Here is a 67,706-nt window from a genome sequence, read left to right as displayed (position 1 = left end):
ATGTGCCACATTGTGTTGGTCTATCACATAAAATCCCAATAAAATACGTTTACGTTTTTTGTTGTAACATGACAAAATGTGGAAAATTTTAAGGGGTATGAATACTTTTCCAAGGCAATGTACACATGCGAGGGCCAATGTAGGCAGAGCCAGGGAGGAGCCAATCCAACCAGGAGTGTGGGAGAAAACCTATGCAAATACAGGGAGAGCATGCAAAGTCCATGCAGATGGTGCCCTGGCTGGTGAATACAATTCCTTCTATAACCATTAGGGCCCATGTCAGAGGGCTTTGTTTTGTTTTGCATAAGACAGGTTTAGCACGTCCTTAAAAATATATGCAAATGCAAAATCTGCTGAAAACGTGTCAAAGCAAAGAAAAAAACCCTATGCAGTACATTTCTGCAATACATGCGCATTTCTCAAAGTTTAATCCCTGAATAGACCCTACATGTACAAAGGATTACCCTTTGATCTTCCAGAATTGCACTCAGCTAGGTTCACATCTGTGCGGCTGCAGTTGATGCGATTTTTCAGCGTGTTTTTCGGTGCCTTTTTTGTTTTTTAACCTGCGTTTTTGATGCGTTTTTATATGCAGTTTTCATGATTTTTTTTTTTTCTCTTTAACATACAGTGCATAGCTGGTTGTTAGGGAGCAGATCGGGAAGCCGGCCGCCGCGTCCTTAACAACCGATAAGTCATCAGCTGTCAGCGGGGTTCCCTGCTGACAGCTGAATGTAAAAAAAGAATTGCTGACAATAAAAAAAAAAATCAGGAAAAAGATGGCGTGTGCCCCCCCCCCCCCCCCCCCCAATCCATACGAGGCCCTTATGGTCTGGTATGGATTTTGAGGGGAGCCAAAATTTAAAAAAAAAAAAAAAACGGCGTGGGGTCCACCCAAAATCCATACCAGATCCTTATCCGAGCATGCAGCCTGGCAGATCAGGAAAGGGAGGGAAGGGGACGAGCGAGCGGCCAGAGTTGTGGGGAAGAGGATCTTGTCCCCCATCAACATGAGGGAGGGTGCTTTGGGGCTGGGGGGGTAGTCTCATGTTGATGGGGACAAGGGCCTCTTCCCCATAACCCTGGGCGGTAGTTGTGGGGGTCTGCATGCAGGGAGGGAGCTTATCGGAATCTGGAAGCTCCCTTTAACAAGGGGGCCCCTAGATTCCGCCCATCCCCCCCCCCCCCCCACGTCAATCAGTATAGGGTACATTGTGCCCCTACTCATTCACCAAAAAAAAAAAATGACAGTAGGCAGTTTTTGACAACTCCTTTATTTAAAAAAAAAACATAAAAAACAATGTCCCCCCGGTGTAGATCCATCATCAAACACGACGCCCGCCGCCAACTCGAAAAAAAAAAGAGGTCAATTAACAAAACTTTAACTGGACGAATGTCACATAGGTTCGTGTATGCTCAATGAATTTTGGCTGTAAGTTCTGTAATAGATTATTTCCTTTTTTTGGTCAGCTCCATCTAGTGGCAAGATGCAGTATCATTTTCTGAAATACCTCAATTAGAAAAATATACCACATTTTGTCCACTAGATGGAGCTGGTGCTCATAGGAATTAACCTCTTGCAGCTCATGTAATACATGTGCCCAGCGGCAAAGAAAGTGGGCTTTAGCGCCCCCGTGCTGCACATATGCATCCATGGGCTGGAGAACTTTCTGTGCTAAGACTGCGTGCTTCCAGCCCAATGACAGGGCTGTACTCAGTCTCTGCTAATGATCGGTAGCCAGTGGGACTCCCAATCATGTGACTACTGTGACAGCCAATCACAGTGGTTACCTGATCAGACGATTCTCCCTGCCCCCCCCCCCCGCCCTGACGTAAAGACTCTGTTAAAGGGACATCAGGGCTGGGCAGGAAGGAGTTAATCTATCGGAGAACCTACAGCCTAAATGTGTTAAAACATGCAGAAATGAGCGTGACATTTCTCCAACAAATGTTTTATGATTAGAGCCCATAGCGTTATTATGCACTGAGTGGTGTAAGCCCTGCCCGTTATCATTTGCTAAACTGCTCTCACTGTCTTCACTGCACAGGGACTCATTGACCCATAGTCCAAGCTACAACTAGGTGGGCTACTCGCTTTAACATAACACAGGCAGGGTGCACAGGACAGACTTGAATTGCTGGCAGGATCAACGGGTAGTTTTTGAACACCGCAAGTGAAGGAAAATTTCCCTGATGAAACAAACATAGCAAAAAAAAAAAGTTAAAGTGGAACTCCAGCCAAAAATAACATGATAAATCTGAAAAGCCCCTGCAGTACTAGTTGTCTGCCTCTAGAGGTCCTCAGTTTAATGGCTGACATCATTCATCCCTCTGCTCTGCTGTACTGGGACTGTAAGAGTCTGCAGTGGCGTAGCTATGGGGGTGCAGGGGGGTGCAGACTGCACCTGAGTGACACCCGCCAGAGGGGGTGACACCATCAAGTAGCATTGTGGCAGGCGAGGGGGGATGGGTCAGTGACACCCTGTTTTACCCCACCAGGTGACACCAACCCTAGTGACACCACTGATAGTCTATCTATACCAAGTCAATGTCTGCTGCATACACTGCTTGTAATAAAAAAAAATTAGAAAAAATAAAATTAGGTTGCATTTGTTTGCAAATTTTTTTGCGAGTTTTCCGCTCTACACACATTTATTTGAATGGTCTGCCCCATGTGCAACAAGCGTGCCAAGGAAGCTCCTGCACCGTTTTGGGCGTGAAACAAGTTTTTTTTTATTGCAACCGCGTTTCGTCATGCGCAAAAATGCACATTTGCAGGCAGAGTTTGGGGTGCTGTTAATAAATGGCGCTTCAAGTGTGACGCAATTTATATTTCACATGCATTGGCGTGTGTTCGTGGAATGTTTAGATATGAATGGAGCTTTAAGGATTACAGAGCTGCATTATTAGTGTCTTTTATATCTGCCACTCTATGTAAAAAAAAAAAATAATAAGTTTTTCTCTTACATACACTTTAAATGTAAGTGAAACATTGTAACGGTCAGAACAAGGTTTGCAATGCAAAGCTTCTCCTATGCTGACGCGGGACGAGATTTTGCACCCTAGTTGTTTGTTTCTCCTTTTCTCTCTTTTCTTCTCTTGATGTTTTCTTTCAAACTCTCCTCTGGTCACATGTCAGCACCCTCAGCGTCAGCAGCGGATCTTGTGGGTGGAGGAGGATTTCACTTCCTTTGTTTTGGGGAAAAGTAGAAAACAAGAAGAAAAGAATCTTTTTGAAAGTCTCTTCAGCCGGCAGGCCGGTGTAAAAGAAGGAGCCCGCCGTCCGCCCACATCAATACCTTGCAAATGAAGCAGAACCAGAAATACCTGAAAATAACAAGAGGATGGCATTCCAACAAATACCTCTTGTACTGGGGAGAAGGGTTGTTAAAGGGTCACTCCGACCTGGCCGGGTGGGTGTTGTTGGGTCCAGTCATGCGTTGGTGAGATTTCCCTTCAGCCTCTCCCACTATGAAGGTGACACTCGCTTATCATTATTGGTGGAGGGGAACATCACCATTTGAAAGGGTCACAGCAGATGTACAGAACTGAGAATTCTGGGTAATCTATTACCAGCTATTACCAGCTGAGCCTCCAGGCATTAGGGCCCCCAAATGCATTTTGCGTGGCTTGTTGGCTATGTTGGCCCCAAAACATAGACTATGGCTGGGGCGTAAATACAAGGGGGGGTTAAGAGGATCCAACCTCTGGGGGAGCACTAGAGCATTGCTGACCCAGGTAATGTTGCCGCTGCATGGAAATGGCCTATTCTTCTTCTTATTATTATTATTATACAGGATTTATATAGCGCCAACAGTTTGCGCAACACTTAAAAAAATAAAGGAAGACATTACAGTTACATTACAATTTGGTACAAGAGAATTTAGAGGGCCCTGCTCATTAGAGCTTACAATCTACAATAGAAGTAACTCTACTACAACGCCCCTTCAGTGAGTTGCATTCATTGTGCAGTCCCGATGCAAAGACTATGGCTGGGGCTTAGATACGAAGGGGTTAAGGGCATCAAACCCCCCCCCCAAAAAAAAAAGCATCTACTGTAATTACTAGAGTGAGTGTTGTTGACCCAAGTAATGTTAATATCTGCTGCTGCATGGAAATGGCCTGCACTAAAAGTAACTTGACTGCATCGCCTCCTTCAATGAGTTGCGTTCATAGTGCAGTCCCAATGCAAAGACTATGGCTAGGGCGTAGATACAGGGGGGGGGAGGGATAAGGAGGTCCAAACCCCCCCCTAAGGGATTCTAAGTACTAGAGCGTTGCTGACCCAGGTACTGTTACTAACTGCCGCTGCATGGAGATGGCCTACAGAAATAACTCAACTACATCGCCCCCTTCAGTGAGTTGTGTTCATAGTGCAGTCCCGATGCAAAGACTATGGCTGGGGTGTAAATACCAGGGGGTTAAGGACATCAAACCTCCCCCCCTCCCGAGGGCATCTAAGTACTAGAACATTGCTGATCCAAGTAATGTTACTATCTGCCGCTTCATGGAAATGGCCTACACTAGAAGTAACTCAACTAAATCACCCCCTTCAGTGAGTTGCGTTCGTAGTGCAGTTTCAATGCAAAGACTATGGCTGGGGTGTATATACAAGAGGGGTTAAGGGAGTCCAAACTCTCAGAGAGCATCTAAGTACTAGAGTGTTGCTGACCCTGGTAATGTTACTATCTGCCGTTGCATGGAAATGGCCTCCACTAGAAGTAACTTGACTACATCGCCTCCTTCAGTGACTTGCATTCATAGTGCAGTCCCAATGCAAAGACTATGGCTGGGGCGTATATACGGGGGGGGGGGGGATTAAAGGGGTCCAAACTCCCGGAGTGCATCTAAGTGCTAGAGCATTGCTGACCCAGGTAATGCTATTATCTGCCGCTGCATGGAAATGCCCTACACTAGAAGTAACTGGACTACATCGCCCTCTTCAGTGAGTGGCCTTCGTAGCCGTGGGCGTAGACCACCGCATGAATCCACCAATTAAAAACACAAGATTGGCTTGATTGGCAGCAATGTTTATTTAAACCTAAAAGGAAGTCATGTTGTTATTTGCCAAAGGAGAGAACAGCCTAGATAATCTAGAAGGGGTGCTCTAATAGAACAAAACGAAGAGGTAGAGAAGGGCAGAAGTGGGTTAGTGAGTTACGGGTGGAAGAATCTGAAGTTTGGTTGGGTTTAGCACGGTGTAAACATGGTGGGGTCATTCATCTCAGGCTAAGCACGCCTCGAAAGGGACTCAAGTGGTTAAATTGCAAGCATGTTTCGTATGTGTAACCCTTCCAGGTATTTGTTACCTCTCACAGAGATCACATGACCCCCTGACAATGCCTTTATCTGCTTTTCTCCTGCTAATTGTCAGATGAGCTTCCTGCGATTAAAGGCTGAACTCCGAGATAAGTAAATATTGTCTAAATGCAAGAGTCATGCACATTCTTCTTTATTCTTGGCCTTCTGCTTCCTCGTGTCCAGCCCATAACGTGTGCCCACTGTATTACTATCAAGGGTCTTCCTGCACTTGCAAGATCATACCCAGCCCATAATGTGCATGTGTGCCCACTGTAATGCCATTAGGTGGCCACCTGTGTGCTCTCACCAAGTCCATAATGTGCATGTGTGTCCATTGTAATACTATCAGGGGGTCTCGTGTGCCCACCTGCCCAACCCATAATGCACCCATTGTGCCCATTGTAATACTATCAAGGGGCCTCCTGTGTCCAATGCGCCCAGACCATAATGCACATGTGTGCCCATTGTAATACTATCAGATGGCCTCCGGTGTCCATGCGCCCAGCCCATATTGGGCATGTGTTCCCACTGAAATACTATTAGGTGGCCTCCTACGTGCTCATACCCAGCCCATAATGTGAACGAGTGCCCACTTTAATGCTATTCGGTAAGCCCATAATGCGCATGCAATACTATCAGATGGCCTCCTTTGTCCATGCACCCAGCCCATAATGTACATGTGTGCCTATTGTAATACTATCAGGGGGCCTCTTGCTTGGTCATACCCAGCCCATAATGTGCATGCATGCCCACTGTAATATTATTAAAGGGCTTCCTGCCTGGTCATACCCAGCCCATAATGCAAATGAATGCCCACATGAATGCTTTTAGGTGGCCTCACGCATGCTCTCACCAAGCCCATAATGCGCAGCATGTCCACTGTAATACTATCAGGGGGCCTCCTGTGTCCATGCGCCTAGACCAGTGGTCTCCAAACTGCGGCCCGAGGGCCAGATGCGGCCCTTTGCTTACCTTTATCTGGCCCTTGGGGCACTATCCCTTCCACTGATACGAGACACTATTCTGCCATCTGCCAATGAAGCACCATTTCTTCCACTGACACCACTAATGGGGCACTATTCCCCCCTATGATACCAACGATGGGGCAGTATTCCTTCCCTAATACCAGATGTTGACTCCCACTGATACCAGGACAATTTCCACTCCTGCTGGCCAAAGTCCGGCCCTCCTGGAGTCTGAAGGACAATAAACTAGCCCTTTGTTTAGAATGTTTGGAGACCCCTGGCCTAGACCATAATGCACATGTGTGCTCATTGAAATATGACCAGGTCTCCTCCTACGTGGTCATACCCAACCCATAATGCGAATGAATGCCCACTTTAATGCTACTAGGTGGCCTCCTGAATGCTCACACCAAGCCCATAACGCACATGTGTGCACCAGTGTAATACTATCAGGAGGCCTCGTGTGTCCACGTGCCTAGCCCATAATGCACATATGTGCCCATTGTAATACTCGATGTAATCAGGTGGTCACCTGCTTGCTCATACCCAGCCCCGTAATCTACATGCCTGCCAGATCTAATAGAGCTTCAGCTGGTCCCTTCTTCCATAGCTTAGTAGTCCCCAGGCAGGGAGCGCACACATCAACGCGCACATCTGGGTGGCTCCAGGCGTAGTTACCCTCCAGGCAGAGATAAAGGGGACGGCAGCAACAGAAGTCCATGAGGTCATGGTGCCTCAAGTACTTTTTTTTTTTATTGAAGGTGTAATAACCCTCTAAGCTTTAGGTCTGCAGACAACCTCTGTGATCTGTGAAGGGATGGAGTAAGCCAGATGAAGGTCTGCTCACCTGCATTGGTTTGCTCAGAGTCAGTTATGACCCCCCCAGCAGATTAGCAGCATCCCAGAACTTACAGCTAAAGGGCCCATCGCAGCATGGAATGTAAAGTATGTTTTCTACTAATTGTCACAGGTGAACCTTCCTGTCGTGGTGTAATGTAGAGAGTCAGGATCCGGAGTATAATTACAACTCCCCCCCCCGGGGAACATTCCTAGGTTATCATCTGATCATCACTGAAATTGTAGTAGGGAGAACCAGCAAGAGAGACCCGCGAGTCATGGCTATGATCCACCTGCTTATAAATAATAAGGAGCCCAGTGGCGCTAAGTAATAAGGAGCTAAGTGGTTGTAAACCTCAGACGTGAAATATGAACAAAACATATCTCCCTATAGTTTGTACTGAGTGTTACATTTCTGTCCATAGGCGTGCACAGGCGGTTGTGCTGGGTGTGGCTGGGCACAACCTAATCACTCTGTGGGGTGCAGATTCCCCCCTACTACCAAAACGAAGGAAACATCCACATAGTGTAATACCGTAAACACTCTTTTATTATGCAAAAACTTAAAAGTACTCACATCTCAGAAGATAAAAGCAAGCATGTAAAATGAATCCAAAGAGTATAGACCATGCAGGGAGATAGATATGTTGGTGTACACAGCAGGACAAGCGTGCCAACGGCACGTACATAAGCACCGCCCCACACGTTTCGTCAAAAACCTGACGTCATCGGAGGCATGTGTTACTATGTGTGTTGTGGATGAAAAGGAAGCCACTCAGCACGGAGCACTTCCCATTCATTCACTGCCCCATGCAGCTGAGGCTGCAGAGAAAGGCATGTGCGTTTGAGCTTTGGGGTGCACACCCTAATTCAGTGATGGCGAACCTTAACACCTCAGATGTTGTGGAACTACATTTCCCATGATGCTCAACTACCTTACAGTGTAGCTAAGCATCATGGGAAATGTAATTTCCGAAACATCTGGGGTGCCAAGGTTCGCCATCACTGCCCTAATGCAATTGGCTGTGCATACCTATGGGTAACTCGTTCCTCTGCTATCAGCATGAGTCACTTCTGATGAGTTTTCCTGACACCAAGAGAAAAATGGTGACAGGGGAGGTTGCTCCAACACGCAGCCTGTGATTGACAGCCTGAGCTCTGTTCCTGTGTGCTGTATGAAGGAGGTGGGGGTGTCCCATCCCTCCAATCAGCTCTCACTGAGCTATGCAGAGTTTAACTTCAGCTCCCTGCTTTCTGAAAGCATAGGCAAGCTGTATAAATTCTGCACTTTGAATGGCTGAAGAGAAAAGAAGACTGCAGATAAACAGGTATAAATTATGTAGGAGGATTTGTTTCATCTCTGTGTATTACCTGAGGCCAGTCACTTCACTGGGTATATGGAATGGTTTACAGCCACTTAAAAAAATAAAATAAAAAACAACAGAATAAGTTACATCTGGCCATGCCTTCCAGGTGCTTCTCTTAGGTGGTGGCGCCATCCTAAGAATTAAATTAAAAACCCATTTCATTTAGTTATGAATGTGTTTGTTAGGGTAATAATTTCATTTCGTAATAATAGTTATGTTACAATGATTCATTTTTGGAATTCGTTTTGTATATTCGTTATTTTCAAATCGATTTGAATTTTGGAAGATGGCTATATTTGTTCTGATTTATTCTATTTTTTTCTATTCTATTCTATTCTTTGCTATTCTATTCTACTCTATTCTATTATTCTCTATCTATTATAGCCTTGTATATTCTATTCTATTATTTTCTATTCTATTCTTTTCTTTTCTCTTCTATTCTGTTTTGTTCTATTCTTTTCTTTTATATATATATTTTAATTTTCTATTCTATTCGATTGTATTCTGTTTTATTCTATTCCTTTATTTTCTATTCAATTCTATTTTATTCTATTCTTTTATATTCTTATCTATTTGATTCTGTTCTGTTCTATTGTATTCCTTTATTTTCTATTCTATTCTATATTATTCTATTCTGTTTTATTCTATTCTATTTATTCTATTCTTTTATATTCTTATCTATTTGATTCTATTCTGTTCTATTCTATTTGATTCTTTTCTATTCTGTTCTATTATATTCTGTTTGAGCCTATTCTAGTCTATTCTTTTCTATTATATTCTTTTCTTTTTCTATTCTTTTCAGTTCTATTTTATTCTGTTGTATTTTATTCTTTTCCACTTTTTAATTTTCTATTCTATTTGATTGTATCCTGTTTTATTATATTTCTTTATTTTTTATTCTATTCTTTTATATTCTATTTTTTAATTGTCTATTCTATTCGATTGTATTCTGTTTTATTCTATTCCTTTATTTTCTATTCTATTCTATTTTATTTCTATTTTATTCTATTCTGTTTTATTCTATTCTATTTTATAGTCTTATCTATTTGATTATATCCTGTTCTATTCTATTCCTTTATATTCTATTTGATTCTTTTCTATTCTATTCTATTATATTCTGTTTGAGCCTATTCTAGTCTATTCTTTTCTATTATATTATTTTCTTTTTCCATACTTTTAATTTCTTTTCTATTCTATTCTGTTTTATTGTATTCTTTTCTACTTTTTAATTTTCTATTATATTTGATTGTATTCTGTTTTATTATATTTCTTTATTTTTTATTCTATTTTATTTTATTCTTTTATATTCTATTTTTGAATTTTCTATTCTATTCGATTGCTATCTGTTTTATTCTATTCCTTTATTTTCTATTCTATTCTGTTCTATTCCTTTATATTCTATTTGATTCTTTTCTATTCTGTTCTATTATATTCTTTTCTTTTTCTATTCTTTTAATTTCTATTCTATTCTATTTTGTTCTATTCTTTTCTACTTTTTAATTTTTCTATTCTGTTCGATTGTATTCTGTTTTATTCTATTCCTTTAGTTTTTATTCTACTTTATTCTATTCTTTTAGATTCTATTTTTTAATTTTCTATTCTATTCTATTTTATTCTATTCTGTTCTATTCTATCCCTTTATATTCTATTGGATTATTTTCTGTTCTATTATATTCTGTTTGAGCCTATTCTAATCTATTCTTTTCTATGATATTCTTTTCTTTTCTATTCTATTTGATTATTTTCTGTTCTATTATATTCTATTTGGGTCTATTCTAGTCTATTCTTTTCTAGTTTATTCTTTTATTTTCTATTCTATTCTATTCTGTTTTTGTCTATTCTGATTTTTTGTATTCTATTCTTCTGTTCTATTCTATTCTTCAGTCTATCATGAATGCTGCTGCCAGATTCATCCACCCTACCAACTGTTCAGTGTCCGCCACTCCTCTCTGCCAATCCCTCCACTGGCTTCCCCTCACCCAACGAATAAAAATCAAAACACTAACAATAAAACACAAAGCCATTTACAATTCTGTCCCGAGCTACAAATATCACCCAAACTGTCCTCTCTCCATCTCCTCCCAAGCAGTAGTTCTCTAGCTCCCTTGTCTTCTCCTCCCATGCTCGTCTCCAGGATTTCTCCAGAGCCTCTCCCATCCTCTGGAACTCCATACCCCAATCTGTCCGTTTATCCACTCTGTCCACTTTTAAGCGATCCCTGAAAACTCATCTCTTCATGGAGGCCTATCCCACCTCCCAGGAGCAGGGCCCTCCTAACCCTCTTGTATTGAGTTGTATCATTGCTGTATTGTCTCCCTTTATATTGTAAAGCAATGCGAAAACTGTTGGCGCTATATAAATCCTGTATAATAATAATAATAATAATAATAATAATAATAATATTCTCTTCTATAAAGCAGCCTAAGTAGGAATCATCATCTTATTTTAATTTTAGACCTTACTGTATTTATTGTAAAATGTTTCCATTTCAATTTCAAATTCAAATTAGTTTCGTCATTTATTTTGGATTTGTTGAAGTTCGGTAACGAAATTGTAACGTAATGAATTGCAAAAATTTCATAGACATGTGCACTGCCAAAAAATTTGATTGTTTTCGTTTCATTCCTTTTTGTTTTGTTTTTTCGTTTTTTGGGGCATTTGTTATGATCCCAATTCGAAAAATACGTAAACTCGAAAATTCGGAATTTCAAGAGTTCGAAAATCCGAAAATAAGAACGAAAATCCGAAAATTCTAAAGAATAACTAACTAACTAATAATAACTAACTATTAAATTATAGCTATTAGAATTTCCTCTCAAATTTGGCTGTTAGTGAATGTAAAAAAAGAGGCGCACTCACATAGCCACATCTGTGAATAGAGGGAGTAAATAAAAAAAAGGAGTACTATAACAGTAAACCTAAGTCGGACTTTGAAGGCATAGGAAACAACAAAGAGGTATGAAAAATAACAATATTTATTGAAAAGTACATAACAAAAATAGAACATTAGGGAAAGGTTAAAAATCATGTATACTAATACATAACGTGCAGTGAGCCCTTGTGTATCTACGCGTTTCGCTGTGAGGCTTCTTCAGGACACAAACAAGGTTCTACAGATAGAGCCAGACGGTTCCGAAAAACATTTTATGCATCATTTTGCCCCTGTTTTTCGGAACCATCTGGCTTTCCTGTCGCATCATGGCAGCATACACTTTGGGTTGTGACTCCGCCCCTCACAACCTGATAGGACCACATAGCTATAAGTTGTAAAGATGGCCCCCGCCCCAGTATTCTCTTATTTTTCCTCACCTGAAGGACTGAAGATGTCAGAAGCACCCCCTTACCGAATTCGCCCCAGCCAGGTTCTAGTCTCTCCTGGGTGGAAGTCCTTACCTGTACAGCCTCTAAATGAGCTAGATGGAAGGAACCCCACTCTGGTGATCTCAGGGGTATGTTGCGGCTCCAGTATAAGCCTTAAAAAGGCTTAGTTGTGTGCAGCGGTCTCCATTACACTTTTCATTCCTTCTGTGTGTGCGGTGCACACTCTCAGGGCCACCTGGTCGGTTCGCCAGGTTCCAAGATGGCGCCGAGCGGGGCGCGCCGCTACTGAGCATGTGCGGGCGGGTCGTGACCTCGGCGGCCATGGTGGTTCTTTTAAAAGCCTCAATCTGTCATTATATGATGCCTCTGGTTCCTGAAGACACCCTGACTGCTTTATCAGCTCTGTTTTTCCTTCTGGCGTTCCCCCTTGGGGTAAGTGGTTTCTCCTTTCTTCTGGTACCTGTGTTTGGCTGACTGCATGTTTATACCTGCCTATATCTCTGCCAGGTCTATCTGGTACCTGTGTTTGGCTGACTGCATGTTTATACCTGCCTATATCTCTGCCAGGTCTATCACAGTTTCCTTTCCATGGAGACCGCTGCCCCAGCAGATCACCATCAGCCCAATAGGTAAGGGGGGGGGGGGATTTCCATGGTAAGTAGTGAAGATTGAAAAAGAGAGCAGGATCGTACTAATGCTGCCTAATTGGTCAGCCCTACCAGGTCATCAAGGTCGTCAAAATCAAGACGAAGAGAGACCTCTCGCAGGAGAAGCCGCTCCAGCCATAGGCGAAGCCGCTCACGAGGCAGAAGTCGCTCAGCCCACAGAGGAAGCCGTAGGAGGAGTCATTCCTACTCCAGGCATAGGCGTTCCTATCACAGGAGATCCCCTGCACGTAGACGTCAGTCTCCTGCACATCCCTCCCGGCCGGCAGGGAATGCTTGCTGGGTATGCGGGGCCACAGCCCTACCAGACAGATTAGCCTGCCGCAAATGCATGGACGAAGCCACCAGAGAGAAAGAACTGGTCACTGTAGAGCCTACCGGAGTCCCTGCTACGCATATCTCAACTCCAGACGTGGAGGTTACAGCCCTAAGCACCTCCCCATCCCATCCCAGTACATCTAGGGAACAAGAATTCCCGTCAGATGAGGAAGAACTGGAGGCGGCAGCAGGCTTTGATTTTTCGCTCATAGGCCCCTTTGTGAAATCGGTCAAGGAAGCTATTAACTGGGAAGAACCTGAAGAGGTACAACAGAAACAAAGGAAGTATTTTCCAAATCTCAAGAAAGTACCTGAAGCCTTTCCATTCATAGAGGAACTGGATGAGCTTATTAAAGATGAATGGCAGAATCCAGAGAAGAAAGTTAGTCTCTCTAACAGGCTTACCAAGTTGTATCCTCTAAAAGAACCCAGGGTATCTCCCCTGGTTTCCCCTCCAGTGGTGGATGCCTCTTTGATGCGCCTAGCCAGGCATGTGACGCTTCCCATTGAGGACGCAGTGACGTTCAGGGATGTCCTGGACAGAAAGGTGGATACGGACCTTAAAAGGGCTTACGTTTTCGCAGGGGGTGCCTGCAGACCAGCAGTGGCACTGGCCGCCGTCGGGAAAGCTATTTCCGGGTGGTCTGCAAACACCGCGAAACTCGTGGCTGAAGGCGCAGATCAAGACCAGATCGTTAAAGCCCTACAGGAACTCAGTCTCGCAGGAGACTTTGTGGCGTAAGCCTCGGTGGATACCATTAGGTCCGCTTCGAGATCTATGTTAGCCACGGTAATGGCCAGGAGGACGTTGTGGCTTAAACCCTGGTCAGCCGACCCGGCCTCAAAGTCCAACTGGTGCAGGATTCCATATGATGGAATTAACCTCTTTGGCGCAAAGCTGGATACAGCAATATCCAAAGTGACAGGTGGGAAGTCTGGTCTTATCCCTTCAGACAGAAGACCAAAACAGCAAAGAGCGCCTCCCTTCAAGCGCAATCTCCCAGAAAGATACAGGGATGCAAAATCCTATAGACCTGGGAAGGAGTACAGGAGAACTTGGAAGAACCCTCAGACGTCCTTCCTCAAGTTCCAAAAAACCAAGACCCCGGCCTCCAATGAACAGAAACCGTTTTGAAGGTATGCCCGCCCAACCAGCGGTAGTGGGTGCCAGGCTCACAAGTTTCAAGTTGGTTTGGGCGGAATTGATAAAAGATCCATGGACAGTATCCACCATCCGGGTCGGGCACAGGTGGTCAATCAAGAACCGCCCTCCAAGGGGTCACTTCTGCGCAACCAAACTTCCTCCTTCCAGAGAGAAAAGGCTGTCCTCGGTCCAGTATATCCAGGACCTGTTAAGGAAACAAGCAATAGTGGAGGTCGCACCATCTCAAAGAGGTCAAGGTTTCTATTCCCCACTCTTCCTGGTAAGGAAAAAGTCAGGGGACTTTCGTCCCGTCCTGGACCTAAACAAACTCAACCGGTCAATTCGGGTAGAAACATTCAGGATGGAGAGCCTTCAATCAATTCTCCAGGCGATAAATCGGGGAGATTGGATGCTCTCAATCGATCTTCGAGACGCATACTTACATATCCCGATTCATGCAGAGTTCCAGAGATTCCTCCGATTTACGATAAACAGCTGGCACTTCCAATTCCGAAGTCTTCCGTTTGGAATTTCCACCGCACCCAGGACGTTCATGAAAGTCCTTTTGCCCGTGATAGCCCACTTGAGAGAGAGGGGATTAAGAGTCCACCATTACCTGGACGACATCCTGCTTCTCTCGGACAACAAGGAATCTCTCATCCAGCATCGGGGAATCCTGGTCTCCACCTTACAGTCTCTAGGGTGGCTGATAAACTGGGAGAAAAGCAGTATCCATCCCACTCAGAGAATGGTCTTTTTAGGGGCCGAGCTGGACACGAGAGAGAACACGGTGGAGCTTCCAGAGGAGAAGATTCCTCCCCTGATTCAGAAGGTGAAGAAGGCTATCTCGGCCAAGAGGCTACCAGCCAGAACATGCCTCAGTATCCTGGGCTCTTTGGCATCCACCATTCCGATGGTTCAGTGGGCGCAGTGGAACTCGAGGCCTTTCCAGATTGCCTTCCTGCGCCAGTGGAACGGGATTTCAATGTCCCAGTCGATTCACATCCCTCAGGAGGTGAAGCAATCATTGCTGTGGTGGACTCGGCCTCGCAACTTAAGAAGGTGCAAGAACATTATCACCCCTCACCAGGAGACGGTGACCTCAGATACCAGTCTGCAGGGGTGGGGAGCTCACCATCAGCACTTTGCGGCTCAAGGCCGCTTGCCATTCAGAGCACAGGACACAGTGTCAAATGTGTTAGAAATGAGAGCAGCACTCCAGGTGCTCCTGTCCTTCAGCTCCCTCTTGAGAGGAAGACATGTTCTTCTGAGAATGGACAACAAGGTTGCGGTTGCTTATGTCAACAGGCAGGGGGGCACCAGAAGCAGGTCCATGATGCAGGATGTCCGTCCTGTCTTAGAGTGGGCACAAGTGAACCTGTTAAGCCTAAGGGCAATCTATGTTCCGGGAGTCCAGAATGTGCTGGCCGACTCGCTGAGCAGGAATTTCACCTCCAACCACGAGTGGTCTCTGAACCCACAGGCCTACGCCCTCATATCCCGGACTTGGGGTTTACCAGAGATAGACCTGGCGGCAACCCCAGAGAATGCGAAATGCCGGAGATTCCTATCAAGAATACCATTCCCTTCGGCGGAGGGGACGGATTGTCTCCTGCACCCCTGGAACTTCCAGCTGGGATACATCTTCCCTCCAACTCCTCTCATAGCGAGGTTTCTCCTGAGACTCAAGGAGTCATCGGCACTGGTGGTGGCAGTGATTCCCTTCTGGCCGAGGAGGCCATGGTTTACCACTCTGATGCAGCTGAATACGGCAGATCCCCTGCCCCTTCCGTTGTCGTCAGACCTACTCTCCCAAGGTCATCTTCTTCACCCGAACCCGGAGAAGCTACATTTGATGGCTTGGAGACTGAAAGGGCTAGGTACCTAGAGCAAGGCTGTTCCCAGAGGGTAGCGGATACCCTTCTCCAGGCCAGGAGGCCTACCACAAATAATACTTACAGGCGAGTCTGGGAGAAGTTTACCGCCTTCGCTCAACAGCAAGGTTGGAACCCATCCTCACCATCGGTGTCACAGGTCCTGGAGTTTCTTTAGTTAGGCCTAGAGAAGGGCCTTAGGTCAAGTACCGTAAAGGTCCAAGTCTCGGCCCTGTCCGCCTTGACAGGAGTCAGATGGCCGCAAGATCCCCTTGTGGTTCAGTTCCAAAGGGCCTGTCTAAAGCTGAGGCCGCCTAGGAAACCTTCCTTCCCAGTCTGGGACCTCTCAGTCGTACTGGAAGCTTTATCTAAGGAGCCGTTTTTTCCTAATGAGAACATATCCTTATGGGATCTGACGCTGAAAGTCTCATTCCTGATAGCCATAACATCGGCTAAGAGGGTGTCAGAGATGCGAGCCTTAATGGCCAGTGATCCATATCTGATTGTATTGCCAGACAGGTTAATCTTGAAACCTTCGGACCGGTTCATCCCCAAGGTATCCTCGTCCTTTCACTTCAACCAGGAGATTAACCTTCCGGCCCTCAGTACGGAACAAGGCGACCCTCACCCTCTGGACGTCAAGGGTAATGTCCTGCAGTATCTTTCAGCTACCAGATCCATCAGGAAGACCAAAAGTCTCCTAATCATTCCACATGGATTCAAGAGAGGTCAAGCGGCATCCTCACGCACAATTGCGTCATGGCTGGTGAAGACCATCAAAAAGGCCTACTCACTAAGCAATCATCAAGTACCTGAGGGCTTAAGGGCACACTCCACTAGGGCAGTGGCAACCTCCTGGGCAGCATATTGTCGAGTCTCGGCGGAGACAATTTGCAGAGCGGCCACCTGGTCTTCCAGGAGCACCTTTATGTCCCATTACAAGGTGGATTCCGCCTGCTTATCCACGGTGGATTTCGGAAGATCCGTTATCCAGGCCAATTCTTCTGTTCTTTGTTAATAAACTTAGTTTGAATTCCCACCCAGTCTTTGCGAGTTACTCCCCAAAGTGTATGCTGCCATGATGCGACAGGAAAACGGAAAATTGTATACTCACCTTTCTGTAATTTTCCTTTCCTGTCGTATCTTCATGGCAGCATACAATCTCCCACCCGTCTGAGGTGATATATACAGAGAATACTGGGGCGGGGGCCATCTTTATAACTTATAGCTATGTGGTCCTATCAGGTTGTGAGGGGCGGAGTCACAACCCAAAGTGTATGCTGCCATGAAGATACGACAGGAAAGGAAAATTACGGAAAGGTGAGTATACAATTTTCCGTTATTTTTGCCTCTCTGTTAGCAGATTCTGATGAATCAGTTTCTATTGGGACGGTACTCTTTGAGCTATTCTCTGGATACATATACTTGAGACGAATCTCCCTGCAAGACAGTGAGATTCGCTCTCTTTATTTGCTATCTGTAGAACCTTGTTTGTGTCCTGAAGAAGCCTCACGGCGAAACGCATAGATACACAAGGGCTCACTGCACATTATGTATTAGTATACATGATTTTTAACCTTTCCCTAATGTTCTATTTGTTTTCAATAAATATTGTTATTTTTCATACCTCTTTGTTGTTTCCTATGCCTTCAAAGTCCGACTTACAGTAGGTTTACTGTAATAGTACTCCTTTTTTTTGTAAGGAATATGAATTTATCCGAAGTTACAAATTATCCGAAATAACGAACGTCGCATCTAAACAAATGGAACGGAACAAATTAATAATAAATAATAGTAATATAAAGTTTTTATTATTGTTGTTATTTATTATTATTAATTCATTTCATTCCATTCGTTTTAGATACGGCATTCGTTAATTTGTAACTTCGGATACATTCGTATTCCTTACGTTTACTAACAGCCAAATTTGGAAGGAAATTCCAATACCTATAATTTGATAGTTAGTTATTATTTCAGGTTTTCAGATTTTCGAATTTCGCATTTATGAATTTTCAAATTTTCGAATTTTCGAATATTTCGAATTTAGGAATATTCGGAAAAATTTGTTAAAAGGGTTTTCGTTAATTTGGATGTTTCCGAATGAACAAATTTGTCGAAATTCGTTAAAAAAACAATTTGAAACAAAATGCACATGTCTACAATTTCATGAAAAATAGATTACAGGGCCAATAAGTAACGGATGTGTATGGATTATTTTTGAAGAATACGGATATCACTGAGTGTCGCTGGAATGTCTGTACAGCGTAGAGCAGGTTGGTCCTCTTAAGACATAACATTTGTAGGTAATAATAATAATTATAACCATCAATCATAGCTGTTTACTAAACACACGTATATCACAGGAATGGGTCAAAATGTCAGCCGGTCAACGGAGATTTTCAGGTTTCTCAACATATATGAGAAATAATTAGAAACACTCAATGGCTTATGTGATGATAATGACCGATATCTGCCCCCATCCGACTAAGAAGGGAAAAAACCGGCACAACATGCCTAGCAGTACCCCTGCCACACATTCTGTCTGGTGGTTGTAACATAGGGGCAAAGATAAAGCCACATCCACCATTGAGATGTGGACCACCTCAGGGACCTGCATGTCATGAGAGTTGGAAGATAAGGCTGTAAGCCTCTTGGGGCAAAAAAAGGTTGGGCGATTTCTATTCTGGCACCCCAAAATAGTTACACATTGCGCCCCCCCCCCCCATTCTAACACTGAACTTAGTTACATCACAACCATCTTTCATTTCCATTAATGTCCATCCAAACCCATTGCCTACATTGGCCATCCACCTCAACACTCCTTCCATATGCCCATATCACGTCCCAAACCTCACCTCTTGCATCCGGCCATTTATTTTCAAAAGGGATTACCTGGAAAGTTTAAGAGATTTTAATTTGAAAGAAACTCAGTCCTAAGTAAAAGAGACAAACGAAGGCAGGTGCTTCCATGTAGACACCATAAGATGTCTGCATTAGCTTCACCCATGCTCTTTACGGCCCAGATCCACTGAGGATGTCTCCAAAAGTCCTGGTTATTGGTTGCTCGGGACAGGGGTCGGAATTTTTGGCGGGGGGAGGGGATTATGTCCCTGTGTGGGTATTTCTTGAAGCTCCATCGGTGTGTGTGTGTGGGGGGGGGTGAAGGAAACTGAGGACACTAATGTGAAAAGGGGGGAGGGGCTGAAGACTCTGATGTGAAAGGGTGGTTCTTGAGGATGTTGTTGCAGAAGGGGGAGGACTCTGATGTAGAAGGGGGGAACTAAGGACTCCAATGTTAAAAGGCCGTGATGGGAAAGTGGGGGGTGGGGAGGTGGTTGAGCTCTGATGTAAGAGGGGGACTGAGGACTCTGATGGGGAAACATGGAATGGGAGGAACTGAGGACTCTGATGTGAAAGGGTAGTTCTTGAGGATGCTGTTGCAGAAGGGGGAGGATTGAGGACTCTGATGCAGAATGGGGGAACTAGGATGTTAAAAGGCCGTGATGGGAAAGTGTGGGGGTGGGGAGGTGGTTGAGCTCTGATGTGAAAGGGGGAACTGAGGACTCTGATGGGGAAACATGGAATTGGGGGAACTGAGGGCTCTGATGTGAAAGGGTGGTTACCAAGGATGCTAATGTGGAAGGAGAAGGACTGTGGACTTTGATGTGAAAGGGTTTGATGGGAAAGTGTGTGGGGGGGGGGAACTGAGATCTTTGATGTCAGAGGGGGGGAATGAGGACTCTGATGGGGAAATGTGGAATGGGGGGGACTGAAGACTCCGATGTGAAAGAGGGGGGAATGAAGACTCTGATTTAAAAGGAGGAGGCTGAGGACTCTGATGTGCAAATGTGGAATGAGGGGGACTGAGGACTCTAATGTGAAAGTGGCGGGGGTAACTGAGGATGCTGAAGTGGAAGGGGGGGTGACTGACTGAGGACCCTAATGTGGATGGCGGGGGACTTTGATAAGGTGGGTGACCCCATTTTAGATTGGGGCTGCTTTGAGGTTTTGCACGCTGTTCTTCATAAAATCAAATGAGAACTGTCTACAAAGCCAACGCGTTTCAGGGTGTAAGCCCTGCCACCTTCATCTGGGTTTGACTTGCACTATGAAATGGACAAACGCTTGTTAGCAGTTGGTTGTTGCAGCCGCAGTAGCACAAAGTCACCAAGATGACATTGAGATGACTGTTACACTAATAAATTACACTGTGACAATAAACAGGCAGCACAATCAGTCAGATTAATAAATCTTCTCTGCCATTTCTTCTTTTTTTTTTTTGGTGTTCCTCTTTTTCAGTCAATAACTGGGTTGTGAAATCATCATCAGGACATCCCGGAAAACACTTCTTAGTTGTGCAACATGTTTGCTCGGAAAGGGGGAAGTGATTTCTGAGGCTGAGATTCTTTTCAGAAATACTGAGATACGAGGCTTGCCATTTTCTATGATTGACTGCCACTCCAAGGCGTGCGTTTACAAAAGAAACGTCCAGGTTTTTCATCCTGTGAAACTGCATGTACATTCGTTCTGTGCCATCGGGGACAGAAACTGAATGTTAATAGGCTATTTTCTCTCCAGGAAAATGTTACGCATTCATAAACAGAGTGGTTCAGGAAAATACAGCATTATGGCCACTAGATGGCGTCGGCGATCATAGCAAAAAAATAATTTATTTCCTTTGATGATCATCTCCATCTAGTGGCCATAATGCAGTATTTTCCTGTTTCACACCACATGAAGAATAACATTCAACCTGGAGAGAGAATAGCCTGACATTTAATTTTGGCAAATAGCTCTATGCATTTTTCTTTTATAGAAATACACCCCCACCCCCAAGTGTCTGGCAGCACAAGGTCATATGGTGTTCAATGTTAAAGCAGAATTTTGGTAGGCAGGAATTAGATAATTTCTCTGATCCCTCTGGGTGATTGTGAGGGCCACTTTCAGTCAGCTCCAGCTATTGCTTATATCTTCTCATGTCATCCATAAAATATCAGGAAATTTGCAAAAACTCCAGCCAAAGGGTTTTTTTTTTTTTTGGGGGGGGGGGGGGGGGGGGGGATGGAGCAAAGAAGAATTAGAACAGTTCTTTTCAACCAACAAGGCAAAGGGGGCCTCAACTGTGTTCCATGATGGCCATAAGGGGCTGCACATTATATTCAGTATACAAACTGCTCCATTTATTCAAAGTCCCACCTAGGGTTTCCACCTTTTCTTCAAGCCAAACCCAAACACTTTAGCAGTGCACGCCTATTTATTTTATGGGGAAACTCTGATGTAAGGGGCTTTCTGCTCACCAAAGCTCCCAGCATTTCCCCTTAAATCAGGGTTCCCAAAGGCCCCCCCCCCCCCGTACATCAGAGTCCACAGGGCACCCCTTATATCTGAGTCCCCCTTATCTTAGTGTACACAGTCTCTCAGAGGCAGGAGAGAGAAGGGAGGAAAGGGGGAGACTCCAGACATTGGATGGTCAGCTCACTCACCCGAGAATGGAGGCTCAAGCACTGATACCTTTCATCCACAATATATCTGGCAGCTGCTTAACTTCAATTTTCCAGCCCACGCATTCCCTTTCCCGAGCACAGAATACCGGGGATTGGAGTGTGGATGGGCAGACAGAGGGGTAAGGGCAGGAGGGAGCAGGAGGAGATCAAGCCCTCTCTCTTCTCCTGTCCATGCTTAGGGGTGGTTGTGGTATTTAGGTATTTGGAGAATCACAGTCCATTCTCAATAATGTGTCGGGGTTTCAGGAGGTCTGAAACTCGGACACACGATTCCAAACCCAGACTCTCTGGGGGAATCCTGGACGGGTGGCAACTCTAGTCCCACATCCTTCTAAAATGTAAGATAAAATTGCGGGTGGGTATAAAGTTAAATATAGAAAATGTGCCTTTGTCTCATTCCTGGATTTCAGCTTTAAGGAAGAGGGCCACAATGAATAAGCAAACCTTGCCTAAGGTGCAAGGTCCACTTTAAGTCAACCGCTCGATCAAAAACAAAGAAATAATATTTTATTTCTGCCTGATTTCCCATGGAGAAACTTTTTTTTACTTACTGTCCTAATGCAGGGAAACATGCCCAAGAAAAACAAGATATTGGGTGGTAAGGAAGGTTTAGAACCTCCATGAGTATTGTATTACTTTTTTTAGGGAGACTGGTGAAGGGTTAGAACCTTTGGCCCATGGAAGATTTTTCTTCACGTCTTGTCTTAGCGACAGGAAATCTCTCAAAAACAGGCCCATGAAAAAAAAAAAAAAAAAAGGGGGTCATCAGGAAGGTTTAGAACCTCCATGAGTATTGTATTACTGTTTTTTTAGGAGAGACTGGCGAAGAGTTGGAACCTTTGACCCATGTATGAACTTTTTTCACTTCCTGTCTTAGTGAAGGGAAATCTCTCAAAAGCAGGCCCAAGAAAAAACATATTGGGTGCTAAGGAAATTTTAGAACCTCCACAAGTATTGCATTCATGTTTTTGAGGGAGAATAGCGAAGGGTTGGAACATTTCGTCCATGGAGGAATTTTTTCACTTCCTTTGTCCCATGGAGGACTTTCCTTCACTACCTGTCTTAAAGGGGTTGTAAACCCTAGTTTTTTTTTTTTAAATAACAAACATGTCATACCTCCACTGTGCAGTTCGTTTTGCACAGAGTGGCCCTGATCCTCTTCTTCTGGGGTCCCTCAGCGGTGCTGGTGACTCCTCCCTGAACCTCCACAAGAATTGCATTAATGTTTGAGGGACACAGGCGAAGGGTTGGAACCTTTCATACATGGAGGAACTTTTTTCACTTCCTGTCTTAGTAAAGGAAAATCTATCAAAAACAAGCCCAAGAAAAAAAAAATCTTGGGTTGTAAGGAAGGTTTAGAACCTCTGTGAATATTCCATTAATGTTTTTTAGGGGGACTGGCCAAGGGTTGGAACCTTTGGCCCAAGAAGGAACTTTTTTTACTTTCTGTCTTAGTGAAAGAAAATGTCTCAAAAGCAGGCCGAAGAAAAAATATATCTTGGGTCATACGGAGGGTTTTGAACTTCCATGAGTATTGTGTTACTGTTTTTGAGGGAGACTGGCGAAGGGTTGGAACCTTTCATCCATTGAGGAACTTTTTTTTACTTCCTGTCTTAGTGAAGGTAAATTTCTTAAAAACAGGCCCAAGAAAAAACATTTGGTTGTAAGGAATGTTTAGAACCTCCACAAGTATTGTATTACTGTTTTTGATGAAGATTGGTGATGGGTTGCAACCTTTGGCCCAAGGATGAACTTTTTTCACTTCCTGTCTTAGTGAGAAGAAATGTCTCAAAAGCAGGCCCAAAAAAAAAAAAAATCTTGGGTTGCAAGGAAGGTTTAGAACCTCTGAATATTCAATTAATGTTTTTGAGGGGGACTGACCAAGGGTTGGAACCTTTGGCCCAAGGAGGAACTTTTTTTACTTCCTTAGTGAGAGAAAATGTCTCAAAAGCAGGCCGAAGAAAGAAAATATCTTGGGTCATACGGAGGGTTTTGAACTTCCATGAGTATTGCGTTACTGTTTTTGAGGGAGACTGGCGAAGGGTTGGAACCTTTCATCCATTGAGGAACTTTTTTTCCTTCCTGTCTTAGTGAAGGTAAATCTCATAAAAACAGGCCCAATAAAAATGATATTTGGTTGTAAGGAATGTTTAGTACCTCCACAAGTATTGTATTACTGTTTTTGATGAAGACCGTGATGGGTTGCAACCAAGGATGAACTTTTTTCACATCCTGTCTTAGTGAGCAGGCCCAATAACAAAAATATCTTGGGTCATGCGGAAGCTTTAGCACCGTATTGTGCTACTGTTTTTGAGGGGGGCTGGTGAAGGGTTGGAACCTTCGGCCCTTGGAGCACTTTTCTTCCCTTCCTTTGTTAGGGAAATTTCTCAAAAACAGGCCCAAGGGGAAAAAAAATCTTGGGTAGTAAGGAAGGTTTAGAACCTCTGTGGGTATTGTATTACTGGTTTTGACAAAGAATGGTGAAGAGTTGGAACATGTGGCCCATGAAGGATTTTTTTCACTTTCTTTCTTAGGAAAGTCTGCCAAAAAACTATCCAAGAAAAACAAAACAAAAAAACAAACAAACAAAAAAAAAACACCCTCCATCCCTTCTCCACACTATCCAAAGCTCAAAAAGTTTTTGGCTGGCATTTCATTGTAGCCATGTATGTTCCTCCCATCTAGTTCATATACATTATCTCTGTGCATGGCTATCTCTCGGGCCTTCAAAAAATATTGACTTTGTAAACTGAAAGGAACAGCAGAGCTGCGTACATAACAATTAGCAATTAGACCTCTGATAATCAGCACTTAAATATCAGTGGAGCCTAATCAGCATATCAGCCCATTTCCATTCATATGGATGGCGTAGATTCCTTCTCGCGTGACGTCCAAATGAATAAATGAAGGCCAAAACGAGAGGTCGCAGTTCATGGCATAACAAAGGAGGAGCGCATTCTCTCCCATTCAATGAAAAGATCACACTTTGCATATAGAACAAACAGATTTTATTATCCCTGAATGTCAGACATGGAAATGTGCACAAAGCGGAGGAGGAAGCAATGAATTAATACATAAAATTTCCAGCCCAAGGTCCCAAGGCTCTAAGGCTCTTATCCCCCCCCGCAATTATAGGAACTGCAACTTTCTTAGGTGCAAAAAAAAAAAATATGTGCAAACAAATATAAATAAGATTAGGATAAATTATGGAGTATTTAAAGATCACTGCGTATCACAAATGTGATTGATAAAATATGTTGTGTCCGGAGCGATCGTCTAAACATCTCCCTTATTAGAAATAAAATAGCGAAAGCAAAAAAGCTGCCTCTTTTAAAAAGATAAAAATAATAATAAACAAATATAGCCACGCATCATATAAAATAGAAAAGCAAGCACGCAGACAATGAATATTACTAGATAATAATTAGTTCATAGCAAAGGATGTGGATAAGCTTTTATAGAAATTGGCAAAAAAAATTGGGGAAAGTGCTTCTTTGCCATTTTTTGATGGTTGGAAATCCAAAACATAAATTTTGTTTATTTATTTATTTATTTATTTTACAATCCTTTTTTATTTAAAGGAATAATAAATTAATGCAGTGGCCAACGTTCTTTTAATAATTCATTCAAGTTTTGATAAGCTGTATATCACAGGTCTGGAAATGTTGTAGCCGTCTACTACTGGAAGCCACTTTTGAATTCTGAAATTTATTGAATTTAGTTTTTAATGCAAAGACAGAATTCCTCCCTTTCATGACAAGAGCCCCCCCCCCCCTTTTTGGAGCATTCCAAACAGAAGTGAGATTTAATGGCTCTACTGTTCAATTTGTTAAGCTGATATTACGGGAAGGGGGGGAACCAATTAAAAACATTTACATAGACTTGCAAACATTTTTATGTTAAATTTTCAGTTTATTAGCAGCGCTAAACTATGACCGTGTTTCCTGCAGTTCTTAAAAATGGTAAGCTTTGATGATAATTATTTGTGAAAAAGAAAAAAAAAGCTTTGATGATGATACTGCACAAATTATTGAGTACTAACAGAAAAGGAAAAAGCAAGAAGCAGATACTTCAAAGAAAAAAAAAAAAAAATCCAGATTAACAAAAAAAAAAGGGAGTATGCAGGAAATCCAAGAAGCAGATACTTCAAATAAAAAAAAACACGAGAGAAAAAAAAAATCCTGATTAACTAAAAAATAAAAAAATTGGGAGTATGCAGGAAATCCAGTGCGCTCCAAACTTCCTTTGTTGCACTGAAAGTCCAACCAGCATAGTCAGCGTTGCCTGCTGGACTACAGAACTCAACCCCTGTTGGGTGTTTTCCCCACACACTGTCGGGGGGGGGGCACAGTTCCTATTGATGCAGGCTTTCCCCCCAAGAACTACATATCCCAGGAGCCTTTTCCTTGTACATAGAAAATTTTACAAGCCCGGTGGTGTCACAGGGAGTAAAAAAAAATCTGGATAAAAAAAAAAAAAGGATTAAAAGCCATTTCTCACTACAGGAGGCCAAGGGAGAAGAAAAAAAATAATAATGCTGGGACATGATCTAGCAGGGGGGGAGAAAGAGGTTTTGGGGGTAAATTTGGGGATTATCTGGACATACTCTTTAAAGGAGAAGTCCTAATATACTGTAAATATATCCGATTACATGCCTCTATATTTGTTTTAACCATGACCATTGGGGTTTTAGGCTTTCTGGTAGTTGTTAATAACCAGCATTAAGTACATAGCTGGACAGCCCAGTTAGTGTTGAGAACATTAACTACTGATGTTTATCCATGGCCAGGGACACGACGGTGTCTTGCGCACACACATTTGCGTTTTCGGAGAAATAGAAATAAAACACTCGCGTTATACATAAAACACTCGTGTTACAAAACCTAGAACTTCAACACTTCCGGATCCCATGAGCTTTACCACCACTGATGTATGGTCTTCTCCAGAGTACAGACCATCGTGTACATTGAGGCCCTCACTACTGGCCGACCAGCCTGATCTCCAACGTGATCAGAAGACATCGGTGTTGATGGCAGCTTTTAAGATGACAGGTGGCCGATAATCTATTGGATCACCAAACAGCGCATCCAAAAACACAATGCAACCGTAAAAACAAAAAAAAAGTGTCGAGGCCTATCATTTTATGTTTTTTTTTGTTTTTTTTGTTTTTTTTATTAATATTGCGCAATTCTGTCCCTTTTGCTTATGTTGGCCAAAGACCAGCTGTCCAGTCCAGCCTGACCATTTGGCAGCAGTAACAGAATTATATATTATTTTTTTTAGTATCAATTATTTAAATAAAATTCAGGATTTTTTACCCACCATCTATACAGCACTTTAACACAAATAAGAAGAACTTAAAAACGTATAGACATTACCGTAGAGCTGGCAAGCCAGTCCATCCAGTTAAAAAGTCTACATTAACCTTACACTTGAACCTAAAACTTAAACATGAGCGTCTTCCTTTATTAATCAATTGTTGCCTCCTTTGTCACTGCAGTCCCATTTACTATTACTATTAGATACCTGTCGATCCTGCTAGTTTTCCCGCCCTTTAATAAAATTCTGACCATGCCAACCACGAAAGCAGATCTGGTCAGCATGGTCAGTTCGTGTGCTTGGTCTTCTTCACTGGAGTTACAGGATGGTGTGCAGATGCACAACGTGCCTGTATTATAATAGTTAAGCTTTGCCGCCATATCCCAATCCCCCCCCCGTCATTTACCCTCGCCCTGCTCTCTTTGATTGACTGTAGCCCTTAGCATGGACCCTGGCTGTCAAAACTACAGCAGGGCATGGCCCAGAGTGAGCAAAAGCAAGCAGATGGTCCAGAATGGGCTCTCTTACTGATAGTTGCCATTTTAGAAACTTATGCCTACTGTTGTGTAAGTCTTAATTCGGGTGTCTGCCCATTTAAATTGTTGGTGCACCCCCACTCAGGGGGCAGGGGGGGGGATGAAAAATAAAGAGACTGTCTGACCATGCAATAACAAACAGTATGCTATTGCAAAAAAATTTCTAAATTCAAATTCAAATTCTATCTAGATATATATATATATATATATATATATATATATTTTTTTTTTTTTTATTCTTTAGAACATTTTTATTGAATTTTTAATTCTATCTATCTATCTATCTATCTATCTATCTATCTATCTGTCTATCTGTCTATCTGTCTATCTGTCTATCTATCTATCTGTGTATTTTATATATATATATATATATATATAAATATAAATATATATATGTGTGTGTGTGTGTATAGATAGATAGATAGATAGATAGATAGATAGATAATTTTTATTTATTTTTTTGCTATTTGAATTTAGAAAGTTTTTAGCAATAGCATACCGTTTTAATCGTCAATAACATAAAAAAGGAATGAATATAAAAAATTTAAAGAAATAAATATATATATATTCCAAAAGAGAGAACGGCACTCACGGGTCTTGATTGGTGAACGCACAACGCATAATGAAGGTTTTATTTAGACGTTTGGAAGCATCGAACTCAAATCTTCATTATGCGTTCACCTTTCAAGACCCGCGAGTGCCTTTTGGATTATATGCAATACAGTTTTTGCTGTGCTCCCGGGCCCATTTTTTTATCTCCGATACGTGTGCAGTGGCAACCATTGGATAATATTTTATTTTTATTTTGTAAAAAAAATGTATAATTTTTTTATTTATTTTTTTTAAACGTTACTGGTACTGGCATTTTTGAATATTTATTCCAACAGTATACTGTGATTTTATTGGCGTCACAAATATATTTTTTTAGGCTTTTAGGCTCTACAGCAGGCTCGTGACATTTGTCCAGCCCTGTGGAATTACAGCTTTGATTGGAAAGACGGCTAATTAAGGATGCAAAGAAATGTTGTCTTTGTTAATTTATGCACCAGGTGATTCAGCATACAGCGGCTCTAGGCTGGGAAAAATACACAGATCAATCCCAGCAGTTCCTGATCTGGAATCACCTTCAGCAAACATGGCAGTGACCCGTCTGGGTGACGTATAATCGTTTAATGGTAAACTGGACAGTCCTGTCCATATATTATATTTTATATATATATAGATATATATATATATATATATATCTATCTATATATATATATATATATATATATATATATCTATCTATGACATACATACACCTATAGGACAAACAGAGATTTGTCACCTGATTTTGCCAGGATCTATAAAAAGCAAAGAGTATAAAAAAGTGAACAAAGCAAAAAAAGCTCTAGCAAAAGGTAAGCATTTAATAATCTTCAATCTATATGAAAATTTAAACCGCCGTTTGGGCCGAAATAAAAACCATTTTGTGTGGAGAGGGGGGGGGGGGAGGGCAAATCTGTAGCGCTTACGCACTGGGGAAGGGGCGGGTCCTAGCGGCGGATGGCAGGTATCTGATTGGCCTCTGAGGACAGAGGGATCGTGCAAGGCTCGAGAGGCCACCGACAGCCTGAAAAAGTGCAAGTGCAACAGTACACTCATGCATACACACACACACACAACACAACACATAATGCTTTACTCTAATGCACAACTGCATCTTAAAGGGTCAGTCCACTCAAAGCTGACAGTTCAGTTTTCAATGGAGAGGAAGATATTCCTGTCAGAGTTGACATCTCAGTTCCCATGCAAGGAAGTCTCACTTATGCTGTGGCATTTAAAAAAGAATAAATGCAGACTCTTGGCAGTAAGAGTGAGACACCTTTCTAATAGCCATGACAAGTGGACTAACCCTTTAAGTTTTTTTTTTTTGTTTTTTTTTTTTTGGGGTTTAGCCTCCAGGGTAAAGTATGAGGCTAGTGGGTTTTCAAGTACGGAATCAGTAAAATGCAGATTTGTATTCCCGTTGATAAAGTGTTCCATTGAAGGGCCAGGTCTGATTATCTGTGCTGGTTGTCCAGGGTCTCCCCTTCAGTGAAGAGGATAAGAAAAAGACCCTCACAAAATTCCTGGAAAAGTTTTTGAAAAATCTGCATCCCTCGGTAAACTCCACGGCCGATGGCCAAAAATCCATTGAAGACCATCTTCCAAATCCCGGCCATCCCTGGCAATCGCTCCATTTGTGGAGACATCTGTGTGTTGTGCTGGGTGAAGACATGTGGGCCTCCTCTGTCTGAAGTCCAAGACCTTGGTTCACTAGAGCTTCTTAAGGCGGTTGTACATTTCACGCTTGCTCTTGTCACCGGCCCAGGTCCTGCTCTTGCTGCGGAAGAGCTTCAGGTGTTCTCTAAAGTCCTTGTGGTCCATGGGGCGGTAAGCCTGGGGCTCACATTGTGTCTGCAGGCAAGATGGAGGACAGACGTTAGACATAATGACATTCAGCAGAGGACATCATACATGGGCAAATCTGTACACAATTCTACCTATGCCATAACTGGACCAGTAAGAAGTCATAAAACAAAAATAAACACCTGACAGGGGTTCTAACCCTGGCTCACTCTATTAGAAAGAATTTCCACTGCAGTCTACGGAAGGGAGAGAAAGTCATGGACCAGAATAAAAGATTCCTCAAGGACAATGTGGTTTGAAGGTCCTGAAGAAGTCCCCCTTCTTCGGGCTGAAGAGGTTCAAAAGTATGAAATCTGGACCAGACAAGCTAAAGCAATACACAGGGCTCCCAACAGAACCATCAACATTAGCCTTGTTGTTGATACCATTTTGGTCCAGATTTTGGACTTTTGATCTTTTTCAGCCCTGCAAAAGGAGAACTTAACCCCAAATGTGTTGGCTTTTCTATTTTATTTTAGATCCCCCAAAGAAAAGCCAACATGTTTTGTGGTTAAGTCTTCTTTCAGGGCTGAAGTCTGAAATCTGGACCAGACAAGCTTGAGCGAGTCAAAGGGCCCCCAACAGAACCATCAGCATTAGATTACCTGTTCTGTTGATACCATTGTCTGGTCCAGATTTCACAATGTTGATCCTTTTCAGCCCTGAAGGAGGACTTAACCCCAAAATGTGTTGGCTTGTCTTAGGTATTTTATTTAAGATCCCTCAAAGAAAAGCCATCACGTTTTGGGCTTAAGTCCTCCTTCTTCAGGGCTGAAGAGGTTCTGAAATCTGGACCAGACAAGCTAGAGTGAGGTACAGGGCCCCAACAGAGCCATCAGCATTTGATTATTCATGCTGTTGATACCATTGTCTGGTTCGGATTTCATACTTTTGATCCTTTTCAGCCCTGAAAAAGGAGGACTTAACCCCAAACGCATTGTCTTTTCTAAGACCTCCTTCTTCAGGGCTGAAGATCAAAAGTCTGAAATCTGGACCAGACAAGCTTGAGCGAGCCACAGGGCCCCCACTAGAACCATCAGCATTAGATTACCTGTTCTGTTGATACCATTGTCTGGTCCAGATTTTACAATGTTGATCCTTTTCAGCCCTGAAAGGGGACTTAACACCAAAGCTTAACACCAAATGTGTTGGCTTTTCTTTATTTTATTTAAGATCCCCCCAAAGAAAAGCCAAAGCTTTCTGGGGTTAAGTCTTCCTTCAGGGCTGAAGTCTGAAATCTGGACCAGACAAGCTTGAGCAAGCCGCAGTGGCCCCAACAGAACCATGAGCATTAGAAAATCCATTCTGCTGATACCATTGTCTGGTCCAGATTTCAGACTTTTGATCCTTTTCAGCCCCGAAGAGGGACTTAACACCAAAACATGTTGGCTTTTCTTAGGGAGCTCTTAAATAAAATACCATTCTGGGCTTTTATATGCGGAGTGGCATTTTTATCCTATCTGCAAATTTGAGTTGGGTGGTACTCCTGTCCTTCCGGTCTATACACTGACCTGATAGCTGGGGAAGAAGTCCTTGTAGCCTCCCTTCAGTATGTACAATTCTGGGTAATGGAGTTTTGGGTACTCATTGCCGTTCCTGTCCTGTTTTCTAACATAACGGCACCTGTGAATGACACCAGGAAAAGGTTAAGGATCAGATCTTGATTATATCAGAAGTCTTAAAAGAATCTTTTTACAGCTGCAACAAGAACTTACATGCGAGGCCCACGCTCGGAGGAGAATTCACAGTGGAAGATGATGATGACCCTTTTGTTTTCACTGGTTGGGATAATTGGATTTTTCATGAGAAATTCCTCTATGTCTTGCTCCAGTGGGAGATTTACTGCGCTCTAAAACAGAAACATTTCATGAGAAACCTGCCACTACCAAACATATTGATACAGAACTACATCCAGAGCCCACCAATATATTACTACAGAGCTACTTCCAGAGCCCACCAACATTTTACTACAGAGCTACCTCCAAAGCCCACCAACATTTTACTACAGAACTCCATCCAGAGCCCGCCAACATATTACTACAGAACTCCATCCAGAGCCCACCAACATTTTACTAGAGAACCCCATCCAGAGCCCACCAACTTATTACTACAGAACCCCACCCAGAGCCCACCAACATTTTACTACAGAACCCCATCCAGTGCCCACCAACAAATTACTACAGAACCCCAATCCAGAGCCCACCAACACATTACTACAAAACTCCATTCAGAGCCCACCAACATTTTACTACAGAGCTACCTCCAGAGCCCACCAACATATTACTACAGAACCCCATCCAGAGCCCACCAACACATTACATTACTACAAAACTCCATTCAGAGCCCACCAACATTTTACTACAGAGCTACCTCCAGAGCCCACCAACATATTACTACAGAACTCCATCCAGAGCCCACCAACACATTACTACAGAACCCTCCTAAGAGCCCAACATATTACTACAGAACAACATCCAGAGCCCACCACTACTAACACTTTATTACCATCGAACCCCATCCAGGATCCAGCACTACCAACACATTATTATGGAACCCCATCCAGAGCATGTCATTACCAACACATAGTTACCATGGAACCCCATCCAGGGCCTGCCACTACCAACACATTATCATCATGGAACCCCATCTAAGACCTTACACTACCAACACATTATCATCATGGAACCCCATCCAGAGCCTACTGTCACTCACCTTGATGTGTCCTCCCTCATACTCGTATGGGTATCGGCAATCTACAATGACGCAACGCTCAATGCGATCCCTGTACTTCCCGTTCAGCACGTCATTCATCTGATCAGAGCAAAAAAGAAAAAAAAAATTGAAGAGCAGTTCATAGTGAAACTTGGGAGCATTTAGTAAACTACTATTACTATGTGGAAAGCAATTCAACTAGAGGCACTGATAGGGGGCACAGGCAGTACTGGTGGACTGGGCTCCGTTAGGTCTGCAGTGGGGGGGCCCGGGGCCAGCAAGGGCTGAAAATGGGTGGCAACAAAGGGCCAGTGCACAGAGAACAGTGCAGCATCAGTTTTAATCTCTCCTCTGCTCTCCCCCCCCCCACAATTAATTGACAGTGGGGGAGAGGAAGCTACATGCTGTGACACAATCACTTTCAAACTACATAGGCAAGAAAAAAAGTTTTAGTGCTGGCAATTTTTTTTACACCGAGTTTTTTTGTATGTGCGAGGCTACATGAAAGGTATTCCGGCAACACCAGCAGATGTGTTCCAGGATCGCCAGCGGATGTGTTCCAGGATCGCCAGCGGATGTGTTCCAGGATCCTTGATAAAAACCTGTAACTACTGAGCAGGAAGGCTGTGCTTCCTATATGCATCTTAATGCTTCTTTTCCAAGTTTAACTGACCATCTCCCTGTGGTTAAATGACAAATGTAGGATGATGCGGCAGCAAGATAACTCACCATTTCTGGAGTGATATACTTCAAATCCTGGTGTTTGCCTTCTACTGTCTTCAACAGGTATGTCTGTTCAATAAAAAAAAAAAAAAAAAAGAGTCTATCATCAATACATGCACAAGAGTAGCTTTGGACCTCTACAGTCTGTAAGAATTAATCAGTCGTAGATTTACGTGGTGGAAAGGTCGGCCTACAGGGTTTCAAAGCATGCTGCCTCTTATTAATTGCATCTAGTCCAACTGGTTTGTTTGTCTAAAACCTCCACCGTGCACACGAAAAGGTGCTATTCATACCCAATTCAACACAGCCCTTCAATTATATATATATATATATATATATATATATATATATATATATTTTTTTTTTTTTATTTATTTATTTATTTTTTTTAATCCAAGGTACTCTACTTATCATAGAACTTACAAGGCAAGGAAATTCTAGGACCCTATAGACCACAAACCATGCCCACTATACTTCTGATTTCATGTTCCCGTCTCCTCACCTTAGAAGAATCGCCAATCAAGTCCATCTGGTCACTGTCCAGGACATCTTCAACCGTCGTGAGACACAGAGACTTGGACCGGCCCAGTTTCATTTTCTAGAATAAAACAAAATAAGAAGTCAACGCAATGCCGATAAGGTTCTTGATCACGAAAACAGCTATAAAAATGAAACTTCAGTAGAAAAGAACCAAAAAGGTGATCTGCATTTAAGGGGTTTTTCATTCTGTCCAACCGGTTTTGTGTTTCACAAAGCCCCGCCCTGACATGCCTATTACCTGTGAAGCTTCCTCTGTCACCTCTCTGCTTGTAGTTATTGGACAATGAAGCAGCAGCATCTGTCCTTTTCAATAAGGAAGGGAGGTGACAGCACTGACGCGTTTTACCCACTAGGCTTACACATAGGAGGTGCACTTATTGGGTGAAATGTGTCAGTCAGCAGAGTTGTGTCTGATAAGAGAGATATTGCCTGCCATATCTGATACCAGTTCAGAATTTTTTTTTTAACTTTGGTGCATCCAATTAAGGAGGAACTGCAAATCCAAGTACACCAGCAAGCTAGTCATACAGAATATCCACAATAATTCCAGAGACACACACGTACCGGTTCCTCTATAACAAGCATCTCATCATCAGCTAAATTCTGGTTCTTGTGCCGCTTGGATTTCACCGGCGTATCCTCGTCAACTGGGCGCACCACGCGCTTCAGGATGGGTCGGATCACAGAGATGGGCATAGAGGGCGAGCGGAAGAGGCGGCGACATTTGCTTCTGATCACCAATTCCTGACACGGGCAAGAAAAAAAAAAAAAAGAAGAAGATGAAGGTTACAACAGCCTGATAACACCACCCTCTGGGATTCATCTACCACAATTCAATTAATTGGCTTCCATAAGAAAGCCCATGTCTCAGCTCAGCAGGCTCCAACTATTATGGAAACACCCGCTTTAGGTAGTCATAGTCCAACATATGCATATAATCACACACATAGGTTGGACTTGGACTTGTGTCTTTTTTCAACCTCACCTACTATGTAACTATGTAATGATGTCATTTTTTTTAAAAATTATTGCGATGCACATGCAAGATTTAAAGCAATTAACTGTAGCAGGAACTTACCGAGTCATCTTTCTTCAGTGGACCAGTCAGCAGGTTCTCCATGCCCGACGGCAGGTTTGGCTCCGTCTTAATAAAAAAAGGCAAAACAACAACATAAGTGGCCAGAAGACAAAATTCTATTATAAAACATTGTAATATATAATATTATTATTATATTACAATGTTTTATATTAAAATAATTTTTTTTTTAATTATATTTTATAAATCTATCTATCTATCTATCTATCTATCTATCTATCTATCTATCTATCTATCTATCTCAATGATTTCAATTAGAATTTATTATTATATAATATAGAATAATAAAATCGAATATAAACATTGCAATATATTATTATTATTATTATATTACAATATTTAATATTAAAATGTATTATTAATTATTATTATTATTATATTTCATTATTATTTTATAATATAATATATTTTATATTATATTATATATTACAATGTTTTATATTAGAATGTATTATTATACTTATTATAATAATAATAAGGTAAAATAATACATTCTAATATAAAACATTGTAATATATAATACAATAATATTAAAATTAATAAATAAATAATAATAAATTAATAAATAAATAATAAAATATAAAACATTGGCAATAGCATTTTGGGGGCATTACGAAGAATACAAAAGTATTTGGGGGCATTAGGCAGAATAGAGCGAGCACGTTTTGCTTTGATCAAATGACAATGTTTCATATTTCATTATTATTATTATAAATTGTAATCTAAAACATTGTAATATATAAAATATATTATCTTAGAAAATAATAATAAAATATAAAAACAACAATAATAATAATAATAATAATAATAAATTGTAATATAAAACATTGTAATATATAATAATAAAATATATTATATTATAAAATAATAATAATAATAAGTAATAATACATTTTAATACAAAGCATTATAATATATAATATAATAATAAATAAATAACAAAATATAAAACATTGGCAATAGAATTTGGGGGCATTAGGCTGAATGCACTTTTTGCTTTGATCAAATGACATTCCCTGAAATCTGTGCTTGCCACCACTGTTACCCACCAGTTTTCTAGGTATTGCCACTTCTATCAAGTACCGATGTGAAGCAGTGGGCAAATGTATGTTGGAGTGTGACCACTCCCATCAGCTGGCACAAAAAATAAATAAATAATGTTTAATACCATCACATCATCATCATCGATAATGTCCATGAACCCATCATCATCATCTTCATCCTCATGCACAGAGAAGGTCAGGGAGGATTTGCGTAAGCGGATGGGGCTCTCATCGTCTACCTGAAACTCATTCCTTTCTGGTGAAAACTAAAGAAGGGGAGAATAAAAACACAATGTAAATCATCTCAACATTAAGAGGTCCATCTATAAAGCAGTGAGTTTGACTTTCACCAAATATCCTCGGGTGGTGGAGCCGTGGCTGCCACTTAAAAACAAATGGATCAGGATGGATTCCCCTGCAGTGAACATTTGGAGAATGCCAGATTCTCTGCTTTTTAAATAAGACATCACCAGCACTGCTAGACTCTACAGCCTGCAAACACAGGAAAGGGACACAAAGACCACTTACCATGAGGGTTGGAGCAGAACATGGGCGGGGCTTGAGGGCGTCATCGCTGCGATGTGGGAAGCGAGAAACTGGGCATACAAATGGCCTTTTGAAGAGGAAAACTTCCTGTAAAAGTCAAAAAAAAAAAAAAAAGAATTTAAAAAGTGATCATTGATTGGCCATACCTGCTTTTTTTAATAGACATTTCTTGTTCTCAAGTGCAGTAACCCACAGCAAACAATAGGTGGAGTCAGACCAGTACAAGATGGATTCTTATTGGTTGGTATGAGTTGGGGCACTTAAAGTGAAAGCTTTAATAAATATATAAATAAAACATCTCTGCAAATACATTTCCCCATGTTTTATCCATTACTCTGCCAGAAATCTAATGCACTCCAAACTTGGGCTGGCAACATGGTGCGTGTTCTGCATGGCAACCCCAACCAGCATGGTCAGCCCTGGCTGCCGGACTCCAGAACTCCACCTATCCCTGTCCATACATTCATTTCTTTTCCAGCCTCATCTCCCAAGAGCCAGATTTCACACTGCGCAAGGAAAGGGCTCATGGGATATGTAGTTCTGGGGGTGACTACCACAATATGAACTGACCTCTCAGCAGCTGCCCCTGCAAAAAATGTTACAAGCTTGGTGATGTCACAGAGGCTGCAGTAGGCCCATCCGAGGTCAACGTTAAGTCTCAGAACTAAACCTATTGGCCCCTGAGCCAAAAGAAAAACCCAAATAATTTTTGTTGTTTGTGCCCTGCACTTGTCCTCCTGCTGCTGAAGAAGGCCCGGTGGAGGACATGACTGTGCCCCAGAAATGAACCCACTGGCTCCTGGGCTTGTCCTCCTGCTGCTGAAGAAGGCCGTGGAGGGCATCAATGGGATAGCATTGTGCCCCAGAAATGAACCCATTGGCTCCTGGGCTTGTCCTCCTGCTGCTGAAGATGTCCCGGTGGAGGACATGACAGGGACAGCGTTGTGCCCCAGAAAGGAAACCATTGGCTCCTGGGCTTGTCCTCCTGCTGCTGAAGAAGGCCCGGTGGAGGACATGACTGGGACAGCGTTGTGCCCCAGAAATTAGTCCATTGGCTCCAGGGCTTGTCCTCCTGCTTGCTAGAGAGGGCCCGGTGGAGGGCATCAATGGGACAGAGTTGTGCCCCAGAAATGAACCCATTGGCTGCTGGGCTTGTCATTCTGCTGCTGCAGAGGACCCGGTGGAGGACATCACTGAGGCAGAGTTGAGTCTCAGAACTGAATATATTGCTCTTGGGCTTGACCTCCTGCTGCAGTGAGCTCAGTAAGAGTTCTCTATATTAGAGCATGTTGGATCATTACTGTATCTGCAGATCCTGTCAGTATAACTTACATTCTCCTTGTTGTCTGTTTTGGAGGGGCTGCTTTCCAGGGGGCTGGTGACATCCAAGTCTGAGGTGCTGGAAAGTTTTCTCAGGGCTGGGCTGCCCCCAAGAAGTGTTACCTATAATAAACACAAGAACAAGCAGAGCCGTCAGGACTGAGATCAGAGAGGACAGGAAGGGAGCAATCAACAAAATTATCTCTGACCCCGCCAGGCCCAAATGGTGTCTCTTTTATGGTGGGCTCTGCTGGCAGAGGTTTCCAGATTAAGGCCATATCTGGGAAGGGATCTGATAGGAGAGGACCAGCATATGGCTTCACATTAACCCATCCTCCACAGGGTAACATGATAAGTAATCAATATACTCACCGGCAGTGACTGTCTTCTTCTCAGAGGCAGTTTGAAGCTGCAAAAGGAATGAGAAAAAAAAAGATAAATACAATGTATCATTTTGTGAACAGTTATCAATTACTATTTGTGCAATCATAAAAAAGGTTGCCATTGTTTAAGTATCAAGTCAAACTGGTGTTTTATGAAGATGACCCGCTCAATACTCTCTAGATCAGCCTTTATCAACCTTTTCAACACAGAGGAACCCTTGAAATAACTTTCTGGGCTTGGTAAAGCCCCTACTAAAAATTACTATAGCTACAAAAACCCTTACAGATACCAAAAAAAAAATTAAGATATAATAAGAAATCAATGGTGTCAGTGGGAACTCATCTGAGAGGCAGAAATTGCTCCTTGTTCAATGAACCCCCACAGTAGCAACCTCTGGAGGAACCCTGGTTGAGAAACCCTGCTCTAGGGCTTCAGCTGGGTAAAATTTTAAGTTATTGTAATTTTGTTTGCTGTTATATCCCTATTGAGGAGATTTCTCATCTCACTTTCTGCTCTGGAGATACAGTTGTCAGACAATCTCTCCGAAATGAGTGTAAATCCCTCCTTTGGTAGTGGTTCCCATTGATAGATATCCCCTACACACATATTCTGGGCTCAGCTTTCACAGTTTGGATATCCCCTCACATTTAATCCTGGTGATAATGGTAACTGATAAGGAAAATCAATCGCCCCAATGGGACCAAAGGAATCAAAAAGCCCTCCAACTGAATCAGTGTTATGGTTGGAGGGCTTTTTGATTCATTTGGTCTTTCTCCCCATAACCTGTTTAGTTCTTCTGTCTCGTTGGGTTCCATGCCCTACTGAGTAGAAGCCATGGATTCCATACAAGGCACTGATGATGGTAACTGACTATGCTGTATGCAGACTGGAATAAATATTAGGTTATATTTGCATTATACACCAGCGGTTCTGGATGTGTTGGGGCATAAAGGAATAATTTGCATGGCTCTGCCCAAGAGGAATAATCCTCCTTATTTTTCAGTTATGTGATAGAAAGACACCTGAAGACTTTCTAAGAAGGCTTTATTGCATTACACAATATCAAGGACATCACTTGGGGGTTGAATCTGACTACCCTTCCTTCTCAGGGCTTCCTCATGTGGATCGAAACATTGATCCTACACCATTAGCTTGATTGAGAACTGAAAGTTTTCTACAAGTCTCTCAACACCCCTTTCAGTCCCAAAATAAACTCTTCCTCGAGGCCTAAATGAAGTGTGTCGGTTGGTGTGCCATACTTACTCATTGTTTTGGATCCTGCGTTCAAAAATAGTCTTCTCAAAGCTGCAAGGAAGGAACAAGAAAGCATTAGAAACTGCAGCTGGAACAATAACACTTCCTCTATGTGTTTTTATACTCAGTAAATAGGAAAGAAAGGACAATCTGGCCGCACACATGAAAGAGGAACACGAGAGAAAAGCAACAATGTGCAACAATGTGTAAACACTTAGTAACCCATCTTAAGAGTCTGATCAGCAACAATCCAACTGGCTGTGGTTGGTTATCTATTCACCATACTAAACATCAAAACAAGAAAAATTCTCTCTGTTAGAAGGAATGTTGAAGGAGAAAATGTCAATGTTATTGACCATATCACAAGAAACTCAGCATGGGAGAAGAAGAACATGGTGGATGGACATTGAACCAACTGGTTGTGGAGGGTTATCAGACTCTGCTATTCACCATACTAAACTTCTTAAAATACCAATGTATTTGACACAGATCACAAGAAACTCAGCTGAAATTAACTTTGCAAGCTTGAGGAAAAGAACAAGGTAAAGGAACGGGAGAGGAAGAACAAGGTAGATGGACATTGACCCAACTGGTTGTGGTGGATTATCCAACTCTGCTATTCACTATACTAAATGTCATTCATGCAAAACCACATCTGTTGAAAGGAATATTGAAGAGTAAAACTCAGATGAAGAGGAGCTATGCAAGAATGTGCAAAATAAGGTAGTAAAGGATGGGAGAAGAGGAACATGGTGGATGGACCATGCACAATGACCCAACTGCTGTGGTGGATTATCTGACTCTGCTATTCACCATACTAAACGTTAAATATGCAAACCACATCTGTTGGAGGGAATATTGAAGAAAAAGGCAATTTTTTAGTCATAATGTAAGAAACTCAACTGGAGGGGAACTATGCAAGATTGTGGAAGAGAGCAGGGTAAATAATGGGAAAAGACGAACATGTTTGATGGACAATGACCCACTTGGCTGTGGTGGGTTATCTGACTCTGCTATTTACCAGACTACACGTCAGACATGCAAACATCTGTTGGAAGGGAAACTGGAGAAAATGCTATTTTATGGCCAGAAAATTAGCTGGAGGGGAACTATGCAAAATTGTGGAAGAGAGCAAGATAAAGAACGAGAGGAGAAGAATATGGTGGAGGGAGGACATTCGATAAATGAAATGCAGCCATGATGCAAAGCAGAACATTAATATGCCAAAGGCAATGCCAAATGAAAAGCTATGGCAAAAGCCTGCTAGTGGGCATGGTAAACTGGTATGGGCTATGGTAAACTAAAGGGAAAAGGAGAACATGGTAGACATCCTGGAACTGAAAGAGGCCGTTATATGAAGAAGAACATTAACTCTGCAAAGGACAAGGTCAAATGGAAAGTGATAATGGAAGCAAGGTTCCAAGTTTGAAGTTCACCAATGACTGCAAGTGGTCTTTGGTCAACGTGAGACTCAAGATAGGTCGAGAAACACAATCCCATCCATTCGTAGTGTAAGATTTGTAAGATCACCTTCATGAAACTACCAGTGCAGCACAATGCTGAGAATGCCATATGCTATATAACAGGCCTTTACTAGATAATCCTCTGTGCAAACCTCAGAGAAAGGCAGTAAGCCCATCACTGAAGCCAGTCTTGGAAAGTTTGGCTACTATGGTTGCATACAACATGGCACACCAAAAGATATACCAAATGCTTTTTAAAAAAGGATCACAATGGCTTAGTGGTTAGCACTTCTGCTTTGCAGCACTGGGGTCCTGTGCTTGCATTCTGGCCAGGACACTTATCTACATGGGGTTTGCATGTCCAGGATATAGAAAGAGATCCAAGGCCAATATCCAATATTATAAGTTTCAAGTAAATAAGTAAAGTCAATTATCTAAACATTAAAATTATGGGGGGACATCAGACACAAAGGCGAATTCTGAGTTGGGAGAGGGGCTGAGGTATCTTGGAATGTTACAGGTGATAACATTTTGGTCCACCTTTCCAGCAGGTGACATACAAGGGATACCCGAGAGGGATTTAATCTTTAATGTCACATGACAGCTAGATAAGGAGAAGAAAAAAAAAGATTAAACATTAGAGAAAATCCCGGAACAAAGACTCTTTGTCCCGCCTCAGAGTCCGAACACAACCAGCAGCTCCATTCACTCCACCTGTATGCAAATGGAGCCTTTTGTTAGCCGAGGGCCCCAGCCATATGCCTGATGCAGGGCCCCCAACAGCTGTCAGCCTGAATCAGCCGAGACAAGTGTGGCAGCACGCATAAAGGGCCTATTCAGGCCATTCATAGAAGCACGTGCACTCAGGACCCTGGCCCTCCTAGACAGCAGAGAGCCGGCAGATGGGAGGCATGCACAGCCCCCAATTAACTCCAGCATTTCACCAGGAGATTACGGCCTTTGTGTCCCGGGGTATTCAAACACACCTCCTCCCCCCTCATCTATTCAGGCATACAGCCTCTCTGCTGGGGTGTCCTGATGTGCACTGCTTTTATTGGGATAATAATAATTCTGTCTTTAGGAAACCCCTCCACCCCAACCCCCACAACGCAAGCTCTTGAAGTGTCTCGCACTCTGGGGGTCCAAACTGAACGCAATTTATTTCCATCTTTTTTGTGCGTGCCGTGTAACCATTAACTGCCCCATGTTTGTCCTTCCCCCATTGTCCCCTTACAGTCCATAGAGGGTCCCTGTGCCCAATAATGGACACTTTGACCTGCGGCGGTTAACCAATTACATATCACTTCTAAATCCTTCAGGGTTATATTTTTTTTTTTACAGCTTCAGTTTAAAAACATAGCTGTGTCCCCTCCTAAACTAACATATTTGTACTTGTAGCCCTCCTCGAAAAGGACTTAATCATGGGTGCTCGACCTAGGGCCCTCCAGCTGTTGCGGGTCCACAAGTCCCATTGGCCTTTGGGAGTCATGCTTGGAAACTTTCAGCCTTGCAATGCCTCATGGGACTTGTAGTTCTGCAACAGCTGGAGGGGCCACAGGTTGAGCACCCATATGTTGTAAGCCCGCCAAGGTCTAATCGCACCGATAGCGGTCACAATGCTCTGCAGGCTTCATTGCAAATTTGAGATAAATTAAATTTTAAAAAATGAAATGCACTTTTTTTTATTAATGTGGGGGCATTTTTAAAGAAGACTTCCCCCCATTAAAAAAAAATATTTAATTAATGCAAACTATTTACCAAAACGTATAAAGTTGTTGGTCTCTTCCTCCTCCTCCTCCTGCAGTCATAAATCTGCAGCACCATTGTTAACCCACCTTTACAACAGCATTAGGAATATATACAGCAGCAGGATAGATGGGTCCAGCCACTGCATGAATTTTTCAGCTGTCGTGTTTTGCAAGGTGAAGTCTATGTGCATCCCCAGGATGGTGACCAGGCTGGCACCAACAGCTCACGGTCAGCTACTAATGATCAGGAGATGGTGGGATGGGCCTCCTACCGGCCTCGGGAATTGCAGCCTACTTAAAAACTACAAGTCCCATCATGTCTCTGCCTTTGGGAGTCATGATTGGAACTTTCAGAATTGCCATGCCTCATGGGACTTGTAGTTCCGCGACAGCTGGAGGGCCACAGGTCGAGCACCCATGAGTTGTAAGCCCCGAAAAAGTCTTACAACGCAGGCTGGCACCAACAACTCATGGTCAGCTACTAATGATTGGGAGATGGTGGGATGGGCCTCCTATCGGCCTCGGGAATTGCAGCCTAGTTAAAAACTACAAGTCCCATCATCCCTCTGCCGTTGGGAGTCATGCTTGGAACTTTCAGCCTTGCAATGCCTCATGGGACTTGTAGTTCCGCAACAGCTGGAGGGCCACAGGTTGAGCACCCATGCGTTGGCTGGCACCAACAACTCATGGTCAGCTACCAATGATTGGGAGATGGTGGGATGGGCCTCCTATCTGCCTCGGGAATTGCAGCCTACCTAAAAACTTTAAAAAATTGAGGAACCCCCCCCCCCAGCAAGAACTCAACACGAATTGAGATCTTCCTGGAAGGAACTGGTGATGTAGCCTTCTTATAGTGCACCTGTGAGGCCATGGCTACATTGAAGCGGGGGGAGTGCAAACTTACAACCAAAGCTTTCTAGGGATTTTTTTATATTTGTAGGTGGGCTTGGGGTCTGCTTTAAATTTTTATAAAAGGTGAACTATTTCTTTAGGTACTAAACATGTGATGTCTATATAACTGGTGAACTGCTGCAGGTCCCGACACTCTTGTTAGAGACAGACCGCTGATGTCACATGTGAATTTCACGCTTGTATAAACATTTCCAGCATGTAATGACAAAGTCTGAGGCTTATGTGGATCTCGGTTTCGGTCTGAGGCGCTTAAGGTGGGCTTAACCGCAAACAAGTCTCCTGCAGAGATGAAAGGCAGGACGTGCAATACCATATATACAGGGTTTTTTTTTTACAAGAGTTTTAAAGTGTGTGCGAGGAAATGAGCCTGGCTTTTTCCCCTGTGATGCTAAAACACATGCAAAAATAGGAAATATAAATAAATAAACAAAATAATAAATACGAAAAGAAAGGTTAAAAATAACAAAAAAAAAAAAAAAAATAGGAATATAAAAATAATTAAAAATTTTTGCAAAAAATGTTTAAAAAAATTATAATATATATATAAATAGTTTTTAACATTCATTTTTTTTGTACAATTTTCTTTTTATATAGGAATAAATAAAAAAGTAAAAAAAAAATGTGCAAAAAAAAAAAAAGGTTGGTTAAAAACTATATATATAAAAAAAAGACAAAACTATGAATATATATAAATAAAAAAGAAAATTAAGGGAAGACAGAAAAGGTTAAAAACTGTACATAAAAAAAAAGAATATATGTATAAAAAAAAGAAAAGTTGTGAATCTGCGAACAGGGGCGAAGAGGCTTTTTCCTAAATTCTAGGAGACTCCTCTACAGGTAATAAGCCGGGTTGGTGGTTGCCGCCCAGCCGCGCACACGCCGGAGGTGAAAGGTGAAGGAATCCGAACAGCTGCCCATTGTTTTGTCAGCAGGGGGCAAGCATGACACCCCCTGACCCCCCCCCCCCCCACCTGTCCCTACCCCGTCCTTTGTGCCAAGTCTGTACGAGGCAGTTCATGAAAAGTGCTGACAGGTGCCAGCAGTGCTGGGGGCCCTGGGCTGGATTGGCCCTAATTAGAGGGGATAAAGTGGAAGTGGGCGAAGGAGGGGGTGGGGGGAGGGGGGCGGTGGCATTTGCAGCTCAGGATCTCTGCGGTTTTGTCTCTCAGTTGTTAGAAGAAAGGAAAACGACAAACACAGATTGTCATCTGCCATATCTGCTTCCTCTGCAAACATCGCGCACCTGTCACCACCGCCCTGCAAGAGGCAGGAATGACTGTAATCCATCTCTGCTATTACAATAAGGTTAAGCGGGGTGATGTTTTTGGTGCAAGTTCTTAGTGTTTTTTTTTTTCCCCAATTTTTTTTTTTTTAACTAAAAAAATATAAATATATTTTTTATTATATTATTTAAAAAAAATATAAAAATTTTATTATTGCAAAAATAATAATAATAAAAACAATTATCATTAATGTTAATAACATTTTTTTTATTATAATACTATTATTTTTAAAAAATAATTAAAATTTTTATTAGGATATTATTTATACAGTTAGCCAACCAACTTAAAAATATAGATCTTTGAAGTTTAACCTGCTTATATTTTGCCTTCCCTGGAGGTCAGATTTAAAGGTGGGTGAGATGTCAAGACGACGGATTTAGAAGCTTTGCTCGTACAGGAGCCCCCCCAACACATGTCTTATCCCAACTCTACTCCAGATCTCACTGTAAAGAGGACATGTCATGCCCTATTCCTTTTGCAAGGGATGTTTACATTCCTTGTAATAGGAATAAAAGTGAAAAAAAAAATGTAAAAGAGAGCATCAAATAGAAAAATAAAATTTACAATTAAAAAAAAGAATACAAATTTTAAAGCGCCCCCATCCCCGTGTGCTCACTCGCAGAAGCAAACGCATACGTAGGTCGCGCCCCGCATACGTAAACGGCGTTCAAACCACATTGTGCGGTATCGCTGCAAACGTTAGAGCGAGAGCAATAATTCTAGCACAAGACCCGCTCTGTAACTCTAAACAGGTAACCTGTATAAAAAAATTTTAAAGCGTCGCCTATGGGGATTTTGAATACCGAAGTTTGGCGCCATAACACAAGTGCGCGCAATTTTTTTTTTTAAGCGTGACATGTTAGGTATCGATTTACTCGGCGTAACATCATCTTTCACATTATGTAAAAAAATTGGGCTAACTTGACTGTTTTTTTTTTTTTAATGCACGAAACTCTTTTTTTCCCAAATTTGAAAAATTGCTGTGCAAATGCAGCGTGAGAGATAAAAAGTTCAACGACCACCATTTTATTCCCTATTGTCGCTGCTAAAAAAAAAAAAAAAAAAAATAAAAAAAGTATAATGTTTGGGGGAGTTCTGAGTAATTTTCTAGTAAAAAAAATATGATTTTTTGTTTTTACATGTAGGAGAGAATTGGCCCAGTAGGCAAGTATCTTTATAGTATCTATAATATCTTATATCTTTATAATATCTTTATATCTTTAATATCTTTATAATATCTTTATATCTTTATAATATCTATAATAGTTATATCTTTATAATATCTTTATATCTTTATAATATCTATAATATCTTTATATCTTTAATATCTTTAATATCTTTATATCTTTATAATATCTTTATATCTTTGTAATATCTTTGATGCCTTAGATGTGTATATTGCTTATCTACTTGTGTTTTATCTTTTTACACCGTATATATATATATATTCACTATTCTCTCTAACTTTACTGGTCAGTGAACTTCTCGATTTGTATTCCTGTAACTTTGCTAATTCCTCAATAGACTCAGCTTGAACTAAAAGGTGGGTGAGAATAGAGCCAGTCACAGATCCAGACTCCGCCTACAAGTGAAAAACCGCTTCCGGCGGACTGACGCTTTATCTCTCACACCAAGAAGAAGAACCTGAATCTGCTGCCTCACTTTTGGGGAAATTGCACGTGAGACTGTTAACCAACTCCTCAGCTGTTTCCATCTCAGAGGGTTTCCTGCCGATGACGCACCGCGCCCCAGCTGGCAACAGCACCGTGCGCTCTCCTGGACCGCCCCCTTCACCACTTCCTCGGCTGCATGGAGGACTACAAATCCCAGCGAAGCCTCTCCCACGCAACAGCTGCCTGGCGTCACTCCATGTTATAGGTAACCTATTACTGGAGCGTAGCCGGGCAGCTGAGTGTCGGCCCTTCCCACCAGCTGAGGAATTTACAATGGCATTCTGAAGGCCTCCCCGGGGAATGAGGAAAAGTGAAACTGGAAGAGCCTCAACGCCTGCGAATCAGGTTACCTCCTCCCCTCCCCATTGAGGCTATGAGGCTCATAGGAGGAAAGGTGAGCTTAGCAGAGACATAAGACATCCATCCACCTAGGACCCCAATGGGAGTGCTCCTCAGGGGATCTCCAGATGTTCTGCATCCATGGAAGGTGCAGAGTCCTCCACAGCAGATGTCCTCCTTCACATTCCTGCAGGGACATCGATTATCCCCGACATGTGACTCTTATCATTATCCCGACATGTGACTCTATCGACCTTATCCTGGTCAGATAAGAAATTCCAACCAACCGATAAGAAAAGAAAGTGAAACCCAACATGAACGGTGGATGCAAAGGGCAACCATATATGAATGCTTCCAACCGTGTCCGAAGGTTTGGAAGAGGTTGCCACATCCCTGAGTATATGAAGAAAAAAGGAGATGCCGCCTACAATGTATCTTCCCCAGACAGGAAGAGTTTGGGGACCTGACTTGGTTGAACACCCCCCCCCCCCTTTCAGTCGGCTTGCGAGAGACGCCATAGAAACCAGAAGGGTTGCCGGGCGACCAGCCAGGAGATGCTCAGACGGGGGGGGGGGGGGGGGGTCCAAAAATGCGGCCAAGTCCCGTCCCTTTTTTTTTTTTTTTTGGAACCTTTCCAGAGTGCACAGAAGATACATTGTATCGCTAGAACAAATTGTAACCTTTTCCAGCTTATTGGAATCGCTATTGTCTGTGGGTGGATGGGGTCACATTGACCTCTGGTTACATTGCGGTTCTTAGGGGTCATGGAGAATGCTGAGTCCATCAATAAAGCGATATCTGAGGAGGGTCAGGGATGATCATGTGACCACAGAACACTGGGGTGGCTCATTACTAAATACCTACAGAACAGAAGCAGGTGAGGATCTGCTACAATCCTTGACAGGTACAGAATTGGAGGAAAGGGGGGGGGGGGAGGGGGGCGTTTTAAATTTTAACTTTTCAGCTATTTATTTCCACTAATAGGAAAGCCAACACGACAGCTTGCACAACCTCCTGCCACACACACACAATTATCCACACAGCCAGCGCATGCAGAGACAAGTCATAGTGAAGGTAACTTACATTTCGGCAGTGACGGGGCTGACATCCTCCAAACACAAACCTGATAGAGAGACAGACAGAGAGGTTAGAGGATGCCGAATAAAAAAAGTGCGATATCACTTTAAATGAAGCAACTAATCACTGTATGCGATTATTTCCCGCGCGCTCTGCTGTCCCCGACACCCTCCGAGATCTTGTGTCTGCACCCACCCACCATCAGGACCCCCTGCTTCCCCCCCAAAAAAACGTACACATTTCCCCCCTACTACGTCCAATATTCAAAATTAAAAAAAAACCAACCATGTCAGCAAAATAAATATTCAAATAAATAAATTAACCGAAAAAATAAAGACAACAGTTCCTCTATAAAGATACAGCTGCTGCTGCTATAGGGTGGTTCTCTTTACGGGTGAACTCTGGGTACATCCAGGAGGAGAGGCACAGGGCACCCTAATTAATGTTTGTAACCCTAATTGATGTGGGCAATTGCCCGGGGCGCACTCACCGGAGTCGGACGAGTCGGAGGAAGAGGTGCGGATCAAGCTGGAGGTCAGGACGGGATAGGTGATGCTTCTTCGCTTTGGCGTGTCGCCGAGGCTGCAAAGATAAAAAATAAAATTAAATAAAGTCTACTTTGAAAATTGGTGGTAAAAAAAAAAATGTAAAAAAAATAAATAAATAAATAAAAAAAAAATTAAAACCACAATATACGTGCAAAAACCAATGTTGTCATTTATTTTCTGGAAAGTCTCATTGAAATTGTACGCCTTCGACTTTGTATCCCTTTGTACTTCATATTAAAGTATACAATAAAAACGTATTGCAAAAAACAAAACAAAAAAAAAAAACACAAACACACAAAAAGCCTCTAAAAATAAATGAACCCCCCCCCCTCCCCCAAAATAAAAAAATAAAAAACAAAAATAAAAGTAAAAAGCAATAAGAAGAAAAAACAAACAAGACAAAGAACACCCCCACCCCCCCCAAAAAAAATAAAGAAAAAAGACAACAAAACAAAAAGAAAAACCTTTGTAGATTGGCAGTAAAAAAAAAAAATTAAAAAAATACACCACCAACCCCCCCCCCCCCCCCCAAAAAAAAAAAATGAAAAGACAAAACAAAAAAAAAAACTGAATTAAAAAAATATACATAAATATATTATATATATTATTTATAAATTACAAAAAAAAGACACAAAACAAGACCCCCCCCCCCCCCCAATCAAAAACAAACATATTACCAGAGACAGCATTAACAACCAATAAGACACAATTGCACATCAACAACAAAACTTTTTAGATTTGGATAGAGTGGTAAAGGGGGGGGGTGGGGGGGGGGGGGGGGGGGGGTTGGAACCCCTGTCAGGTTTTTATTGTGGTCTGTGTTGGGAGAATGAAAGTGCGGAGAACCTAAAAAAAAAAAGAAGGGCTGCCAGCGGGAAAGAAGATCTTCCTGCCAGGAAGGAATAGAGGGAAGTTTTTCCAACACATTGGAAGCTATCCTCTCATTTCCGGATGAGTCTACAGGAAGTGAAGGGAAAAAGACAGAGATGGCAGGAGAAAAAAAAGAAGAAGAGAAAAGTTGACACCTGTTTTTATATATATATATAAAAATAACACATTGGTAAATGGATGTAATGATTGTAAATGGAATCTTCAGGAAATCTGCATTCAGAGGTCAGAGATTGAAATCAGCGGGGGAGGGGGGGGGGGCGGATTGGACACTCTTGGACGCTCTGAATGCGTCTATACTCGTGTAGAACACACGGACATTTAAAACACGGGAGAAAACGATCGCAGGGAAATATAAACAAACTCTAAATTTCACAGATCGGTTTCTCCTGTTTAAATCAAACAAACACAGGAGGCGGCTGGGAATGTGGGGGGCAGGGGGGCGTCTAATTGGTGCAATCAGCCAGGAGAAGACGGAATTCATTCTTTTCTGCAATTATATAGAGCATGAATAGGGGGGTTGTACCCCTGTCAGGTTTTTTTTTTTTTTTGCCATCTGTGTCCCCATTGGGGAGATTTCCCTCCACTTCCTGTCCCACTGCCACAACAGGAAGTGAGAAGAAATCCGTGCAAAGTGAGGGGAATCCCTGGTTGTCACCAGAACTGGAAACTCCCCTCCATTCCTTTTCTGGTGACAAAAAAAAAAATTTAGATTTTTTTTTTTTTTTTTTGCACTCTGTGAAAAAAGTGTGGGGGGGGGGGATCTCCCTAATGGGGACACATACAGCAAATAAAAAACTGACAGGTGTTGTAATCCCTCTCCACTCCATCCAAATCTGGAAAAAAAAAATGCCTTTAGTTATACTTTAGAGTTTACCAGTGAAGGGAATGCGCAAATTTTGGGTTGTCACTAGAACAGGCATAGAGGGAAAATCTTCTACTGGGGACACTATTTCTGATGATGACAACCAGGGATCCCCTGGTTATTAGTCATATACACCAATAATAAAACAAAACAATCAATAAATTCCAAATCTAACCAGGGATTTCCCTCACTTTGTAGGGATTTTCTCTCACTTCCTGTTTGGCTACGGGACAGGAAGTGAAGGGAAATCTCCCCAGTGGGGAGACAGATGGCAAAAAAAGAAAAAAAAAAAAACCTTGACAGGGGGCACCCGAGGAGGAGAAAAGACAAACGTTTGGAGGTGTTTAATGAGCAATTCCTCACCTCAGCTCCATCCAGGTACAATAAAAAAGGTGTTTGTTGGTGGATTAGATGACGAGGTGTGATCATTCACTTCCTTTGTCATCACCTGGACAAATGTCCCCTGCGGGGGGGGGGGGGGCAAATCCCTTCCCAAAATATCAACAATTCCAAAACATGACACAGAGCTGCAACGGAATCCCTTATTTTAGCTATGGAAGCAGGTTTTTGGAGTTGGTGTCCCCTTTAGGGAGATTTCCCCCCTCACTTCCTGTTGTGTCACCAGAGCAGGAAGTAAGAAAATCTCAGCAAAAGGGACACATGCACCAACAGACACCCAGCACAGGTTATCCCTATTCTAGTAGTAAAAATGCTTTTATTCTAGTGTCCAATTTCCCTCACTTCCTGTTGTGTCACTAGCACAGTAGGTAAGAAAAATCTCACTAAAGGGGACAGGCACCTGTCACAGGTTCTCAGCAGTGGTTTTTTTTTTATTGTTGTGTTCGGTTGGTGAGATTTTTCCTCACTTCCTGTTATGTTGTCACCAGCACAGGGAGTAAGGAAATCTCACTAAAGGGGACACAGACAGTAACAGGCACGGGTTATTGGCCTTTCCCATTCTATTAACAACCCTTTATTAATAGAATAATCTTCATTCTATCAATAAAGTTTTTTTTTTGTATTGTTGTGTCTAATTGATGTGATTTTTCTCACTTCCTGTTGTGTTGTCACCAGGTCAGGAAGGGATGAAGAATCTCTCTGGGGGACACACGCTGTGATCAAAACCTGACAGATGCTATTCCTTCCGCAGCTTTATCCAAAAGTAAAATTCTAGCAGGACGTGGGGCCTGTCAGTTCCCTATGACAATGTTTTTGTTATAGGTGGACCACACTGGGCCAAGGCAGAACAATGGGGGAGGGGCAACTTAAACCCAACAAGCCATAAAAGAACAATGCAGACCAGTGTATGGTAATGAAATGCATGGAGTACTGCACAATAGGCCTCCATCACATGGGCAGTCTACATATGAATACAGACCAGACACCAACAACACACCACAAAAACATAAAAACAAAACACAAACATAAACCTTCACTGATCATCATAGAAATGTAAATACCGGAGCCAAAAGTCATCAGAATCCAAAAAAAAACACAAGAAATAGTAAATGTATAGAAAGATCGATACAGGAGGTCATCTCCACCAATATAAACAGATCAGACCATCAATAAAACGGCAAAATCCAAAGTGCTCAGAAAAACTCCAAAACATCATCAATATATCCAATACAGGAGAAAATAAATACACCGGAGACTGGATGAGAATACAGAACAGCATCAACAACACACACCACACAACACAACATACACAAAACACAACATAAAACACAACATACACAACATAAAACACAACACCTACACATCTAAACACTGTACTGATCACCCAACACAACCCACACAATGTCATTATAATATCAGAACAGGATTGGATACAATGTATCAGTCTGTATGTGATCACATATACAATGTATCAGTCTGTATGTGATCACATATACAATGTATCAGTCTGTATGTGATCACATATACAATGTATCAGTCTGTATGTGATCACATATACAATGTATCAGTCTGTATGGGATCACATATAATCACACAACATCCACACTGATTATTGACTGATAACTGTAAGAGATGGAGATACAAAATAAAACAATGGAGCTAAAAATAGAAATGTGGAATATAAACATGTTCCAGAAATAGAATAGAATGTATGGAGGAAATATACAATACAGATGGGAGAGGGGATACATGCAGTGCCAGGACTGGGAGGTATATACAATATGAGGGGGGGGGTATGGAAATTATACATACAGTGCCAGGACTGGGAGGTATATACCCTTTGGGGAGGGGGGGGTAAGGAAAGTATACATACAGTGCCAGGACTGGGAGGTATATACACAATATGAGGGGGGGGGGTATGGAAAGTATACATACAGTGCCAGGACTGGGAGGTATATACACTATGGGGAGGGGATATGGAAAGTATACATATAGTGCTAGGACTGGGAGGTATATACACTATGGGGAGGGGGGGGGGTATATGGGATATGGAAAGTATACATGCAGTGCCAGGACTGGGGCCCATAAATCAATGCAAACCCCACAATGCAAATGTAGAAACCATGAAGAGCCAAGATAAGTGGGGGTAGAATGCCAGGAGAGGGGGACAGGGTGTCAGGAGGGGGGGGGGGGGGTGTCTGGCCCACATGCATATAGTAATGCAATACAGCAAATTAGACCTCCTGAATGCATACAGGGGTGCCAAGAAGGGGGAAGGGGTGCACATTAATTTAATACCCCAAATTAGAAATAGTGAATTTAATGCATCAGTGGGATGGGGGGGGGGGGGGGTTGCCAAGATAAGGGGGGAGGACTAAAGAAGAATGCCATCAGATTGGGGGGGGGGTGGGTAGCGTCCACACAAATCCAATACTGCATGCATGCACCAGTGCAAGACAGGGGGTGCAGGCTGCAAAAGAAGGGGTACAGGAGAAGGGATGCATTCTGTAGGAGAAGGGGTGCGGGGTACAAAAGAAGGGGCACAGGAGAAGGGGAGAGGAATAAAGGGGCAGGGACCCTTGTTTGAACTTTTCAGGCAATGGACAAAAGAAGCAGAAGAAGGGTGCAAGACAGGGGGTGAAGGAGAAGGGGTGCATTGTGTAGAAGGGGTGTAGAAGGGGTGTAGAAGGGGTGCAGGGTAGAAAAGAAGGGGTGCTGGAGAACATGTAGGGAAAGGGGTGCAGAGAGAAGGGTAGAAATCCAATCCGCCCCCCAGTAATCTCCCGGTAAATATATAATGTGTAGTAATCCCCGGTATATACAGATATATATATTGTCGGTGTGTTTCTCACCTCCCGAGGCCTCCGAGTTGGTTCATGGTGAAGGTGAGGCTGGTGACCGGGGACAGGACTCCGGGTTCGGGGCTCAGCAGGCTCAGTCCGCAGGGTAGGAGGGAGGACGGACGGCGGCGGGGTCCCTGGAGGGGACTGAAGTCGCTCAGCATCTTCTCCATCTCCATGGTGCGGAGCGGTGCGGGGGGGATGCGGAGCGGGGTGAAGCGGGGTGCGGAGCGGGGTGATGATGGAAGGTGGTGGGGAGAAGAAGAAGTTCTCTATAATCCGGTGATAATCCTCCGGCGGGTGGGGAAGTAGTAGTAGCCGGCCGGGCACACACAGACCCTCCGATCCCTCGGCTCTCCGCCCGGCCTGGCCTTTTCTATTCTCTCCCCGACCCTCCGCACCATTTATATTCGAAAAATAACACAACCAGGCGGAGGGGAGGGGCAGCCAATGGGAGCGTGCGGGGGGGCGGGGATAGCGACTGTCACTCACCCTGTGCGGGGATAGGGCGGGGCGGGGCCAGCCACTGTCACTGTGGCTGTAAGGAGAGAGGAGGGGCGGGGCCAGGAGCTGTCACTCTGCTTGTATGGAGAGGAGTGGGCGGGGTGTCCCTGCACAGGGATGTCACTGAGCTGGAGAGCGCTGCAGGGGGTCCATCCATATACATCATTATACATCCCTATACAGGGGCCACCTACACCCCTATACAGGGGCCACCTACACCCCTATACAGGGGCCACATACATCCCTATACAGGGGCCACATACATCCCTATACAGGGGCCACCTACACCCCTATACAGGGGCCACCTACATCCCTATACAGGGGCCACCTACATCCCTATACAGGGGCCACCTACACCCCTATACAGGGGCCACATACATCCCTATACAGGGGCCACCTACACCCCTATACAGGGGCCACCTACACCCCTATACAGGGGCCACATACATCCCTATACAGGGGCCACCTACACCCCTATACAGGGGCCACCTACATCCCTATACAGGGGCCACCTACATCCCTATACAGGGGCCACCTACACCCCTATACAGGGGCCACATACATCCCTATACAGGGGCCACCTACACCCCTATACAGGGGCCACCTACACCCCTATACAGGGGCCACCTACACCCCTATACAGGGGCCACCTACATCCCTATACAGGGGCCACCTACACCCCTATACAGGGGCCACATACATCCCTATACAGGGGCCACCTACACCCCTATACAGGGGCCACATACATCCCTATACAGGGGCCACCTACATCCCTATACAGGGGCCACCTACATCCCTATACAGGGGCCACCTACATCCCTATACAGGGGCCACCTACACCCCTATACAGGGGCCACATACATCCCTATACAGGGGCCACCTACACCCCTATACAGGGGCCACATACATCCCTATACAGGGGCCACCTACATCCCTATACAGGGGCCACCTACATCCCTATACAGGGGCCACCTACACCCCTATACAGGGGCCACATACATCCCTATACAGGGGCCACCTACACCCCTATACAGGGGCCACCTACACCCCTATACAGGGGCCACCTACACCCCTATACAGGGGCCACCTACATCCCTATACAGGGGCCACCTACACCCCTATACAGGGGCCACATACATCCCTATACAGGGGCCACCTACACCCCTATACAGGGGCCACATACATCCCTATACAGGGGCCACCTACATCCCTATACAGGGGCCACCTACATCCCTATACAGGGGCCACATACATCCCTATACAGGGGCCACATACATCCCTATACAGGGGCCACCTACACCCCTATACAGGGGCCACCTACATCCCTATACAGGGGCCACCTACACCCCTATACAGGGGCCACCTACATCCCTATACAGGGGCCACATACATCCCTATACAGGGGCCACATACATCCCTATACAGGGGCCACCTACATCCCTATACAGGGGCCACCTACACCCCTATACAGGGGCCACCTACATCCCTATACAGGGGCCACCTACACCCCTATACAGGGGCCACCTACATCCCTATACAGGGGCCACCTACACCCCTATACAGGGGCCACCTACATCCCTATACAGGGGCCACCTACATCCCTATACAGGGGCCACATACATCCCTATACAGGGGCCACATACATCCCTATACAGGGGCCACCTACATCCCTATACAGGGGCCACATACATCCCTATACAGGGGCCACATACATCCCTATACAGGGGCCACATACATCCCTATACAGGGGCCACCTACACCCCTATACAGGGGCCACCTACATCCCTATACAGGGGCCACCTACATCCCTATACAGGGGCCACCTACATCCCTATACAGGGGCCACATACATCCCTATACAGGGGCCACATACATCCCTATACAGGGGGCACATACATCCCTATACAGGGGCCACCTACACCCCTATACATCTACATCACAATCATAGGAGTATAGGGAGGGTTGCAGAGATTATTATGGGGGTTCTTCATATATTACATTAGAGGAGACATATATACTGATATAAGGGTGTAGGAGGATGCATACTTTAAAATTGGGGTGCTGCTTGCAATACTGTTGGGGATGCAACATTTGCTGCTGTTCCCCTTCCTATAAGAGTGTGGGGGATTATTATTATTATTATTATTATTATTATTATTATTATACATGATTTATATAGCTGGAATGCGTATAATATTATGGGGTGCTGCATGCATTTATGTTGCCAGTTTATATATATATATATATATATATATATATATATATTACTGTTGGGGTGCAGATCTCCTTAGTGCAGAGGTCATGCATACATTATTTTAGGGGTGCCATATACATTACTATTAGGGCACTGCAAATAATACTGTAGAAGTGCAGATCTTTATAGTATAAGTGTGTAGAGGGCTGCATAGATTATTTTGGGTGTGCCTTGCACTTTACTATAGGGGTGCAGATCTCTATCAGTATGCAGGGTGCTCCATACATCACTATAGGGGTGCAGATCTCTATTAGTATGCAGGAGGCTCCATACATCACTACAGGGGTGCAGATCTCTATAAGTATGCAGGGTTCTCCATACATCACTATAGGGGTGCAGATCTCTATTAGTATGCAGGGTGCTCCATACATCACTATAGGGGTGCAGATTTCTATTAGTATGCAGGAGGCTCCATACACCACTATTGGGGTTCAGATCTATATTAGTATGCAGGGTGCTCCCTACATCACTATAGGGGTGCAGATCATTATTAGTATGCAGGGTGCTCCATACATCACTATAGGGGGATAGATCTCTAGTAGTATGGAGGGTGCTCCATACATCACTATAGGGGTGCAGATCCCTATTAGTATGCAGGAGGCTCCATACATCACTATAGGGGTGCAGATCTCTATTAGTATGCAGGAGGCTCCATACATCACTATAGGGGTGCAGATCATATTATAATTGTGCAGGAGGCTCCATACACCACTATTGAGGTGCAGATCTATATTAGTATACAGGGTGCTCCCTACATCACTATAGGGGTGCAGATCATTATTAGTATGCAGGGTGCTCCATACATCACTATAGGGGGATAGATCTCTAGTAGTATGGAGGGTGCTCCATACATCACTATAGGGGTGCAGATCCCTATTAGTATGCAGGAGGCTCCATACATCACTATAGGGGTGCAGATCACTATTAGTATGCAGGAGGCTCCATACATCACTATAGGGGTGCAGATCACTATTAGTATGCAGGAGGCTCCATACATCACTATAGGGGTGCAGATCTTATTATAATTGTGCAGGGGGCTAAATGTATTTTATAGGGGTGCCCTCTATCTTACTGTAGGGGTGTAGACCTTCCTATTGTTAGGGGTGCTCCATACATTATTGTAGGGTTCCTTGGAAGGTGAATCGTGTACTGGCTTCATATGTCTCAGTTACTGTGGGGGGAGGGGACCAGATCTTCTCAGTCTTCCCAACTGCCTTGCCCAGACTTTACATTGTAGGTGCTTTCTAATGTAATAAGTAATTGAGGAGACCAGCTGTGAGAGGATGTCACCATGGGGGTCCCTGTCTAAAACAGGGCGGTGGTTTTATTCAGCCCACTGATGCCCATCTAAACACTGAACCACTGAAATATTTAGTGGCCCCATTGATGAGTCGTTGAGGTGGGCAGAGGCAGTGAATGATTAAGCAGATGAATAGAGTTTCTCTCTAAGACTATTATGTAAATAAAAGACTATTGACAGGCACAGCTCATTCATTTGTATGTGCCAAGGTGGCCCCGGGGTCTGGATCTCTAAGCTCCCACCTATGCCCCCCCCCCCCCTTCCTTACTTGTTTGGAAAACACCATTTCATATACTGTACATCATCTTACACCCTCTATTTGCATTGCACCAGTGATGGATTGGCCTACTGGCCATGGTAATGGTCTACTGATTGGTAAAGGTTTGGTCTGCTGGTAATGGACTGCACAACTATTAGATATTGGTACAAAAAGTAAGTAATAATTCCAGGCAAGTACAAGACTCATAAATGCCAAAGGGTAGTAAAGCTCATAAGTTTTTTGCATGGTTGCTATGTTGGTTGGCTAAGCCATAACACCCCAAATGACACCATGTGTGCACCTTCAGGCCAAGGAGACTCAGCATGCTGCAAAACCCTCTATAAGCTTGTGCACGCAGCTAAATAAATTACTAATAAAATACAAAAATATATAAATATTGATTAAAAATAAAAATAATAATAAATTCTGGGGGGCATTTGAAAAGATTTTTTGACACCTTTTTGGTAGCATGAGAAACATTTTCTGATGTGATAGATAAGCTTTCACACCCTCTAGGTATAGATACAAGATAAAATACTAAAATATATAAACATTAATTAAAAAATAAAAATAAAAAAATAATAATAAAATATATAAAATATGCTATAATGTGTCCAATATTTAGCTAATCTATACCAAATCTTCCAGCACTCGATCCACACAGTGCACCGGCATAAGAATAAAAAACAAAAGAACAAATATATCATACAAATAACAAAAGCAAAAAAAAGCAAATATATATATATATATATATATATATATATTATATATATATATATATATATATATATATATATATATTATTTAAATACTAATAAAGTACAAAAAGCTACAAAAATAATATAGAATTATTAAAATAAAAATCCTATAATGTTTACAACATTTACATTTTCATTGTGCTTTGTAATACTACATAGATCTGAACTCCTGGCTCTGCCGAGCATGCAGGTTTATGTCACCGGCGATGAAAGGGGGAGGGACAGTTTCATTCTGGGGGGCATTTGAAAAAATTTTTTGACACTTTTTGGTAGCATGAGAAACATTTTCTGATGTGATAGATATCTTTCACACCCTCTAGGTATAGATACAAGATAAAATACTAAAATATATAAACATTAATTAAAAATAAAAATAAAAAATAATAATAAAATATATAAAATATGCTATAATGTGTCCAATATTTAGCTAATCTATACCAAATCTTCCAGCACTCGATCCACACATTGCACAGGCATAAGAATAAAAAACAAAAGAACAAATATATCATACAAATAACCAAAGCAAAAACGAGCAAAAATATAAATATATATATATATATATATATATATATATATATATATATATATATATATATATATATATATATATATATACAGAATCTATTTATCTATCTATCTATCTATCTATCTATCTATCTATCTATCTATCTATCTATCTATCTATCTATCTATCTATCTATCTATCTATCTATCTATCTATCTATCTATCGTTTATATATACATATATATATATTTAAATACTAGTAAAGTACAAAGAGCTACAAAAAATAATATAGAATTATTAAAATAGGAAATCCTATAATGTTTACAACATTTACATTTTCATTGTGCTTTGTAATGCTACATAGATCTGAACTCTTGGCTCTGCCGAGCATGCAGGTTTATGTCACCGGCGATGAAAGGGGGAGGGACAGTTTCATTCTGGGGGGCATTTGAAAAGATTTTTTGACACCTTTTTGGTAGCATGAGAAACATTTTCTGATGTGATAGATAAGCTTTCACACCGTCTAGGTATAGATACAACATGGCGGTCAGCAGGTGCGGCTGAAAAGTCCTCCCTATGCCAGCCGCATACACCTAATGACACTATCATTCCATATAATAATTGTTACCAGGGATTGAGCGTTGTCACCCTATAACAGGAAATTCTTAAACAAAGACCCACAGGGCAGGATCAGCAGGTATTATTTTAATGGGATTTGCAGATGCAAAAATATTAAACATGACTTTTGGAATTAACAGATTAAAAATGATATGAGATTTTTGGTGATTGAGTTTGCTTTTTTTTTTTAAAGATCTAAAAATAATAAACTTTCCCATACAGGGATCCTGGCATCTCTGGTCAGCTAGAACACAACACAAAGTAGCAGCAGATAGAAGAGTGCAGCATATGGGAGCAATTACAGGCTTGGTTTAGGAAACCAGCAGCCTGGGGCCTCAGTAAACACAGGACTGGGGGGCATTTCAGGAGAAACAGGAGACAACTGGAACTTTATTTAAATATCAATTCACAGGAGTGAAAGCAGCAGCTAGCAGGGTGTGTATGGCGTATTGTTATGGAGTTATTCCTGGGACAACACATACTGTGTATGCAATGTGACCACTGAATCAGAGGGGGGCTGGTGGAACCAGGGTAGTCATTATGCGAATCAGAATACAACACAAATATATAATACTAATTACAAAAGCAAAAGAAATACAAATATATTTTTAAAAATGATAAAAAAATATTAAAATATATAAATAATAATAAAATAATAATCAAAAAAATATATATGTACATAAAAATGTCTAAAGTATATATATATTTACATATACATATATATATATATATATATATATATATATATATATATATATATATATATATATATATATATACACAAAATAAACAATGGTAAAAACACACACACACACACACATACATATATATATATATATATATATATATATATATATATATATATATATATATATATATATATATATATAATATATAAAACTAAATAAAAATTAAACACAAAAATACAAGAAAAGCAAAAAAATAACAAACAATATATATATATATATATATATATATATATATATATATATATATATATATATATATATATATATATATTAATACATAAGACCTTGTTAAATGTTAATGCGTGTGTGTAAATATATATAAAAAAAATAAAAATAAATGATAAGATATATACAAGTATTAAATAGAAAAATAAAAAACTAAACAATAAGTACAATATATAAGTATAGAATTGAAAAAGGGCTAGAAAATAACAAATAAATATATAAATACTAAAAATAGTGCTAGTAAAAAGGACCATGTGGCATGAAAGCTTAGCACATTTTAAAAATGGACAGGTAAACTACAATGTCTATTTACATATAGGTTTTCTATGCAATTAGCTTGTCTACAGGGCTCCCCCTCCCCCATAAATGCCAGTTTTGAAGGATTGTCTTGAGCCATACTGGCGGGAATGGCTTTTTAATATGTGGACCTGAATGTTGCACTTCCAGGCCATTCTTGCAATAAAGTGCACTGCTTCTTCCAGAAGGCCCGACAAGTTTTCTGGGGTGAAGTAGCATGGGCGTTGGGTGCAACTTTACATTTATATATAGGTGCCCCAAGCTAACTCCTATGTACCCCTGATAGATCCTAAACCTGACTTTGGATCTCTGGATTGAGTTTTGGGTTGTGTTTTGCATATAAACTAGTTGAACTAGATGTTTTTTTTTTCAACCTGACTAACTATGTAACTATAAAGTGCCTGGATTTTGGGGGCTTCAGGTTCTTTGGAAGATAACTTGAGGTCTTCCAGTTGCGTTTTTGTCCTTCCAGCTGCAAGTTCATAAACTCAATTACAGATTGTCTTTTGATGCCTTTAGTCAATTAGTATGTTAACATAACCCAAGATTTACCATAGGAGCTCCACACACCTAATTTAGCCGCCTTATCCTACAAAACTATTTTTGTGCCTTAGTGTGAAAGTTGGTGGCCCAGGCACTGGTTTATCAGAGCAATGAGAACCTACTGTATGCTGCCCAAAATCAACTGTTATATTGGCCATAAATAGTCCACCTCTGATACGAATCTCAGCTAAAGAGCAAACGCTTAAAGAATTTTGGAAGATGGCTCCTTGATGAGGGGGAAGGGAGCAATGAACAGCAGGTAGACATACTGTATGTGCTTCCTATAGCCAACTGTAGATTCAAGATGTCCTTTAGCTGAGATCTGAACATTTGAAGGCCAGTTCACATCAGAACGAGTAAAAGTACTGAGCTAATAAAATTATGTAAGGCAATGTATCTCTTATCAACTGGAGACCAGTTGGCGCCTTAGTTTCTTAAACCACAGAGCCAAATGGCCATATGATGTTTTCCATGCCTGCCATACGCCATAAGATGCCCATTTGCTTGTACAATCTGCCCAATTACTGGGCCTGACCACTACCACACAAACATAACATCTTGGTTCAGTGTTCTTTGTGTTACAGGGATATTGGTTATACCAGCCTTTCGCCATCTTTTTGCCCTAAAGGAACAGTTCAAATCATTTTCAGGTATCAATGCTAAAAATTACTGTATATACAACTCATGATACATTAGAGTGATGGTTAATGGGAAGATTGCTCGTTACACTTGTGGACATTGGGAAGAATTACCCCTTACAGATAGCTAAAAAGATCAATGGTGTCAGTGGGAACTTATTCGAGAGGCAGGAATTGTTCATTGCTCAAGGAAACTCTGGAAGAACCCTAGGGTTCCATGGAACCCTGGTTGAGAAACCCTGGCTTATGGTATATTTTCCCGATCAGCAAAAAATGGATATCCTAATAATAAAGAATGTGGCATGGCTACAGTATTAGACACCCAAGGTGGATAATTTGTTAACATTCTCCTGCTCTATCTGACAAAAGTACTTTAAAGTATTAAAATTATTCAAATAATAATAAGGTATTGAAATGAAATGGAGGCAGGACCCTTTACTTTGGTGGCCAGCATAGTGTCCCCTTGCATAAGGGAGCGGTGCAGACCCCCTAAAATTGGTGGCCAGTGGGAAGAATCCATTCCTTTGCTATTCGCGGTATCTTGAGGATACACTGGTGCAGTTCATTCTGCCAAGTGACATTTGCCCTAGCATTGTACAGGCACCATCGTGTGAGAGGTTAACCCATCACTCCTCAGGGAACCCCCTAGCATGCTCTAGAAAAGGCTTTCTCAACCTTTTTACCTGAAAGGAACCCTAAAAATAATTTTGGTAAAATGTTCCTTACATTGATAGCCATTGGGAAGAATGCCACTCTCACAGACAGATAAAAATATCACTGGTGTTAGGCTACTGGTTCAGCCAAGTAACATTGAACTCAGACCTATGCAGGCACCATAGGATGGGGAGGTCAATTAGCCACAGCTCAAGGAACCCCTAGCAACTTCTGGAGGAACCTTAGGGTTCCACAGAACTCCGGTTGAGAATGACAGCTCTAGAAGAACCTGAGGGTTTCATGGCTGGTTTGCTAACCTGAAGGTTTCATGTCTGAGCACAGGTCGGGGAACGGTTGAGGGTCCTGTAAGTGGTAGATTGTGGTGAGGGGAGGGAGATGCTGGATGATAAGGGTTGGATGGTATGTGTGTCCATTAAAATGAAAACAAAGGTTCCACCCGGGAAACTCAGGAATATTTAAGGACAGTTTGAAACCCCCCAGGATTATCTTATATAATCTATTTACTTGTTTACATGGCTCTGTGTGAAGTAATGGTCTTCTCTAAAATGATAATGAGGAAGGTGAGCTCGCTTGTGCTTGCAGCTCACTTGGAGGAACCTTAGGGTCCATCTAGGTGCAGCTCACCTGGAGGAACCTTAGAGTTCCATGGAACCCCGGTTGGGAATGATTGCTCTAGAGCAGTGGTCTCCAAACTGAAACCTGGGCTGGATGTGGCCCTTCGCTTGCATATATTTGGCCCTTGGGGCACTGTTACTCTCAGTGACACCAACAAGGGGGTACAATTCCTTCCACTGACACTAATGGTGGGGCATTATTCCTTCCCCTGATACCAACGATAGGGCACCATTCTTCCTGCTGACACTAACATTGGGGCTAAATTCCTCCCACTGACACCAATTATCGGGCACTATTCCTCCCACTGATACCAACATTTGGGCACTATTCCTCCCAGTAATACCAGTGACGAGGCATTGTTTACGCCCACTAATGCCAAGGCATTTTCAATTCACACAGACAGACCGGCCCACCCAAAGTCTGAAAAACAGTAAACTGGTTCTTTGTTTTAAAAAGTTTGTAGACCCCCTGCTCTAGAGGAACCTTAGGGTCCAACAGAGCCCTGGTTGACAGTGACTGCTCTAGAGGAACCTTAGGGTTCCATGGACCCCTGGTTGAGAATGGCTGGCCTATATCACAGGGAAGCAACGCCAGGCAATGGCTGGTTTGCTAACATGATGGTTTTCCAAAGACATTAGATTGTCTATTCTCATTTCATGTCTGTGGATACCAAGAGCACAAGTTAGGGGGATGGTTGAGGGTTAGGTAAGCGGCAGATTGCGGTGAGGGGAGGGAGATGTTAGATGATAAGGGCTGGATGGTATGTGTGTCCATTCAGATGAAAACGAAGGTTCCTCCCGGAACACTCGGGAATATTCGAGGACAGTTTGAAACCCCCGGGATCACCTTATATCATCCATTCCCTTGTTTACTTGGCTGTGTGTGATGTAATGGTCTTCTCTAAGCTGATAATGACGGAGGTTGGCTCGCTTGTCTTTGCAGCTTGTTTTTCTACTGATCAGAGACATTCCATAGCAGAAAAGATAAAACAGCACACTATATACGTTTACATTTGTTTTGGCGCACTTTACCTTATTTTGCCGCCAAATTGTTTGTTCAGTTCTGGAGCAGACTTTACATAGTGAGAAATATTGGACTTTAGTTTGAAAAAATGATGAGTGATTTTTAGGGATGTATTAAATGGCAGCATAGGCTAGACACAATACAAATGGAAAAGGGGGCCGCATTTGCCTAAGGAGGTGGAAGGGATAAAATCAAATAAATAATGTGAAATTTCCTAGCAATAGATGCAGCCAGCCAGCTGTAAGAACCAAACTATAATCAGTTTCTAATATTTAGATTAAAAAATATTTCTCAGTTGCATAAAGGCTCATTTACACCACTGGCCATGCATCGCATTGCGGCACATTAATATCCACTGGTGCGATGTTGTGCATTCCATTAAAAATGGCATCCCAACCACCTTGCCAATGGACATGCATTGTGCTGCCAAAAATGGTGGTGTTCAGAAATGCATGTTCGTCAGCAAGGTGACATTGGGCACCTTTCAGATGATTGTTCCATTGGGGAGATTTCCCTTCGCTTTCTGTTCTGGAGATGCAACGGGAAGTGAGAAGAAATCTCTACAAAGTGAAGAAGAATCTCCTTTTAGACAGTTGTCACCAGAACTGGTGTCCAGATAGGAGGATTTCCCCTCATCTCTTTCCCATCACTTTCTGCCTTGAATAAAACGGCAACCAGTACATATAGAGAGGATGAGTCTATCTAATTGTCACAGAGACAGCAATGAAAATCTGACAACCCAAAGGAGAAAAAGCTGGGGGCACTACCTTAAAATTCAATGTGGGTGAAACCTTTTTTGTTCCAAGGCCAGGAGACACAAAATCCCTACCTGGGACTTTCTTCTCTGATCTGTTTCACTCAAAACTGGGCTTTAATCATAGAGATGATTACACCCAGTTTCGGGCTTAAGTGCCTTTGTGGAGACAAGACATGAAGGATAGTTTTGTTTCTATCAGTGTTAGGAGTTCTTATGAAACGTTGAATTACACAACTGTCATTGAATTTTCGGGCAAACTCTCCCATGAATAACAATACCAAGAGTGGCCAGAAGCTTTAACCTGCCGGCTCGATAAAACGTTGCTGCTTTTTGGCCTTTGTGGTCATTCCCTCAATGTAGGCATGGGCTTGATGGATTGTAAGCTCTGTGGTTTAGTGCCTTTGCTGCATGTAGCAGACAAACAGCAGTACAGTATATGCAACCATAACATTATTCGAGCTGTTGCACCTTGCTGGTAGCTGGTCCATTTGAAAAAGCTCCAAGATGTGTATTAAAGGCGGGGGCCCCCCAGGGACACATAGAATAGGAATAATAGCTCACATCCTCACCTCAAAGCCTATTCTTTTGGCTGGAGCACCATATGGCATATGCTTCCATAACACTTCACTGGAAGTATGTGGAGATCACCTTTCATTTCCTTCCCTACAGAGTTGGGCTCAGTTAATCCTGAGAGAAGGTCTAAATTAGGATTGGGGGAGGAGGACAACATCAAAAACTATTACCCCTTTTTGGAGCAAAGTTGACAACTGTCCCAAATTTTTTAAAGCTTGTCCTTTAAATTTATTTTGGTTCTAAACTGATTGTATCATGCAGTGCTCCTTTTTTCTGCGTTCACTGTAAGTGATCCAATAGTTATGCATTTGTCTTGGTCAACGGTGACCATACTCTATGGCACAGATTCTAGGCTACAAACAGACAGAAAAAAAATTAAACAATTGTATAATTTTATAAAGAAAAATCAAGTGAGTTTGTAGCCGTATTAGAGAACTAATCAATCAGTATCGTATTAGTTACATTACATGGTTTGCCTAGGCCTATCCCCAGGCAAAGCATTATTTGGGACATTTTTGTTGTACAGTTGTGAAATGTACCCTGCTGTATGCTGCTATGTCGTTATTCAGGAAATGTTAATTAACCATTCCAATAGTAAGCAGCTAGACTGGGACAATTTTCTCATGCATAGGTATGCAGCCAACCGTTCAAAGTATTAACGTCAGGTGACTCAACCACATTCATTGTTAACAGGTCCATAAAATCAAGCATGTAGCCAAGCAATCATATGAAAAGAACCCTATTAAACACATTTGGGATGAATTGGAAATCTGATTGCAAGCCAGGTCTTCTCCTGACTTCACAAATTATATTTTGGCTGAATGGGCAACTCCCATAGACACCCCCCAGTAGTCACAAGAGAGGAGGTGGGTGGTCGCCATGGTTTGGGAATGGGTTGTCCATCTAGCTTATATTTGTTTGATGGTTAGGTGACCACAAATGTTTGGACGCCGAACGCATCAGCAGTATGGTTGACCCCCAAAGGGCCAGCTGTATCTGGGCTGTGCTACGTACAGAGTGCAGAATTTAGGACTGCATTATATACAGAGTGCAGAGTTCAGGAGTGCATTATATACAGAGTACAGAGTTCAGGATTGTGCTGTGTACAGAGTGCAGAGTTCAGGGGTGCATTATATACAGAGTGCAGAGTTCAGGAGTGCATTATATACAGAGTGCAGAGTTTATGGGTATGCTACGTACAGAGGGCAGAGTTTAGGAGTGCATTAAGTACAGAGTCCAGAGTTTAGGGGTAGGCTATGTAGACAGTGCAGAGTTTAGGAGTGTGTTACGTACAGAGTGCAGAGTTTAGGAGTGTGCTACATACACAGTGCAGAGTTTAGGAGTGTGTTACGTACAGAGTGCAGAGTTTAGCAGTATGCTACGTACAGAGTGCAGAGTTTAGGAGTGTGTTACATACAGAGTGCAGAGTTTAGGAGTATGCTATGTACAGAATGCAGAGTTTAGGAGTGTGCTACGTACAGAGTGGAGGGTTCAGGAGTGCATTACCTACAGAGTGCAGAGTTGAGAAGTGTGCTACGTGCAGAGTGCAGGGGTCCGCTATATACAGTTTGCAGTTCCAGGGGTTCCCTATGAACAGAGTGCAGAGTTCAGAAGTACACTACATACAGAGTGCAGGGTTTAGGGGTGTGCTACATACAGAGTGCAGGGTTTAGTGGGGCACTATGAATAGAATGCAGGGTTTAGGGGTGTGCTACGTACAGAGTGCAGGGTTTAGGGGTGCATTATGTACAGAGCACAGAATTCAGGGGTACACTATGCACAGTGTGGAACCCCAACACCAATTCTCCCCCCCCCCCCAAACGTTTTCACTCCTTTAGTTTAGGTTCATGATTTGTAATACTGGTCCTGCTGCACCTTTAATCTGTACCAAGACTAGTCTACTTCTATAAGGATGGTGACAGGAGACCAGCTGTCAGGTGGACAAATTGTGATAAGTGCTTATTAATTAGCTTCCACAGTTATCTCTGTTGGTGTCATGAATAGGGGCTCCTGTGAATGAGGTGCTCAGGTTTCAGTGAGGGCTGGTTTTGTCTTGGAATGAACCATTGTTGCGGTTACCTGAATCCCAGGTCAAGGATGTAATGACATGCAAATCTGTCTTAATAGCCCGCCCTCTGGGACTTTTCACTGTCAAGGTGTTAAAGACTTGACACCTCTTG

At 42.4% G+C, this 67,706-nt stretch overlaps 1 protein-coding gene across 1 annotated transcript; it reads right to left on the bottom strand.

Moving 5' to 3' along the window:
• Nucleotides 1-24,287: 24,287 nt before the first annotated feature.
• CDC25B (cell division cycle 25B) lies at nt 24,288-53,679 on the bottom strand. Its single transcript, XM_073611130.1, has 16 exons — nt 53,246-53,679; nt 48,184-48,275; nt 47,700-47,739; nt 39,208-39,249; nt 37,933-37,969; nt 37,573-37,683; nt 36,223-36,327; nt 35,820-35,960; nt 34,635-34,700; nt 34,121-34,300; nt 33,519-33,614; nt 33,023-33,085; nt 32,294-32,392; nt 31,297-31,430; nt 31,093-31,204; nt 24,288-29,590 (listed from the first exon to the last, which is right to left on the bottom strand). Exons 1-16 carry the CDS (start codon nt 53,410-53,412, stop codon nt 29,450-29,452), a joined length of 1,626 nt encoding a protein of 541 aa, XP_073467231.1. The 5' UTR covers nt 53,413-53,679; the 3' UTR covers nt 24,288-29,449.
• Between the last annotated feature and the right edge of the window lie 14,027 nt (nt 53,680-67,706).

Source organism: Aquarana catesbeiana, linkage group LG01 (genome assembly GCF_042186555.1).
Source record: "Aquarana catesbeiana isolate 2022-GZ linkage group LG01, ASM4218655v1, whole genome shotgun sequence".
NCBI lineage: Eukaryota > Metazoa > Chordata > Amphibia > Anura > Ranidae > Aquarana > Aquarana catesbeiana.
Note: the sequence above shows the minus strand (reverse complement) of the source record. Positions and strands in the feature narration are given on the sequence as shown.

What these genes read in the sequence shown, in the direction of transcription:
- CDC25B (XM_073611130.1), bottom strand. Translation starts at nt 53,412, where the DNA reads ATGGAGATGGAGAAGATGCTGAGCGACTTCAGTCCCCTCCAGGGACCC. An exon ending in CAACTCGGAGGCCTCGGGAG is followed by an intron (nt 48,276 to 53,245) that starts GTGAGAAACACA and finishes TTATCTTTGCAG; the next exon opens with CCTCGGCGACACGCCAAAGC. An exon ending in TGCTTGTTATAGAGGAACCG is followed by an intron (nt 33,615 to 34,120) that starts GTACGTGTGTGT and finishes GTTTTATTCTAG; the next exon opens with AAAATGAAACTGGGCCGGTC.